The sequence below is a fragment of the Argentina anserina genome, chromosome 3 (assembly GCF_933775445.1).
Source record: "Argentina anserina chromosome 3, drPotAnse1.1, whole genome shotgun sequence".
In the NCBI taxonomy this organism is placed as follows: Eukaryota; Viridiplantae; Streptophyta; class Magnoliopsida; order Rosales; family Rosaceae; genus Argentina; species Argentina anserina.
The window spans coordinates 22910958-22983046 of NC_065874.1; the positions used below are offsets into that span (position 1 = coordinate 22910958).

At 36.1% G+C, this 72089-nt stretch overlaps 4 protein-coding genes across 4 annotated transcripts; 2 read left to right on the top strand and 2 right to left on the bottom strand.

The window, feature by feature from the left end:
• Positions 1-1139: 1139 nt before the first annotated feature.
• LOC126787273 (secreted RxLR effector protein 161-like) lies at positions 1140-1685 on the bottom strand. Its single transcript, XM_050513184.1, has one exon. It carries the CDS (start codon positions 1683-1685, stop codon positions 1140-1142), a length of 546 nt encoding a protein of 181 aa, XP_050369141.1.
• A 15449-nt stretch (positions 1686-17134) lies between these two features.
• LOC126787274 (extensin-2-like) lies at positions 17135-17635 on the top strand. The gene has a single exon (XM_050513185.1). It carries the CDS (start codon positions 17135-17137, stop codon positions 17633-17635), a length of 501 nt encoding a protein of 166 aa, XP_050369142.1.
• A 1238-nt stretch (positions 17636-18873) lies between these two features.
• LOC126788277 (uncharacterized) lies at positions 18874-25759 on the bottom strand. The gene is made up of 9 exons (XM_050514250.1): positions 25617-25759; positions 25212-25332; positions 23537-23606; positions 22742-22995; positions 21483-21608; positions 20886-20937; positions 19415-19860; positions 19199-19290; positions 18874-19070 (listed from the first exon to the last, which is right to left on the bottom strand). The coding sequence occupies exons 2-7, from the start codon at positions 25302-25304 to the stop codon at positions 19433-19435; spliced, it is 1023 nt and encodes a 340-aa protein (XP_050370207.1). The 5' UTR covers positions 25305-25332; positions 25617-25759; the 3' UTR covers positions 18874-19070; positions 19199-19290; positions 19415-19432.
• Positions 25760-52258: 26499 nt separating this feature from the next.
• Positions 52259-64436, top strand: LOC126786572 (xanthine dehydrogenase 1-like). The gene is made up of 14 exons (XM_050512425.1): positions 52259-52473; positions 53120-53219; positions 53387-53495; positions 54181-55686; positions 56576-56818; positions 57085-57399; positions 58123-58362; positions 58728-59012; positions 59125-59346; positions 59896-60057; positions 60536-60670; positions 61351-61587; positions 62935-63108; positions 63932-64436. The coding sequence occupies exons 1-14, from the start codon at positions 52353-52355 to the stop codon at positions 64172-64174; spliced, it is 4092 nt and encodes a 1363-aa protein (XP_050368382.1). The 5' UTR covers positions 52259-52352; the 3' UTR covers positions 64175-64436.
• The last annotated feature ends 7653 nt before the right edge of the window (positions 64437-72089 follow it).

Below are 72089 nucleotides of genomic sequence, written 5' to 3' on the forward strand. Positions count from 1 at the left end.
TCTGTAGAACCTTGATATTCTGCTCTCTAATACGATCACAACCTCAATGGGATAGGTAACTGTATGTAGTTGAAACAAGAGGTAGGGACCAATAGCTCATGTATATATAGTGATTCAAATAGTGCCTTGCCCATCAAAGAGTCCTAATTGAATCTTAGATAGTTTTCTTATTGAACATGAGTATCATATTACAAATCTAGTTAAATTCTTAGTGAAAATCTATATTATATGATTACTAGATATTGCTGAATATATATTCCTAATTCAACTCCAACTGCTTAGATATTATTTGATCAATTACTTAATCCTCAAGTCATGTAATTTGTGTATAAGTCCAAATAAATCTTTCAATCTTCCACTGGATAGTATATTGATTACAATTGAGTAATTAAACAAGATAAAGTCTAAGTAAAAACTTAAAGCATGCATGAGCTGAATTCTAAGTATAAATCCAAAACAAACAACTTAGTCATTGTGCAATTATAAATGCAAAACCTAAAATCAGTACAGAAACACCAGTAATTGTTGATTAAAGACTACTGCACAAACTCCCACAAAACACAAGAGTTCCAGATATGATCTAAAGTAGAGCTAATGACACTTCACATATAATTTTTTGTAATGTCAAAAATACTTTACGTCCTCCAAATGGTTTTAACAAAAACTCCAAAATCACAAGTATCAGTAGCACCAGTGGATATGAACATACTTATTAACTGCAAAGGCTACATGTACATAACAAAAGATAGTACACAAGTATCCACCTGAATTCATAACAACTTGATAGAATAAAATTGAAAATAAAATTCTGTAATTTCGAAAATTTAATATAAGGGTCTAGAAAAACAAAATAATAGAATTCCTCAATTTATAAAATCAAATGAAGTCTGCATCACTATATTAAAACAAATAAGTCTGCAATACAGGAATAAATACCAAACATATAGAAAACTCTCTTAGCTAAATTTTGAATGCTCCCACTAGACTCCAGAATCTAATGTTTCTTAAACTCCAAGATTTGAACAATGCTTCTTGAAAACTCCAACTACTAATGGCTTGGTAAAAGGATCTACAAGTTGGTTTTCTGTGCCAATATTTAATAATGCAAGCTCATTCTTCTTAACAACCTTCCTCAAGTTCTAATACTTATGATCAATGTGTTTAGAGTTAGTTGATCTTTTACTGTTCTTGCAAAAGAACACAACAATTTCATTGTCACAGTACATAGTTAATTTCTTAGAGATCAAGGCACCCAAAATTCCAGTTTCTGTGAGAAAATTCTTGATCCATAAGCCTTCACAAACTCCTTCATAGACTACCACAACTTCAACTTGCATAGTAGAAGTGGTGACAATGGTATGTTTCATGGTTTTCCATGCAACTGCTCCTCCAGCCATCATAAAGACATAACCACAAGTAGAATATTTTGAATTTGGAAAATTCCCAACAAAGTCAGAATCAGTATCACCTACTAGAACTAAGTTTTTCACTCTCTTGTAAACAAGCATGTGGTATTTAGTTCTTTGAAGATATCTCAGAACTTTCTTACATGTATTCAAGTGCTGAATATATAGATTACTCTGAAATCTAGATAGCATATCAACTGCAAATGCTAAGTTTGGTCTTATGCATACTTGAGCATACATAAGACTACCAACTAATCTAGCATAAGGTTTTGAATCCATCTGAGCCGTTTGAGCTGCAGACACATAGGGACTTCACCTCCACTGCAAGTTTCAATTCCAAAACGTTTTAGAATTTTTGTAATGTAGCTAGATTGAGATAATCCCAATAAACCACGTTTTATGTCCCTGTTATTCTCAATGCCTAAGACAAATGATGCTTCCCCAAATCTTTCATGTCAAATTTCTCTGATAGAAAAATTTTACTGTCTTTGAGCAACTTGAGATTTAAACTAGCTAGAAGAATGTCATCTACATATAGTATGAGAAAAATAAAATTATTTCCCACTGTCTTAAGATAAATGCATTCATCTACAATGTTCTCTGTAAATCTTAAAGTAAATATAACTTAATTGAATTTTCTATACCACTACGTAGAAGCTTGTTTTAAACCATATATTGACTTTTTGAGTTTACAAACCATTCTCTCCTTCCCTAAAACAAGAAATCCTTTAGGCTATTTCATATAAATATTTTCCACAAGATCTCCATTTAGAAAAGTTGTCTTAACATCCATCTAATGTAGCTCCATATCAAAATGAGGTACTAAAGCCATGATGATTCTAAAAGAATCTTTTGTTGACACAAGAGAAAATGTTTTAGTAAAATCAATGCCTTCTTTTTGAGTGAATCCCTTAGCAACTAGCCTAGCCTTACACATCTCTATTTTTCTCTTAGCATCTCTCTTTGTTTTATAAACCCACTTACAGCCTATAGCCCTCTAATTTTTATTTTCCTCAACTAAATCCCAGACATGATTTGATTTCATGGACTATATTTCTGCATACATGGCCTCAAGCCATTTTTCATAATCCTCACATTTTTAGCTTCCCTAAAAGAGACTGAATTAGTGTATTCTAGAGGTGCATCATCAATTTCTTGACAATACACTATGTATCCATTGTTAGTTCCAAACTTTGGAACTTTTTTTCTTGTAGATCTTCTAAGTTCAAGGACTAGTTCAAGTTCTTCTTCATGCTCTAGTGGTTCTGCATTATTTTATAGATTTCCATTGTTATCTGCAGGTTGATCAATTTTCCATATTTCTACAAAACTTTCATTGAATGGGTCTGTCTGTGTTTCAACATTTGTTTCTTCCCCCAAAATCACAGTTTCATCTAAACTTTGATTTTTTTTGTAGTTAAATCAGTGATTATGGTGAAACTGTCTAATTGTTTAGGTTAAGTGAAACTCTAGAATTTTCATTAATCTCTCCTACAAGTTCAGTAGATAAACCTACAGAGTCTGCATTGAATTGAATCTCTCCTAAAAATTTAACTTGATGAGTCTCAAAAATTATGGGAGAATGTTTACTTGAGTAGAGTTTATAACTCTTGAACTTTTCCCAATAACCTATAAAATGACAACTAACAGATCTGGATTCAAGTTTATCTAAATTGGGATTGTAGAGTCTAGCTTTTGCATTACAACCCCAAACATGAAAATGATGCATGTAAATTGTGTTTTATCCACTGATTTACTTGGAGCTCTATTGCAAATATAATTTGCAATTCTTAACAGGGGCGGATGCAGTCAGAGGGCTCTATGGGCTTGAGCCAATACGAAATTTGAGGGGAAAAAACACCAAGTATATATATGCTATCCAAAAACAAATTACATATGTATTAAAAATAACCCCAACTCCCCGCACCCGCAAGAGTGAAGAGTATTGATCCAAAAAACGCTGTTTTCTTCATGCATTTTCCGTCAGGAACTGCACACTAAAAGCCGAGAGCTTTCGTTTTCTGCTAGAGAGTTGCACATCAAAGTCGTAAGAGCTCCAGATCTACCATGTAAAAGATTGAATCCCTTGGTTTTGATCTTTTCCTGTTGATTGAATCCCTTTGTTTTGACCCAATGTCTTCTTTGTCTAGATTTGCTCTCAAAGATTTCAAGTTAAATACTTGTGAAGCCTACTGTAGGCTGAGCTCTTCTTTATCTTCAAGGAGGCTCCAAAGCCATATTGGTATGTTTAGTTTATGCGCTCTTCGTTTCTGGGTTTGTGGTTGGTATCTTTTTTGGCAATTGGGTTTTGAATTCCTGAATCCGCCACTGGTTCTTAAGGCTTTTCCCCAAAGTTTTAATGGTAAACTAGATGTACACATCAGAAGACCATGCCTAAAACAGTTCTATTCTTTGTCTCTGCCACTCCATTTTGCTGGGGATTGTGAGGTGTGGTATACTGAGCTTTAATACCATGTTCTTGTAAAAACATAGCAAATGGTCCTTTGTGCTGACCAGTCTCAGTAAACTTGCCATAAAATTCTCCTCCCCTATGTGATCTCACAGTCTTTATCTTCATACCAAGTTGAAGTTCAACTTTAGCTTTGTAATTCTTAAAAGCTTCAATAGACTGTGATTTTTCAGATAACAACTTAATGTGACAAAAACGTAAAAAATCATCTGTAAATGTAATGAAATAGACGTTTCCACATATAGTTTTAATCTGAAATGGTCACAAATATCTATATGAATTAATTCTAAAAGATTTTTAGCTCTGTAAGCACATTTTCTAGTTTAAATTAGTCATTTTACCCTGACAGCATTCCACACATTCATGCAAATCAGAAAAATCAAGTTCACACAACATCTTTTTTTCTTTAACTAAGGTCTTTAATCTTTCTTTGGAAATATGACCGAGTCTTCTATGCCATAAATAAGCAAATTTTTATTGAACATAGTTCTTTTCACACCAGAAACATTGTTGTTATTAGATGCATTTGAATTAATAGAAGTATATTCAATTGCATAAATAGTTTGAGAATAAAGACTATATTGTATCTGTAAATATCCATTCAAACGCAAAGCTGAACCAACAACCAATGAATGTTTAATAAATTGAATTCCACTTTTATTATATAGAAAAGAATATCCAAACTTAATCAATAAATCTCAAGAAACTAAATTCCTCTTCATTGTGGGTACATAAAAGACATTGTCTAAAATAAGAAAATTTCCTGAACATAAAACTAGATTAATGCATCCTATGGTCTTGATAGTGGTCTTCATGTCATTCCCAACTCGAATGTGACTTTCATCACTCCTTGGCTTCTTTCTGTTTGTTAAACCCTGCAAAGAATTAACTATGTGTAAGGGAGAGCTTGAATCAAGCCAAAAGGTGTTTGGCTTGGTGTTAATTAGATCAACTTCTAGAAAGAGATCATAATTTTTTAGTTTTAGCTAAGTTAAGGTTTTTACCCTTCTTCAGTATCCAAGCCTTGAAGCCACTGCAGTCTTTCTTCTTATGCCTTGTCTTCTTACAAGAATAACATTTAAATTTAAAGACTCCATCGCTTGAACCTCCTGTAGACTTCGCCGAGTTTGGTTTAAAGTTAGCTTTGTTGGCTCCTAATTTCTTCTTCCACTTGTTCTTTCCTACTACAATTACTGTTGCATCTGTAGCCTTTATCACACCATAGGTTGGATCATCGGCCTTAATTCGAGTTTCTTCTTCAGTTGCCACAGCTAGAAGCTCATTAAACCCCCACTTATCCTTTTGAGAAAAATAACTCGACTTAAGCTGACTAAATGTTGGGGAGAGAGACTGCAGCACTGTATTAACTATAAACTCATAGGGAAGGATTAAATCTAACCCCTTCAGTTTATTGACAATGTTCTCCATTCCGAGAACATGATCCATGACTCCTCCAACTCCATTGTACTTGAGGCTGTTGAACTCCAATGACAAAGCATGAGATTCAGACTTGTCAGTTTTCTTATATTTCTCATCTATATATTGCAGCAGATCATAGGCATAATCCATTTCAGGTATAGTTCCAGCTATGGTTTCAGACATGGTGGCTTTAATTATGTTTCTGCAAATGTTGTTTTTCCTATGTTATGGGTTTGGTACTCCCACTGAGCAGCATAGGCAGTCATTTAGGTTATTGTTGTAGAAAAAATACAAGTCAATGTGTCTCCTCTAGTTTTTGTAATTAGCACCAGTCAAATATTTAATTTGGTTAAGAGTAACCACTTGGACACCTAGAGAGCAAACAAAAGAGATTTTCTATTAGTATTATTGTTCCTGTGATTTTTTTTTTGTTTTATTAAAAGTTTTGTTGAGTATCTTTCTGTGTTTTAAAGGTTTATATCAAGTAAACTAGCATTCCACAAAGAAAACAAACCACACCAAACAATGTCAAAACAAAATCAATCACTGTAATATCCCAAAAATGCATACATGCGTACCTACAATTGAATAGTAGTAGATTGAGCACAAAACTGAATCTTCTAAATCTACTAACCACAATCTTTAAACCCAAGTTTTATAAGAGAAGTAGTCATCACCTAGAGGCAGAAGAAAAACTTATAATATAACATAATATGAGTTTGACAACCATAAGCTGTCCTGGTTTTTAAGCAATTCATAATATAACTTTTATGGAAGACAAAACATGCAAATTTTAAAATTCCAGTAACACAAGTTTTAAAGTCTTTGTCTTTTGATTGTCTACAAGCATGAAATGATTTTGCTAAGACAATATATCGGTTCACACAATCAAAAAACCAAGACTTTTAGGAATTTCTGCATAATTTTATCCCAAATCAAGTTTACTGTATCTTGACAAAATTGAATTCCTTTTCTTGCAAATTTCATTGTTGGAATATCTTTAAAGATCATGGGAGAAAAAACAATTACAACTAGCATACAAAATTCCCAGTTCCACATGCAATAGCTCAAGATTTACAAAAAAACCAATTTTCACAAATGTTTCTACACTTTAGCTGAGCTTATGCTCCTGCGTTGTATAAAGAGTTAGCAGAAGCAAGCATGATTCTAAAACGCAGCAGTAATCAATTAATGAGACCAAATTAAGAACAAACAGTAAGCAAACAATCTTAAGGTTTCATCCAGCGCTATCACATGTCAACCACAACTCTCTTAGGTGCTAGGTGGGATCGCATTAGAATTTTTTAAAAGTTCCTAAACTGACCTGAGTTGCGAGCGGGGTCGCTTGAATCCCATCGATTTCATAAAATAAATCGCGCGTCTTCCTCCTGCCTTCAACCAAACCCATAAAATAGTGGTTATGAACAATGACGAACTTCAACCATTTGAATGGGTTTTCTAGATCGGGCCAGGGCGGGTAACACGGCTCACATGCCCAGTAATTTTTTGATCTTTTATAATTCGAGTTGACCCGATTTTGTTCTTAAGGTTTTTAGTTTTTTTTAGTTTTTATAACTTTAATCGTTGATTATTTTCTGAAACCGATTTGCATACATGATTCAATTAACGGAGCTCTTGATGCCAATTGAAAACTATAACTGTATTAATCAAGTTATGCAAACACATTTAACCAACTAGAACTTAAACAAAAATCAGAAACATACCTGCATCATTGACAGAGATGGCCATCTGTAGAACCTTGATCTTCTGCTCTCTAATACGATCACAACCTAAATGGGATAGGTAGTTATATGCAGTTGTAACGAGAGGCAGGGACCAATAACTCATGTATATATAGTGATTCAATTAGTGCATTACCCATCAAGGAGTCCTAATTGAATCCTAGATAGTTTCCTTATTGAACATGAGTATCATATCATAAATCTAGTTTGATTCTTAATGAATATATGAATTATATGATTACTAGATATCGGTGAATATACATTCCTAATTCAACTCAAATTGCTTTGATATTATTTGATCCCTCAAGTCATGTAAGTTGTGTAAGTCCAAATAAATCTTTCAGACCAAGCAATTGTACCATCCCTTAACCAGTTTAGTATGTGCCGGAAATGCTGACCATCCCAATCAATGAAACTCATCCCTTCTGGCCATCCTGACTCAAAGCATAACGACCACTAAACATTGCAGCGAGCATAGAGTTTGGCTCTCGTTGAGTCAGGGTGTCAACAGTAGTGCATAATATAGAGAAATTGATATTAGGGAAGAGGACTCAAGTTCCTTTGCCATTGCTGCAAGCCTGCAAAGACTACTTTACAATTGATTAGTGAAATTGATTTGATAATGCACCAAAGAGTTAATTATACGAAAAAACATGCACATATATAAAAATGTAACTATATATTTACCTGCTAGCTTGAAGCACAGCAGTTTGAGAAGTGAAAGATGTATTTTCACTCTCTTCGTTAGATTGGTGAGAAACTTATTGCACAGTAAGCAGAAAGTAAATTGATACAGGAAGCGATCTAGTAATTGAGAATTGATGTTATGTACATAGGGAATCTGATAGGTTGAGTGAAAAACGAGCAGTCAAGCAACTCGATAGTCATCATACATGCATATATGATATGATTGCATGCATTCCAGTTTTATCTTATAAAAAAAAAAAACTTCAATTACTCATCAATTCAGTCGTTCAAAATGTTTCAGATCACTATAAGATTACCTATCTGAAAATTGATTTATAACATCTATTTAAGACTATGCATGTTCCAAACTGAACGATTCTTTAATTTCTTGTTTAACATTTAAGTTTGAATATGTAAATATTTGTGACTATGCATTTCCCACTTGTTTGTTGTTTTTTTTTTGCTTTCTTGGTCTCTTCTTATTATCTCCTTTCAATATTCCGCAAATTCTATAATAGAATGCTTTATAGTATGGAGTGTGAACAGTGATGAACAGTAGTTGTGTACAATAAACGTAAAAAGGTAAAGATTTAGATAGTAATTTTTTTATTATTCTAATTATATGAACCTAGTTTTATTTTCCTATGAACTATCCTCCAACATGCCAATAATTTTTATCTAATTGACTTTCTTGTCTAAACGGTTACTCTCTTTTTAGCGGAATCACTATTGTCCTAGAATGTAGTAAAACTGAGTTCTAATTAAGCATAATAAACACATATGAAATATACAAATTTGACTATATGTGCATATGCAAGGATAGAAAATTTCATGTAAAACTAAATATTTTTGTGATGGATTTTAGGGCACCGGATATAATTTATTTATTCAACATAAATACAAAACTCAGAGCCTACTCATGATTAATATAAATACAAACTTACTTGAAGAAAAATGCATTCCACACACACCAGATTTATACAGTAGAGGGATACTTCGCTCAGTAATAAGCACACTCACACCCAAGCTATACTATATACTCTTATTCTTAGAACACTTAGCAGAATGACACTCTTTTCTTTCTGTGACTATGCCACAATCTTCTGATCCTTGCTCTCGTCCAACCTCCCTGCCTTCCCAAGGAAGCTCACTCTCCTTGTATAGAGCTCAGACTCTAAGCATCGAACAAAACTCGCTTTCGAAAATGGACGACAAAGAAACATATAAATGTTGACTAATCTGACTAACATTGAACTTGGTAAAATGCGGCAAACTAGTTCACAAAAGTAGAAAGAGACGTTTTTTGTTTGGATGCGTCGGCAACTCTTATTTTTCCATCATGTTCGTGACATTCTAATATTCTTCATCTACATAATCATAATCTGCCAAAGAATCTTGGCCCTCATGGTCGCTTTCTTGCTCTGTGTCCTGAATAATTCTCACATAGTGATATGAAGAAATGTAATTTTTGCGTCCGTCCAACAATTCCCATTCCGGAGGGATAGAAATGAATTTCAATCTCAGGATGCATCCATCTGGATGAATGTTCTTTATTGCATGAATTATGATTTCTGGAAAACCTTCCAAGTCTTCGTTTGACTTAGTCCAAAGATTGTGCACAAATCTATTCTCAATGAGCCATAACTTCTGCTCTGAGGGTATTCGGCTTGAACATCTACAAGATATCTCCCATAATATTGGCCAGAAACTATTACTAAGGTTGAAGGAAGCATTTTACCGTCCCCAATTTTGTAGCGAAATTCCCACCAAGCTAATTTCTATAGGATTGAAATAGGAATTCGTGCGCTTTCAGGACCCTCCAAATACTTTATCATTGCCCCGCTTTCCTTCGAATTTTATTTTTCCTTTCCTTTTTCTTTTGCATGGACTCCATACAATTCTTTTGTCAGGGCATTGAGGCTTCTCAACCGATGTTCTTCGTCTTTCTCATAGAAAGTTTGTAGGACATTATCCATAACGATCTTATGCTTGAAAGTCAATAGCTTCTCTGTTTTGAATAATGGTTCTTTAAATATCTTTAAAGGATAAACATGAACATTTTTCTTTCCAGTGACCTCGACCATTTTTCTCCTAAAATGGGCTATTTTGCTTTTTGGCAAAGCAGCAGCCTTCAAAGGACTTGGTAAGCCTTTATCGTCTGCCATTTTAGACGGGCTAGCCAGTCTTTTACCCTGAGACCAATCAGTTGAGGTTGTATCCTTGGGACACAACAAATACTCTTTATCGAGTTTTTCTTCTTCATCAGAACCTTCATATCTCTCTAATACTTTTAATCCCAACCCCCTGGTTGAATCCTGTCTTGAGTTGTAGCCTTAGTCGATGCAGCTGCTTCATAAGACACAATGAATTGGTAGCCTAGTCCGTCATGTAGAGGTCCAACAGTCTTGTCTGCGTTTTTGCATCCAAAGACTCTATGGTTCCAATTTCCTGCTCCTAGGATTTCGCCTTTCATCTTCATCTCTCTCTTCTGTTCTAAATGTCACCATTTCTCTCGTAAGGGCGTCAGGTAAGAAGTTCTTGTTTCCTGCAATCATTTCCATATCATATTCATACTGGGATAAAAATATTTGCCACCTCAGTACTCTCCCTCTATCTGTTGCATCTGTTAATTTGTAGTTTTTAAAAAATTTACTCTTTTGTTGTCAGTTCTAACTACAAATTTGTTTCCTAGGAATGCTTCAGTGTCTTTGATGCTCTTGATCAGAACTAACACCTCTTTATCCCCAATTGAATAGTTTAATTCTGCCGCATTAAATTTTCTTGATAGAAACTTGCAAATATTTTCCTAATTGGTATATGGGGACATGGCTAGAACTACTCTTGCCCACTAATAATCATTTATATCTGTAAAGGGAGACTTTTGGTTGACTCCTTCAAAAAATTCAGGAAAAATGGTAATCCTAACAATATCATTTCGTGGATGAAAGCCATGTCCATTATGTGCATCAAAAATATGGTTCGAAGAGATTATGACTCTAGCTTTTAGCCAGTGGAGAAAATCATAGTCACATGCTACAATCATCCTTTACCAGATGCATGTGATTTCTTCTCTGCTATCATGAAAAATGAAATAGATGGAACTCCAGAAACCACTGTATGGATAAAAAAAAAGTGGAGAAAGAGAAAGGATACATGATTCATTATCCTTTTTCCTATGACTCAGATCTAGATTGTTCCAATTTTTTTATTGACTCACAAGTCTCCGCTTGCGCATAAAAACTCTTAAGTTCTTCAAACTTGAGTATCTTCATAGGTCTCTTTCTATCCTCTTCCTCGAATGATTCTTCAAGAAATACAGATTATGAAAAAGGAAGCTCTTCGGGGACCCTGGTCCCCGAAGAGCTTCCTTCTTCATAACTAGCAAATGAATGTATATGGAACTATAGGCATATCTTTCCTCCCATGCTTCATAGATTGATGCTTTAGTATTGTCAATTTGATTGACTAGAGGAGTTAGATTCCACTCTCGTGGAAATGTCACCTCATTCCATTTTGTAACATGCTTCTGCTCGGTATGATTTTTTGGATTGGTGAGGATAGATATAGTGATTCTTGGATTGTTAAGGAATTTAGTATTTGGTGCTACATTCGAGCTCAAAAGCTTATAATATATTCGGTAATCTATGGCAAGCTTCATCATTAATTTTTCCATAGAAATTCCATCTGTCTTGATTCTCAATCTGAGATAGTGTTCTGCAACTTTGAGGTGAGTGGTGAAGTTCGAAAAAAATATTGAAGTATGCAACCTGATTGCATAAGGAGGCTTCTACCGTCCCTAACAGACTTTTCTTGAAGTCTATTATCCTGTCATCTTGCAGGACGCATAGGACAGAGCAATTTTATTCCTACTTGTACTGCTCCAATGTGCATGTATGAATAGCCCTTTCAAACTGCTTCACTTACTTACTTCTGAGTTATTAGTTTGATATCTGTTTCTTCACCTATTGTAGGAACAGTTAGTTCAAGAATCTTGAACTTGTGAGAATCCAAAAGGAAAGAACCTCTCTTATAGATCTCGTTGAGTCTGATTTTAGGAACTGTGGCCTCCCGTACACTTGATTTTATCTCATTCTACTCAAATTCTTGAGCATTGATGAGTTGTACATTACTTGTGCTCGTTTTCCTGAGTACTCTACTTAACATCTTCATGTTTCTTCTCTCATTAGAATTGGAGGATTTCCATGTAAGAAGCTTAGGTTCACTAAACTTAAGCGTACTTTCTTCTCTTGGGTAGGAAGGTAAAATCACCTTGCTAGCTACATTTTGAGCTAGTTGTTCTTCATCGATTTTCTCTGTTCCAGCTTCAACCTTCATTTTTTCTACACTCTTTTTTTATAGATGGAAGAGTTTAAGGTTCAACTCCTTGAATTGATCTTCCAGCTCCATACCTATTTCTTCGACGACTTTCATATTTTCTCTAGTCTCATAGATTCTACGTTGGACTCTATAAATAATATCCCAATAATTTATGGTTTTCTAGGAATGTTATCTCTATATTTCACTATTTTTTATATTTTTCTTTTTCTTCTTGGAGATCTTTCAAAGAAATTTTTGCAAAAGGTAAAAGTTCAAGCCTGTATTCTATTAAGTTGGTAATAATTATAAAGAAATAACTGTTTAACTTTGAGTACATGATGAATTTATATATCTGTAATACGTTAAATAAAGAAATTCAAAAATCAAGGCCCACCATGCTCAGTCAAAATTTTCGGAATTTTAACTAAATAGTACTTAAGGTAAAAATGCATATATGACAAATGTCTACTATTCACGCTCTATTGTATGGAGCGCTCCACTGTAGACGAATCCTTTCCACCGTCATCTTTTTGTTGAGTGTATTTTTTCTTATTGAAGTGCTGTAGGGCTAAAATCTAATTTTTTATTTTATTTTTGCTTTCTTGGTCTCTTCCTAGTTCCTACTTTCTACCATCATTATAAATTATGGCTCTTAAATGTTGATCAACTATTATGAGATTTAAAAAAAAATTGTTATAAGAATAAGTTGTTGATTGATTGAAGAGAACACTCGTGACTCGTCACCAAGTATTAGTTTTTATATTTACAGTTCTTCTATTAGGAGACTGCTGAACAAAACAGGTGGCGTCCTCCAAAGAGAGAGAGAGAACTATATGAACAGTGATAATTACGACAGTGACAACTGTACCATTATAGAGAGAAACATACATGGTTGATTGAATTCGAAAAACATTTTGATAAATAAGTCATTTTTTAGAAATTAAAACGCAAAAGAGAGATCGATGTTATAATTAATGGAGATATATAGAGCAAGTTTAAAAGGTACAACTAGAATTTCCCTTTCTGAGAAAAAAATGTAAACCATATTACTCGAGAAAGTGCTCAAATTAAAAGTCATTTTTACATTCAAGCATTTGCATTTGACCACATGCATATGTATCGCATCACTTTCACAGTCAAATATAGTTGCCTAGGTGCTCTTGTGGGTTTGATATGATATGTGTTTCTCTATATGTGATGGAGATATGAAATGTGGCCTAAAAGTAAGTCAAATAATGAACTTCACTCTATAATTTTAAACTCAACATTCGCTCTATATAAAAACTGATATATTGTGTTAGTGCAAATGAAGACATAAAATTCTTGTCATACATTGTGTTGCACCAGGTGATCTTAGATCACTATTTGATGTCGTAGGGCAATACAATTCATGATGTATGTAGCCAAGGTTCTAAAAAAATTTCCGGCTAAGTCCGATTAGTCCCCGCCTAGGCCCTATTCCTAGTCCCCAAAACTAGGCGGAAAGTTCAAAGTTGGCCAACTAGTCTGCCTAATCGGCACTTAAGCGACTTGAGTTTGAATTTTTTCAAGCATACGCTTGGAAAAATCAAAATCACAATGCTTTTTAATTTCTAGAATCTTATTGTACCATTGTTGTGGAATGTTTTATCTACATTTTAAGTATTTTCACTATAATACCAATTATATTCATATTTTATATAAATATATGCAGTCCTAGTTAAAAATAAAAAACCGCATAGTCTCTGCCTAGTCCTCCGACTACTTTTTTAGGCGCTAGTCCCTAGCTTTCCGTCCAACTAGTGCATAGCGTTTTTTAGAACCTTGTATGTAGTCTTTTGAGACTGGTTTAATACAAACTATTTTCTCGAAAAAAAAACATAAAATTCCATATACAAGTCCAAACCTTCATTTTCATCACAGACGCTTTCACACCTGCACTCCCTATACATATAGTAATGGATGCATCCAGCCATTTAAATACCATTGTCACAACTCCGAATTTCGAATGATAAAAATTCAAATTCGTAGCCATGAAAACTCAGAAACAATCTCAAATATACTGAAATCATCTTATCATAACAGTGTATCGAAACTGAGTCCACATCATAACTCAGTCAACTCGAATAATACACAACCAATGGAAATGTAAAATTCACTCAATCCTCACCACTAACAGTAGAAAGAAATCTTCGACGTCTTCAGAGGAGTCTGTCAATTCCGCTAATCCACACATGCAGAACTATCCCTTACACCATCGAATAGGTGCACTGGGATTGTAAACACACACCTGGTAAGCTTTGCAGCTCGTATGAGTAAAACAACAATACAACTTGTGTATAAATATAAAATAAATATACTGAAAACATATATTTATAAATTTACTCATGAGTCATTGGACGGCCCATCTGGTTGTCCAATAATATCTGAAAATATAAGTGTTCATGAGAAATAGGGCAACCCCTCTGTTTACCCAAATACATTTATAATACTGGTACTCATGAGTGCTGGTACACCTCTGTTACCCCTAATGAAGTACGCCGTCAGACATTAGGCAACGTCTCGCTACCCAATATCCAAACGAAAAATACTTAAAACATTTAATTATAAATGTACTCATGAGTCATTGGACGGTCCATCTGGTTGTCCAATAATATCTGAAAATATAAGTGCTCTTGAGAAATCAGGCAACCCATCTGTTTACCCGATTACATTTATAATACGGGTACTCATGAGACCCAAGTACTCATCTGTTACCCCTCATGCAGTACACCACCGGGCATTGGACAACCCATCTATCACCCAAAAATCGCAAAAATATGGGTACTCATAAGCTGGTAACCCATCTGTTACCCCTCATGCAGTACACCGGCAGACAAACTAGAGCTCTAACTATATCGTAACTTTCGCCCGGCCAAAGGCTAGGTTCCGACATGCCAACACGTCCGAAGACATAACACGTCCGAAGACTGGTCCGAAGACAAAACACGTCCGAAGACTGGTCCGAAGACATAAACACGTCTGAAGACAAAAACTCGTCCGAATATATCAATCACGTCCGAAGACAAAACTTGTCCGAAGAAATCAATCACGTCCGAAGACATAAATGACGTCCGAAGACAAAACTCGTCCGAAGACATCAATCACGTCCGAAACAAAACTCGTCCGAAGACATCAATCACGTCCGAAACAAAACTCGTCCGAAGACATAAATCACGTCCGAAGACATCAAACACGTCCGAAGAAAAAACTCGTCCGAAGACAATCAAGTTTTAACAAAACTCAATGTTAAAACCACGTACAATAATTATCATGTTATATTGTACAATTCAAATCACATGTTCGATATATAAATCTCATCAAAATGAACATATTCACCACGAAATCATAACAGTATATAATATAGCAAACTATATATATGTACATATTTACCATTTATACAAATATATATATATTCCACTATATCATATACATGTCATATTTCATTCTTTAAGATTCTGCATAATCTTGAATCTCCGCAAGAGTAGATTCGTAAATGTGAGATTTTACTCACCTTCTTTCCTACGTGCAAGTTCCACGACACAGAAAGTAATTTCCTCACTCGTTTCGTCAGTCACCTAATAGCATGATAAATGCTTAGAAAATGATACGTAAAATATCAGGTGACGATTTCAGTACAGCTAAATGATGTTCATAAAACATTGTTCACTAACACTGTTCATGTTTACTAATCACTGTTCCAATGAACTGTTTTTTTACTAAAACACTGTTCACAGTTACCGTTTTACCAAAAAACTATTCACAGTTGCCGTTTTACCCCAACACTGTTCACGTTTACTGTTACATAACCATGTTTATAAAACATTATTCCCAGTACTATTCATGCGGCATCACTGTTCACCGACCGCCACCAATGATCACTAAATTTCACCACCACAATCTAAATGACATTCATAACAACTTCCTAGTTCACCACAAAGTCTAATTCCGAGCCTAAACACTTCAATTTAACAAGAACCGAAAAGCCCCAATTTAAAAACCTAGAATTTCTTTTTTTCGATTCTCCTAGCACACAACGGTTGGGGTTAAATATTTTGGAGGGTTTGTAGTATGGAAGGACACCTTCAAAATGAAACAAGAATCGTACCGATTGGTTGCTAGAGGAAGGAGATCCGACGAGTTGAAGTTCGGCGAAATATGCTTTTTCAAGAGAACTTCCGGGCTTCACCGCTCCTAAACGGCGGCGAGATGGCGGGTGGCGCTCACCAATCGACAAGGGATGCAGCAACCTTTCAAACGTGACCGGTGCTCCGCTCTATGGTGGCCGGACGGCGGAGATCTGGCGGCCCAAAGTCGGCTGCTCGGGAGAGAAATTTCTGGATTTTTTTCGGGTGAACAGTACCCGTGAACAGTACCTATCCGAATTTCTGATTTTTCTCCTTTTTTTCTCTTTAATTCTCCCATTTATACTATTTTTCAAAATTGTCCAAATATCTTTTGATTCGTAACTTCTTCATACGAACTCTGATTTAAGCGTGCCACGTGTCCACTAATTCATATCGACGAGCTCTAAGACTTTCATGTAAGAAGTTTCCTAAGAAACACAATGAGTCAAAAGTCAACTCTTAGACTCGTCAAATTGAACGTTTCCGAACAATTAATATTTCGAACCCTTTCGTTTTCATTATCGGCTAATAAAATTGGAAAATGATCAACTTAATAATATCCGTTAACTCATTAGAAATTAGATATGAATTTTTCGGGTTATTACAACCATAGATGCACCTTGGCTCATTCATGGCATGGCCGATCCACAAAACAGCCCCAGTTTAATTATTAACACTTGATTTCTTGGTCTTCTAAAAATATTTAGATTTTAGAATCATTGCTCTACCCAGCCTAACTTCAGTTAAATATAAACACTTGATTTCTTTGTCTTCTAAAAATATTTGGAATCATTGCTCTACCCAGCCTGTTCTCTTGCATAAACAAGCATGCCTCGATTACCAAAGACGACTAGACGGACTAATACTTCTCTATAAAAAGGGTGAGCTATAACCTTTCACAGACACAACTGTACTACTTACTTCTCAATACAAACTAGTTCCAAAAAAATGGGAGCCTTGGGGCAGCCGAGGCCTCACTGGATCATTTCAGTGTTTTATGGTTTGTGCTACTTAGCTAGTACTACTGTTCTTGCTAATAGTCCTTACACTTATTCTTCACCGCCACCTCCTCACAATGCTACCAAGTACCCTCCTCCAAAGTCACCACCACCCAAATATCCCAAGCACCCTCCTCACCATTACAAGTCATCGCCACCGCTGCCACCGCCGAAGCATGTGAAGCCTCCTCCATATCACTACAAGTCACCACCACCCCCATCACCTTCACCACCACCCCCTTATGTGTACGAGTCTCCCCCGTCCCCATCAACATCACCCCAACCTCCATATGTCTACAAATCTCCCCCACCCCCATCACCTTCACCGCCACCTCCATATGTCTACAAGTCTCCACCACCACCATCACCCTCCCCTCCTCCTCATAATCACTACAAATCTCCTCCCCCATACTACCACATAGATGGGGGAGGGATCGACTACGGTGACTAGGACGGCTAAGCCTACGTACGACTACTACTGTTACATAAACAACTGGAATAAATTAGTTGGAGTACGTTATAATTTTTTTCTTCAAAATCCGCTTTGTACAAACTAAGGGATAGTTCAGCCCGGATTAAATTTAATCCTAGCTCCCGTCCCTTGGAGTAACTTCTTCGTTTTTGAATGTTGGTGTAGAATATTTCTTCCTGCATCGTACGTGTAGAACGACCTTTCGTGTAATATAATTATGCAAAAGTTTAGTATTTGCAGACTATGGTAATCAAGGTTAGAGAGTGTAGATTGAAATATATCAATGACTGAATCCTGAACCTTCAAGTATAAATTATCTTTCTCTAAGTCTAATTTTGGTTCAATGAGTAGTACTACTGTACTACATATTCTTTTTTTCACAACGTATTCAAGTATTTTATATTTATGTTTCGTAAATAGATCTCTGCATTTCTTTCCTGTGCCGGTAGTTCCAGGTTAGTTAGATGCTTCTTTTCTGTAGGTGCACAATATGGTTGTCTCTGAATTTCAACTCTGTTCTACTGTGATTCTGGAACTTTATGATTATTTTCCCGTGATGGCAGAATGTATGCAAAATATGGGCTGCTATTATATAAAGAATAGAGAGATTGGACAAAGAAAACCAAATATGTAACAATGAGCTTTAAAGATTGAAGGGATCATGAATTGTAGGGATGTTTTGACCTTCTATGATTGGACTAATTTTCGAACAGTACAAGAACGTCTTTCCATCAAATTTAAAATTCTGAACTCCAACAGTCATTTGTATACTTGTATGGTTACACTAATTTTCCCAACAATACAGTAATTTGAATTTGAAATTGTATCCATACAGGGACTAAACACAGCTGAGGCATCGGCCTCAGAATTTTTAGGCCCCAACTCACTGCGCTCTTTAGTCGTACACTCGTACTCAATCCATTTATACACAGATGGTGCGTGTGTGGCGAGATGCAGACACCCAGTTATTCACTTTCATTCAATCCAGTTGGCCAAGGCTGGTTCCTCGTTTGAAATTTGGTTCTTGCACAACGTTGATTTATTATCTTCAACTTGTTATATGACGTATTTGGCAACCGTGGTTGTTAAAATCCATATGCAATAAACTTGCAAAGATACAAAGAAAGAAAACAAATACATATTTACAAAAAAAAAAAAACAAACGGGAACTGGAGATGATGGATACAAATTTCAGTGGAGAACGAAACGCCTGACCCTCCGTCAAAAATGCAATATGACACTACAAATACATGCAAATACAACAGGAGTAAACTGTATAGATTTAATGCATATACATGACCACTTGTCAGGCAATGGAAGCTTTCTTCATGCCAGATTTTCAAAGCTGGATAACAAAATTACATCACTTTATTTCCGTCGGTTCTGCTGCCCCTTGCCTTCTTGGGCTCAACATCTGAAACAGGATGATAAAGCATCATCAATCTCCAACTAATGACAGAATCAGTATAAACGAAGAATCTTCAGGGCGAGGTATGAGCACGATTAACAAATACAATAGAATATTAGTGTAACAAAGCTTACCTGCCGTATCCAAGAATTCATGACAAAAAAAATGTGATGATAGATTCAACCGATGAACTGTGGTCATGTCATGTATTCTTCTGCCTTCCAACCTAGCCACATAAGCCCAGAGGGTTTGTTATCTTTAGCATATGATCAGCATGCATAGAAAATATTCTATATGCAACCCAAACTTCACAAGTTATAAAGGAACATCAGACTTGTGGAAACCCTTACTTTGGAGACGACAGATCATTATTTCTGAGAAAATTTCCAACGGGGGTGCATGACACCCGTGACAGGCATTCCACTCTCCAACATCCCCTTCATCCATTTGACCCGGTTTACAAGTTCCTCTAAGTCCAAAATTGCAGCTTCTAATGTATCAGAGGTCATTGAATTTAGTATGATGCCATCATCAGTCTTTATCCTCTTCAAAGATCTATCATTATCATCTATGTCTATCCTAGTTGCATCTCCCCCCTTATTATTAAATGCATCCTTAAAATGAGAACTTGAACCACTATCTGAGCAACTTTTCCCAAATCGGCTATCTTCTATGTCAGATGCCATATTTGTTTCTGCAGTGGCTGTATCTTTTGCTGTTAAAGATTGATGCGCAACAGCCTGGATATCTCTTTCTCCATCACCCACAGTTTGGGTCAACAAGCTTGGACAGTCTCCTGAAACAACATTCTCCCATATCAATCACATTGTCATGCTACTTCCATCGAAATATAAAACTTAAATATTGCATCAGCATTCAAGCATGTAAGAGAAGGACTCAGATCACAAAATAATTCTCATGTGTATTACATCAAGCCACACCAGAAGGCATTTGCAGTGGCCGTCAATCATTTACAACGCGAGTCCCACATACGAGAAAAGGTCACATGTGAAAGCACCAAATGATATACAGCAAGTTTAACTGCTAAATCAGATGCCACATCCTTACATGGGGTTCACCTTGTATTGGACAGAAGAATGACAAAACACAACAGATACAATGTCAAGGAAAGTGGAAGAGTAAGTGGCAAGAAGTTAGGGTAAAAAATGATTTCATACATTATACAAGTAAAACTATATAACACGGGTAACATACATCTACAAATAAGGAAGTGGCAAGATGTTAGGGTCATATAGAACCTCATCAGATAGACTTATAAACTACACCGTGCTTGTTCTAATATGCTCCTCTTTTTTTTCCTTCTGAGCAAGGAGTTGGCAAAGTATTCACACCTTTCAGCTTTTATAACCAAAAGCCCCAGGCGTGGCCGACTCTGAAACCACTTGTGCGGAGACAGTCAGCCGCAACCATACTAGTAAAATCATATAACACCAGGGAACAAGCATCTTCTACAAATCACCAGAGGCCCAGGATGCACCAACCACAATTTCCACTACAGCAGAATTCATCCATTAGTGTCCTCTTTTTCTTTGTAGTGGGTGTGCGTATATCTTATTTAGTTGCTCCGATATGTCAAAAGAAAAATGGAATATATATGTTGTTCTACAAAGTTAGTTTCACTACTTACAATTGTGAAAGTTTAGTTCTCTAATTATCATTATGATGTTAGTCACATCAAATAATTATTTCAACATGATACACACCTAGCTATACTCGGGCAACTTCTGCACACGCACACAGTCACATATGCGCATATACATATTTGTTATATAAGCAATTGCAAGTAAAAGGATATCTCACCTCGATTATCAGGCTTAATTACTCGAATGCAAGGATCCCCATTTTCCCTCTCCTGCAACCAGAAGCGCATTACAAATTATTAAAATGCAGGTGGAATAATGACAGTTTCTCTTCATCAACTGAGTTCAGAGCATGAAACCTACATAGCAGAAGATAACATGTTCGCTAATAGGCAAGAATTCTTATCAAAACCAAAAACAAAGCAGATATACATTTAATTGTTTCCATATTTTCAGTTCAGGGTTCGGCTTCAACATAATGAATGAATAAAACTTCAAAAAGATCTTTGTAACTTCATAGTAATGTTAACTTGTGGCTCTAGTAAGTTTTCATATCCTGATGTGCCACATCATCATGATGAGACTGTGATGTAAGCTTGCAAGTATTTGACAATCCAAGTATATGAAAAGGATTATTTATAAAATGAGTTTAAAGGATTATTCATAGACTGAGTTCAAGGATTGTTAAAAACACAATCAATACAAACTACAGGGAGAGAGCTCGTCTCAATTTAACTCTGATATTTGATGTATTTCTCCTTAAAACAATATCCAACACAGAAATTAGACAGATAGATGAGTTATGGGTCATAGGTACCTTGGGTGTAGGTACCGTCCAACCATTTTCTAGAGACCAATCCAGGGATGAGCGCAGGTCCTTGTAAGAAGCCTCGTATCTCTCTCCTTCAACTCCTTCACCAACCGGAGGAAGTGGCAATTCAACCTGGAAAAACAAACAAACGACATGAATCAACTTGGTATATTTAATTAAAGCTTATATCGAGAAGAAATAGAATCATAGACACAACAATAGAGTAAATAGATGCATATATAAACAAAAAAACTTTCAGAGTATATTAACAATGGAATAAACCAGAGCATTAAACTGAATTCAAAAACAGGAACAGTAGAATGATAACAAATGACCTAACCTAAAAAGTATGTTGGCATTTTACTTTATGCAAATATAATCTGTCAAATTATTCATTTACTCAGAAAATTGCAGAAAAATCTTTTTTAACAACAGAAAAATACATCCTAAATGGACAGGGTGTCCACAAGAAAGACAAAACAGAAACTCAAAGAAAAACCAACAGAACCAAACCCAAAATCACCCAGAGGCATAAAACAAATTTTAAACAGTGCTGCTCCCCAATTTCTCAAAATACAGAGAAGCTATGATCTTTAAAAGCCTCAGAACGCCCAAAGAGCCGAGCCAAATCTTGAAATGTCCCAGAGCTCCTCCACCCTTCACACATTAAAACTCTCCTATTTCTTTCCATCCAAAGCACCCAAACATTCAACTGAGACAGCCCCATAACACTTTGACTTTATTTTCTTATCTTTACCAACACCAGATCTGTGTAATTAAGCCGAAATCCGTGCTGGGGACTCCCATGTCACCCCAGCCTCTATCCAAAACTTCTAACCAGGACAGGAGGCTACCTCATAAAAAATTAATTATCGCTAATGTGCCACCGGCGAACTTATAACCTTGACTTTTGAAGGAAATTAGCCCAGAGTAAGTTGGCTAAAGAGAATTTGGACAGACTCCCTGACTGAGGACCTCTCTTAATCCTCGATGTGGATGAGATATGTGAATCACATAAAGACACAAGATTAACAAAGCATGTACCTCGCAGCAGATAGTGTGAACTAGTAAGCTGAAAGACCTAGTGAGTGAAAATGTGAAATGCCAAGGATTGGTCAATAATTTTTGGAATGCTAGATAGAACAGGACTCAAGAGGAAGGGAATTAATACCTACTCCAAATGAACCGTCACATAATATGGTATATATGCAAGCTAAAGCAGCACTCAACATAGTCGGTGGATATGAGGGGAATAAAACAACTACCTTCACTTTTTTATCCCCTAATACTTCTGCTACTTTTCCAGACCAATAACACCCATCCTTCCACCAATCAACTAAATCTCCCACTTTCCAGGCATCATTGACAAGAACTACAGCTTCTGATATGGTACTGACATCTGGCCTTTTACTTTCATGATGGATAGGAGGAAAGGAAGGACGCATCATCAATGTCTTCGCCTTTCTGGTCCTCTTACCATCAGCAGGGTTGTTTTGATATATTTTCTCCCAACTTATTTCTGCAGACAAGAACAATATATGAATCTGAAATTACTAAAAACAATATATTAAAAAATAACACAGAATATATTTGCCACCCACGGTACTGATTACATGATAACCATATATAAAAATATAAAAATTATACATACATGAAGCAAGACATAAGCAGAACTAACTAGCAGTATGACTCGGTCTTAGTTATATATTTCATGACAGGAGACCGCATAGTCATACTACAGACCACATACTGTAACATTAAGTAAAACTAACTTGTGGTGTCACTCAGTTTTAGTTATATCTTTCATGACAGGAGACCATAAAGTCTGTAGTCATATTTCAGTACAGTCCAATCTTAATGAGCATAATATCACATGTGCAATAAATACACGCACACACACACACACACACACACACACACACATATATGCACTGCTGCATATGACTTTTTTGCAACATACAAAGAACATAAAAGAGAAATATCAAGCTGTTCAAGCAACAAGCTAAGATCACGAAGGGCACAACAGAGTGAGCTTCAGCTCTACAAGAGATGGCGCTTACTTTCATCTGGAAAGTCATAATATTGCAAAGCACACGACTGCTGACCATTTCTCCAGCCAATATCTGTTATCTGAATAACAATAGAAACATTGTTACAGCTCATCAGATTACTGTTTAGACTAATAACAAGTAAAAACACAGCCAGACTAAAAAAGGATATTATGAAATTATCTCTTATCTTTTGCATCAGCCACTCCCAAAGATCTAACCAACCAAATAAGGTTCAACAATAAAATATAGCACAGCCCTCCACCTTCCCAAAATCAGTATTCATACTTAGCAAAGAGCACTTAATTCCATTGATTTCCAGGTCAAAGATCATGCAAAAAACTGTCAATGATCAAGTCTCTAAGTGGGCCACATTTTAATCAACGTCAATAATGGCAGAGATGGTATCATCTGCAAACTTGAAGATGGGTAATCAGAGTTCAAAGTTTTCCCTACCAATAATTGCATAAGCCTTAGACGTCCACACCGTGAAAGAAATGAAAGGTAATGGGCGATTACCATGTCTCATTCCCTAGCGGGTTAAAATATACTGTCCATCTTCTGTTTATTATGAAAGAAAAGTTTGAGATTGGGCAGCAACCAATCCATTTCCTCCATCAATTCCAACGTTCCTTTATGTTTCAGAACATAATCCAAGAAGTTCCACTCAAGGTGGTCATAGGCTTTCTGAAAATTGATTTTGAAAACTAGACCCTATTTTTATCTTTCTTGTCTCATCTACCACCTCGTTCGCCAATCAAAACTGCATCCATAGTCTGCCTTTCCCTTACTAAATCTTTCTCTCACAACCTCCAAAATCTCTCTTCTAGCGCACTTTATCTCTTTACAGAGCTGCGGAGACAAGTCATCCTGGCCTAGGATTTTGTCGTAATTGCAATCAAATACTGCTATCAAGAAACCTGAAAATTTCTTCTTTGATCATCAAGTCATCTGTTACTATCAACGGACTTCCTTCATCTTCTACTGTTTAACTATTTACTGGTAGAACCTTGCATTGTTATCTCCAACTTCGACTCCAATTCAGATCTTGCCTACGTAAAAATTTCTTCTACCTGCTCTCTCTTTCTACCCTTAGCTCCACTTAATCCTCCCTTCCAACTCTTCCTTATCCAGCTCCTTTCTTTTTGCACCACTTCATGATGTTTTCATTAAAAGAAGGTTGCTCCAACCACAGGTTTCTTAAGTGAAAAACTCCAGGCCCCACATGATATTGTTTGTGTCCAAAAAGACTCTGGTAAAAAGCTAACTACCCAGTAAACATACTCCCATTTGGAAAAAAGATACAATCCCCTGGGGTCGACACGGACACTCTAATATTGAGTACCGCTCCAAATTTAGGTTACAGGCCAATAATTTAAACAAGATAACAATCGAAGATGCAAACACATCCTCTGCCTTCAACACAGATTCAATGATTCGTAATGGTAACTTCACATTTCTTCACCATTTAGTACAGGATATCCTAATTATAATTTTCTAAAATCAACCTAACTCTAGTTTCTAGTTATATGTGTTGACAACAGCATGAGGAAGTGAAAAAACAAGAAGTCAAAATATTGAAAATTGTTCATACAAGATGTGAAAATTTGACAAGCATAAATGCACTGAAATAAAACAGACAATCAATCAATCAAATATTGCTGGTGATCATGGCTGTGACAGATACCTTACAGCGGAACCATGCGCCACGATAGCCCTTCAGAAACGATCTCAATTCCACATCCTCTCCAACTTTAAACGGCAAGTTATGCCGGGCCATTGGTGATCAGTCAAAACCAACCTTAGAGCTGCGCCACAGACATGTTCAGGTCAAAAATGCAAATACATAGCAAAATTCAGAAACAAAATCATCCAAGCCCAAAACGGCCAACAATTTACATCCTGTTTGGTCGCGGCAATTAGCTAGAAGCACTTTTTGCAGAAGTAATTGAAACCCTAATCCAAGAAGCACATATGAACACCGAGAAAATTGAAAAGAAAAGAGGAAAGACCTAGATGAATAGTAATCAGAGCATCACGGTTGAGCTATTAAAAAACAAGGGACAGAGTTTAGTGGGTGGAAAGTTGATACCTAAAGAGGAGTCGCAGCAAGGGTTGGTCTGTCTTGGTCGTCTCTTCGAACTCAAAACTCTTCCGAACAAATATGGGGCGGTGCTCTGAGAGACCTCACGCACTTGAGGTTTTGGCTCTTGTTTCCTTTTATGTACTTTCTGGAAATAATATAAGAAGGAAGATTTGTCAAAACGGTACGGTCCCTGACGTTTTGTACCTTATAAATTTTGGTACTCTATGTTTTTATTTTGATATTAAAGATAAACAGTAAATTTTTATCATAGTAAACTTCATATCTATCATATTAGATCTTTTGGTATAAACTACACTTTCTTATAAAGAACTACAATAAGGCAGATTAAGAGAAAAATAACTCATAAAAAATAGTAATAATGTCCTTAGAAATATCCAACAACAAATCTATCACACAAAGAGAAAAAATTACAGTACTTCAAAAAAAATTTTAGAAAATATCAAAAGCCTTGAACATCAGTTAGATCCTCAAACTAGCTGGTTTCAGAGCCTAACCATCGATTAGTGCTCAAAATTTTAATCCAAAATTTAAAACCAAATCTCAAAGATGGGAACATGAATTGAACAATTACTAGAAAAGCTGAATTTTCTAGTAAAACAAATTGATGCAAGGCATTAAGAATCTATAGTCAAAGTCTCTAGACAAAGAGAATATCTAGAACGACTTCCAGATATAGTCTACCAGTTAACTAAATTGGAAAGTAAAATAGACTATATTAAGTCCCACCAAGAAAAAAGAAGGACTATTAGCAAAGGTCAATAGTAAAATAGAAGAGTTCAAAGTACAGTAAGGAAAAATCTTAGATCATGTTCAAAAGATAGCCGGAGAATATAAGAGACGCGCGATCAGGAATAGCCACGCCCTATTGCACATGCTAATGACTATCAACCTCGGTAGCAGTCGAATTACCTGATCAATACCTACCTTCTTGTACTGAAAGTTGTTCCCTTTCTCCGCCCCTCCAATTCATATCATACAAGATACTTAAATAAAAATGAAATGTTGTTCGGCAATTTAAAATGCTAAATCTAGTAATATAGCTAGAAATCATTATATTACTTATTTATTAATATATTTTTATTATTTATATTGATTTATTGCAACGAAATATTTCTTTCATAATTAGCATAATTAGATTTCGAGTTACCTGTTTTTTTTGTTCCTTTCTCATTTCGGATCGGAAAATTAAAGAATTGAATTAATCAAAAACCATAGGAGGCTTATGGCCAAGGGTAAAGATGTCCGAGTAACGGTGATTTTGGAATGTACCAGTTGTGTTCGAAATCATGTTAATAAGGATAAGGAATCAACGGGCATTTTCCAGATATATTACTCAAAAGAATCGACATAATACGCCTAGTCAATTGGAATTGAAAAAATTATGTCCCTATTGTTACAAACATACGATTCACATGGAGATAAAGAAATAGATCGAACCAGGCGCTCGTGTGTCAGTCTGAAGATCAAAAATGACATAGACATATTAGATATATCTAATATATAACAATATATAATACAGTCCATGTCCAGAGTGAAGCTTCACTCTGAAATTACAGAGTGAAATTCCAATTTTTGCACACTTTTCGGTCAAATTTTTTCACCATAAGCGATTCAATATTTAGGTATGTTATTCAAGATCATCTCTACAAAATTTCATCTAATTTGACAATGGTTTGAGCTTTCAAAATTGAGATTTATACGAACGGTTCACGTTGAACAGTTTTAATTCATTCATTGATCTAATTTAATTTCAATACCTTAACGATGTCCGAATTAGATGAAATTTTGTAGATATGATCTTGAATAACATACCTAAATATTGAATCGCTTATGGTGAAAAAATTTAACCGAAAAGTGTGCTAAAATTAGAACTTCACTCTGTAATTTCAGAGTGAAGCTTCACTCTAGATATGGACTAATATATAATATATATTAATTTTTATATAATAAATATAAATAACCAAATCCTATTTCGATTAGATCAACCGTGATGGAGAATTAAGAAATAGGATTAGGGTATTTTCTTTAGGATAAGGAATAAACAAACCATGAATAAATCCAAGCGAATCTTTCTGAAATCCAAGCGATCTTTTCGTAGGCGTTTGCCTCTGATCCAAATCGGGGGATCGAATTGATTATAGAAACATGAGTTTAATTAGTCGATTTATTAGCGAACAAGGAAAAATATTATCTAGGTGGGTGAATCGATTGACCTTAAAACAACAACGATTAATTACTATTTCTATAAAACAAGCTCGTTTTATCTCTATTACTGATAGGAGCACATAGTGTGACGTTCTGAATGTATATATGTTCTATTCTTATGCTTTGTTACTTCTTATTTAGTTGTTTTAGGTTCATATTTGTCATTTGTGTGTTTTAAGTAGAGCTATGACGAAATTGAATGATTTGATGATGAAATTATGCTAAGTGTCAGAAATCCTTATTGAGCTAGGATTCCTTACTCGGCTAGGACTCTACTTTCCTATTTTCATTCTTTCTTATTCCTTAAGCGTCGATTTCTTTTCAGGAAAGACAAATCATACTTAGAAAGGAAGTAGTGATGCCGTGATGTATTCCTAGTGAGACAAGGAAATCATATCCGAGTTGAACAAGGAGAGATGCCGTGCAGCCCATATGTGTTCTCCCTATTGGATTTGGTTTCCTACATCAAGTTGGATTTGGAGTACATGAATCAAAATCCATAGCAAAGAAGATTTCAGTTTCCCAATTGGATTCTATCTTCTACAAGGGACGGCAAGAGGGCTTCATTGACTCCTATATATAGAGGCTCGGCCTCCCCATTCAATCATCATCAACCTTGCACACAAGCACAAGCCTAGCTCTGCCGAATCAATCTCTCACCCTTCCAAGAAATCCTAAAACCGATTACACCATTCTCCACCAATCTATAGCCTTCAAGTACGATTGAGAAGAGGTTCCATCCCCTAGAAGTCTCGGCTACACCTTGTAGAATCGATTGATTGATAAAGTGTAACCATGATTCTCTCTTTGTTGAAATTCGGGTTTTGGTTTTCTTGTTCTTGGTTGTGTATGTGATTTGTGTAGAGTAATCTTGTTTTAATTTTGTCTATGAAATAGCTACTTGATTCAATTTATATAAAGTTGCGATTTTAGGTTTTTAGTTCTATGATTTTAGTTTCTGCCGTGCCTAGTTCTTGTGTGATTTCGAAAGTATCTAAGTGTTATGTATGCAATTGTAGCATGATATTTAGGTTGTTGGATTAAAGACTTGTGTTATGAACATGTATATTCTTTTCTATATGATTTTCGAAATTGCATGATTGGGGGTTAAGTAGGTGACATACTTGATGAATTCGATATGCATGGCTTTGGGATTGTATGGTAAGATGAACATGTTAGATTTCAATGAAACCGAGTGGCAAGACTTGAATGTGTTAAGTGTCTATGCATATAGGTTACTGATTTGGAACTTAGATTGCATGATCCAACCTTAGTTGTTCATGGACTAGTCTCGGCATGATTCTAAAGAGAGACATAGAACTTTATGAATTCGTTGTTAAATGTTTGTTATTCTAAGCCCTGGATGGATCCCCGGTTTGTGAACGATCCCCTCTTGCTTTATACTACTAATGATGCGTACATGGTTAAATATTGATGTCGAGTAATCGAGCATGCATCAATACCTTTTCTTAATAACGAGAAACAATTTGAAAGAAGCGAGTCAACTGCTAGAACTTCGGGTCTTAGAACCAGAAAAAAGTAGGCTCACTCTTGAATTGAATCAAAAAAATCCCAATCCAAATTCAAATGCGTATTGACGCTTTTTTTTTCTAAAAATAGGAAATCCGGATTTGATTGTCGTTTGCAAAAAAAATAGGGGAAGAATAAGAAATATTTTTTATTAATCGTGTTTCTTCATTTTCATTTTGACGACGTTTTCATATTTTATCATACTAATTTCTACTCTACCTTCCCAGAGTTCATTTTCCAGGAACTCCATTTCAACCATTCCAACGGATTCCTTTCACTCTCTTTATTTTATGATCTCATTGGAAATCATATAAAGACAACTCTTATTTAATATAGCTATTTGTGCAAGTATTTTACGATTAAGAAGCAACTTTTTCTTGTACAGATTGTGTATTAATTTACTATAACTAAAGTATACTTTATTGTCTCGAATTACTGCATTTATACGAGTGATCCACAAGTGACGAAAATCTCTCTTTTGTTTTCCCCTATCCCGATGAGCCGAAACCAAAGCTCTTATTTTTTGTTGAGTAATAGTTCGTGTAAGTCTTGAATGAGCCCCTCGAAAAGTTGATGCAAATAAACGGATTTTTGTTCTACGTCTTGAAAAATGAAAGCCAATCTAAGATCAAAACTACAAAACCTCAGGGATTCAAGCCCTTAGAAGTTCCGTAAGGAAATTCCTCATCATGAACTTTCTTATTCGAACTAACTGAGTCCAAAGGGTTTTTTAATCTCTAGCTCCTCCAAAACTCAAAGACATACGAGACAGAAGATGATGAGAATCTTCAGAAAGAAAAAAAAAAAGTATAATTATTAAACTCTGAAGAATTCAAATATAATGAAATAGAAAGTAATGTCAGAAATTCTACAATTTCAAAGTTCGAATTCAACCAAATCTATAAAAGATGAAATTTTGAATTGTTGGATACAGAGATTTTTAGAATTGGTAAAGATACAGAGATTCCTGAGAAGAAATGACCTACATGAGATAAAAATAATAGAAACTCTTAAAGATTTGTCCCAAAAATAAGTTCACTAAAAATACCAGTGTTCACGTGATAAGATTTGCATAGCAACACTCCTATAATATTTCACTGTTTGCAAACAGAGAGAGAGGAACGCGCCTCACGCGCTTGAGGGAAAAAAGTGTTTGCGTCTTGTCACACCCCAGAACCATTTCCAGTCCCGGAAATGTAATAGTAATCGCAGTAGTCCCAAATTAGAAGCAATCGATGTGGGATCTGACACATTCATCACCCTAATTTGCGACTACAAGGCTATGGATAAAATAAATAACAAACGAAATCAAAATAAGAAGCAAATGAGGTTCAAATTCTGATTATCACAAATAAGCGGAAGGTAGCATAAAGTTCAAAGGTGAATGACAACCACGTGAATAAAACATGACATCACAAATTGTTCGGGCCAATAAAAAGAAAAAGCAAATGAATGCTACTAAACAGAGCACGCAAACAACACACACACTGCAATAGGGATGGACATTGAGAAACAAGGGAATCACACCGGGAGCTGGCTCCTCATTATCAGAAGTAAACCAAGAGCAATGCAGCGCCACTAGCACCTAGTCCAAGCCCTTGCGAACCGGCTTCCAGGTATATGAAAAGTATGAGTGAGCACTCGTTCTCGCTAACCCGATTAAGGTGAGACGACCCAACCGTAGTTAGGTTTGAAAACCATATATATATATATATATATATATATTCATATATAAAATATAAGAGTGTGTGTGTATATATACATAAAACATTAACGTAAAAATACGTAACGAAAGTCAAATCGCGACAATAACATCTATCCTAACAAATATGACAAGTCAATAAAATTATACATATGTGAAATATGTCACTCAGCTCAATAAATCGAATATGTCGTCGGGGTAACAACAACCCGACCAGCTCTAAGCTTTGCCTTCAGGCAAACCAAGAGCTAATAATGCACTAAAATCATAAAACTACAGTGCCAGACATCAAGACACAGTCATCACCGTAAAAATAAACCACACATCACCGGACATCAAGACGCGGAAATTATCGTGGATAAATCATGGTACCCGGACATCAGAATGCAAGATTCACCATATAATAATAGAACGTGCAGTGTCAGACATCAGTACACGGTTATCACTGACTTATAATCATGAATAAAATAGAAGGTCAGTCTCGAGACATAACGACCAAAGTAAAGTGCAAATGTAAGCATGCAAGTGATAAAAGACATATAGCATATATATTTTAAATATAGAAAACAACTAACCCGAAAAGGTACCGGCTCACCCTACTTGAGATAGCAGTGTAAAAGTCCGTGCCCCAAGTCTCGCTCCTCGTACTTTGCGTAGAATCGCGTCCCCCAAGTCCGTCTCGTAACTAATCAAGTAACGAAGGGAAAGGTGTAAGGGTCAATGTGTTTCAATCAATTTAATAGACATTAACCGGTTGAGTAAGTTGGTTATTCGAGTCGAGATCTCGGAATAGTCGGTTGTTTACTTCATTGTGAGTATGAGTTTCTGATTAATGTATATTCGCATTTAAATTTAAAATACAAATAATACTAAATCGTTGAGAGTTATTTTATTCTTCCGGCAAGGTAAATTCTTATGTTTACAACTCCTCAATTTCTAATCCGGGCGGAAATCGAGTTAAACATTTTATCCGAATTTAAAAATGGTAAAACATTGGTAAAAACCAATTACTTTTCCTATTTAATAGAGCCGAAAAGTTTTACATAAATACCTAAGGGCGAAAAGTTAAACTGTCTAGGTAAATAGGTTATTTACTAAAACAATAAGAAGTAACAGTAAAATATAAATAGTATTTGAATTTATTACTATCGGGGTAAAACGGTAACAATAACAGGGTAATTTCGTAGCGGTAAAACCAGGGAAATTACCCTCCTTCGTCTCCGACAAGACTTCGGACACAACTCCTCCCAAACTCAACGAAAATCAACATGCAAACATACTACGAGCATCAGAACAAGATTTTCAATACAACCACATCAAAATCAAGAGGATTCAAGCTCGTTTGGTACCTCAACCAAGGACCACAGTCGATTATGTCGCCTCCGAGCTCCACCACTGTACATCCGAGCTGCTGGGACCTCCTCCTCACCTCCCAGACATTTCCACTGCCTCTACAAGCTCCACAATGAATCCAGAAACCGGAGCTCGTCTCTAGAATTGAAGAACACGGTTACCGGAGTTCGAAAAACACGCCAGTGAAACCAAAAAGATTAATAGGTGAGTTTAAGGTTTCAATATCAAGAAATAGATAGTAGATCGATTGGGTAATGAAGGATAGAAGAGCCAAGAGAATCTCCGTAAAGTCGGCGGAGCTCGAGAAATTGTCGTCGGAGCTCCCTAGCTTCAAAAATCGGACTCGCCGAAAGTGGGTTACATGTCGGTTATGTGGGCACTGTCTAAGAGAGGAAAGGGATGTAGTAATGGTGGTGGTGGTCTCGTGGCAAGGCGTTGCCGGACGGCGGCGGTGCAGCCTGGAGAAGCCTCTGTATGAGAGAGAGAGAGAGAGAGAGAGAGAGAGAGATGCGTGAGGGAGAAAGAGAAAGGAGATGGTGTAACTAGTGGGCTGATGTTAGGGTTGGATGATGGCAGTTGTCCGACGATTGTGGGTGGACGACGTTGTGGGTGTTCCATCAATGGTGATCCCAGTTGGGTCGGGGCAGGTTGTTTTGGCGACTGATGGTTTCCTTGTGTCGATGGACCGTCAATGATGGCAGTTGTCCGACGACCGTGGGTGGACGACGTTGTGGGTGTTCCATCAGCGGTGATCCCAATTGGGTCGGGGCAGGTTGTTTTGGCGACTGATGGTATCCCTGTGTCCTTGAATAATTTTTGGGTTTGGGCCTAACCTTGGTTTATTGTTATTTTAATTTTGTTTATGTTATGTTGTTATTTTAATTTAATAAGTTCCTACGATAGTTATGTAGGATATGTCGAGCTAAATGTTCGTGTGTGCACTCAGTGTCTCTTGTCTGCTCTAGGTAGGCGACTAGTTTCTTACTTTGTCAAATGAACGCTGCCTCCTAGTGGCAAGGTGAGACTTAATATCGTCAGTTTAATTTTCTGGCGGCAACATAGTGGGAAAGCTGTGGTATTAGTAATTATGCTTCACAATAGTCGATTTATCTTTCCGGTAAATCACCGCTATTCTAAAGCAAATAGAGTAGTTATTAGAGCACTCTTTGCTAGTTGGTGCCTTGTTGAGTACAAGTTTGTAAAGATGTCTGATATTATTTTAAGTCTTTGTACCTGGCCACACAAGCTATCTTTAAAAAAAAAAATAGTTTCAAAACATGGTACCTGGCTAGATCTAGATAAAGCCCTTGGTAAGACAAAAGTTATAGACGATTGAGTCAATGCAATGTTTATGGCCGCATGTACAACATATGGAAAGTTTGAGGCACAAGACCTACAAATAGTGTATCAAGATACCCTAACTGGAATGGCAAAAAGGTTCTACCTTTCTTGGAAAGAAACTGTAAAAGGGAGAGCATGGCTAGAAAGTATTAAAAATGATAAATCTCCCAAAATATTTGCTGCTCCAATCTATGTTGGAGACAAGTCTAGAAAAATAGCCATAACCAACAAATATGCTTTTTAGGAATACTTGAATGAGTTTCAAGAGTACTACTGCACAATGAGAGATTAGAAAATATAGATTTGATATATCTCCTATACTAGAAAAATCCCTGAGCCATGGAGATCAGCTGTAAAAGAAAGCATAGACATCAAACCACTTGGTGAGATCAAAGAAATGTTGAAACAAAAAGCTTGCTATACTAAAAGAATTTTAAATAAAAGATCCAGAAATGAGGGTCACGGGGAACATTGTAGAAGAAAGACGCATCTACATGAACACAACAGCAAACGATGTTAAAATCACCATCGGAAGAGGAGATTTTATCATAAAAAAAAACTCTGACAGTCAGAGAATCAAGATGCATATATGCAAATAGAAAATGAGTTTATCCTACAACAAACCTTCATCCGAAAATCGCATCTAAACCTTATAGGTTTTGAGAAAGGAAATAAAAAATTTTGCACAGAAAGGTTACAACATGATAAGAGCATAGTTGGCCCCAACTTTACAACACAATATTAGAAGTTGCAGCGAAATCGTGGTGATCTTTATAAGCCAAACTTTGAAGAAATTTTACAATACAACCAGTATAGAATGCAAGGAGAATTGCTAGTTGAAGAACAATCTTCAGAGGAAGATAAAGATGAAATTGATGAAGAAATAAGGTTAATTCAGGAACAGAATCTCAAGCATTTCAAGGCCAATCTCGAGAAACATAAAAAGCAATCCCTTGGTGAGATCAAAGAACTTTTGAAACTAAACATCGACATAAACCCATTAAAGTTTTGGGAAAAGGACCCAGTAGTGTGAATTGAAGCTCTATGACATGAATTTCATCAGTACGAGGAAGAAGATCAGAAGGAGTTCAAAAAGGATATAGCTGATCTCTTAGAAAAGGGATTAATAAGGCCACAGTCCTCACCTTACTCTTGCTTTCTACATATGAAACCATGCAGATTAAGTTCATGGAAATGCAAGAATGGTAAGAGATTATAGAGATGTTCACAAAAAGAGTATCAAAGATGGTTACCAAATCGCGCAAGAAAGAGTTTTGATTAATAAACTCAAAGGAGCAAGAGTAATTTTGAAGTTTGATGCTAAGTCTGGATTTTGGAAAATCAAAATGCATCCAGATAGTATCCCTCTTACTGCATTCGGAACTCCACAGGGACATTACAAATAGTTAGTAATACCATTTGGATTAAAACAGGCTCCATCAATTTTCCAGAGAAAGATAGATAACATTTTCAAACATGTGGTAGAGTTATGTGTCGTCTATATTGATGACATAATAGTTTTCTCCAAAAAACAAAGAGGAACACATGAATCATCTGTATGAAGTTGCCAAGCTAATCATTTTAGGAGAAAAAAAAAGTCTTTCTGTTCTTAGATAAGATTGAATTCTTAGGGATAAACATCAAAGATGGGGTGATTAAACTCCAACCTCAAATCTTAGAAAATATTTGGAAATTTCCAAACATGAGTCCTGACGCCAAAAGACTTTAGAGATTTTTTAACATCCCAATTTTTTAAGTAGGCCAAATTCTATTTTTCTTTTGAAAAATATAAAGTACAGGTCGTCACGAGTTCGTTACACTTTTCGGTGAATTTTTTACCAATTTTTAGAAGCCTTGTCGAAATTCTATCGACATGCTGGCGTGTCATCATTTAATTGGCTGATGGGAATCTTAGTGAATAAGGATCACATACCCTTGTACGTGTTGCAAGTTAAGCAACTTGGTGTTTCTTTTTGATACGTGTCAAATTTTGGATAAGCTATTGCAATTGTTTAGTTGTTGACATGTGGCAATAAAGCCACCAATGAGAGCCTGCCATGTGGCATTTCCAACCGTCCACCCCATTCCTGTCGTGCATCACATCAGTCTCTCTCTACTTTTTTATATTATTTTATTAACTTTGTGACGAAAGTTTTGTAGATCATAAATTTTGATCCATAACTCTGATTCACCATCTACGAGTGGCTACAGATTCGTATCAACGTTCTCTTTCTATCCTAGAAGTTTAGGCTAGATCCAACGGTGATTTCTACAAGGCTCGTTCTAGGAGGTTTGGTTTATGGTCTAGGTGACGATTCGTATTCTCGAGGTGAGTGATTTCTGTAATATGTTTCAAATGTTCTTATATGCTTTTAAAATTGTTGAAAAGCATGGTTTTGATCTATTTACGAAATATCTATCTATTTTCAAGTGAAGCATGTCGATTTGTGAACTGTGTTGAGATTATACGTATTATGGTATTGGAGTTATTGTTTGACTAGTCATGGAACATGTGAACTTCTTAATTAGGTTATATCGAAGTAAAGATGCAGTACACAGAGGTATAGGGTAAGAAGACACTAGGTGCCCGTAAGGATTACTAAATTGAAGGATAACCAATAAGAAATGATTGTGTGATGTGACGCATTATTGTGAACTGTGTCATACATATTGTTTTCTTATCACGTGAGTAAAATGACATGACTTTACTGGCATATTACATTATTCACTCATTGAGCGTGTGGTTTTGCTCACCCACCCATTTATATACTCTTTTGTAGAAAAGTGTGGATATGTCGAGTCAGGAAGGGATTTGACGAGCCTAAAGTGAAGAGCCTAGAAAGAAATTATTTATATTTTTATTACATTCCGCACTGTAACACTAAGTCGCTCCTCAGGACTGGCAGGACCGGGGTGTGACAGATTTTTAGGTGTTATAAATTATGGAAGAGATTTCCTTCCAAAAATTGCTAGATTAACAGTAATATTGTCTCCCAAAACAAGTTCCAAGAGAGCTTGGAAATTCACAAAAGATGGTGAAAAAATCATCAGGCAAATTAAAGATTTGTGTAAAAATCTGCCTCCAATTCATCAACCTGAAGAAAATGATGAGATCATTCTCCAGACTGATGCAAGTTACAATTTATGGGCTGGTATTGTTTTAGCTAGAACTCAAAGCACAAATGAGGAAAATATCTTGAAGTTCTGTAGTGACAAGTTTAGTCTTGCATAGAAAAATTATCCCACAGGAAAAAAAGAAATTATTGCAGTAAAAAAGACAATTGAAAATTCTCCCACATTTTTAGGAAAATCATTCATTGTGCGTACAAATTGCGCTAAAGTCAAAAATTTCAAACTTGATAAAGCAGTTGATAGGGGTAGATTGGTAAATTGGTAGTTATTTTTTCACCAATATGATTATAATGTGGAATTAATAGTAGGAAACAAGAATTATCTCCCCGACGCTCTAACTAGAGAATTGGCGATGTTTAGCAGAAGCGAAGAAAATGACGAAGGTTGAAATCCCAGAAGTAGAAGGCCAGAACCCAAAGAGAAGAACATTTGGGAGAGATACAAGAGCGGTGATAAGATTATGGGTCCCCTTCATGACAGACTAGGTTATGAGTTCATTGTGTCCTATGGATATGTTGAATCAAGTGAGTCAGCTGATCATGTCAAGGCAAAACCCCCTGCTCAAGAAAATCAATATGTAGCATTTGAAGAGAAGCTCGTCAACAAGTTTTTGATGTGGCCTACGAGAACAGCCTTAACTGACCGGTCTCAGGTGTTGGATCATAATTCTCATATATTATAATGCCCTAAAACATATAATTTACTTATTATATGTGCTTAATTTAATTTAGACTAATTCATTTTCATTTTTTGTAGAATATCTTGACAAGAAGAGAAAAACGACAAGTCCCGAAAACTTTCCGAGCACCACCACTTTTAGCGGCACTATTATGGCGGAGCACCACCACTTTTGGTGGTGCCATGCATTTTCCGGCTAATTTTATGGAGGAGAAACACATTGTTCTATCACAACTAGATCTCATCTTATTAGTTGGGATTTAACTATACCAATTTTCTCTCTTTTGCACAAGAATCATGGCTTTCCATTGTCCAAATATCAACACATATATTACATGCAAAAATCTGATTTAATTTTGGGTATAATCATCACCTCTTTGTCCATCATTACCTAGCCATCCGCCCACTTCTTCCATGATCACCCACTTTCCTCCATGATCACCCGTTTCATTCCATGATCACCCACTTCTTCCTTTATCACCCACTTCATTCTATGATCACTCATTTCTTTATCATCCACTTCCTTTCATGATCACCCACGCTTTCCTTTATAACCCACTTCCTTCCATGATCACTCATTTCCTCAATAATCACCCACTTCTTTATCACCTACTTCTTTCATGATCACACATTTCTTCCATGTTCCTTCCTTTATCACCCACTTCTTTCATGATCACCCAATTCTTTCCAAGATCACCCATTTCTTCCATGTTTCTTCCTTTATCACCTACTTCCTTCCATGATCACTCACTTCTTCGATGTTCCTTCTTTTATCATTCACTTCTTCCATAACCAACCACTCCACTTGCTATACCATTATCTCTCACTTTTCTCTATTTTTTCCACCACTACTCTCCTCTATAAAAACCTCCATCACCACCATATCCAAACACACCATTTTCCACCACCAAAACCAAGAGAAAGAGAGGAAGAGAACATTTCCATCTACCCATCTCATTCTAAAAACACCAAATTTCATCACTTCATCATCCACTATTTTTCATACACCATCATCAAGCAAGGAGGAAGAAGAGGAGTCTAGCATCATTTGAGGATCTTCATCACCACCATGTCAAGATCTCCATGAGTTCATCTACATCATCCTCAACTTGAGATTCAGTAGCCACCTCTCTACTCTCTCTTTACTTTGATGTTCATAAACATGTTGAAGTTGTGTATTTGGTTATGAGTGAGTAGTTAATTTGTTGGGGCTAGGGTGAAAGCCCTAGCTAATCTTGTATGACATTGATATAAATATTGTGTTTGATGCACTTTTTATTATCACTGTAATATGCTAGTTCAAAAGTTGAACATTCATACTTAAACTTAATCAACTTGTGTATGATTGTTTGCCATGACATGATGAATGATTAAGGCTTGATTAACCTTAGTTGTTTGAAGCATGATAGCAAATCATATGTGCATGTTATAATTGTGAACTACAATCACTTAGAGATAAGCATGGTTGGTTTGCATGATTTCTTCATCTCCAAACTTTATGCACTTATGGTAATGCATTTGATACTTAACCGGATTCATATGCATGACTTGAGTAGTTAAGTACTACACCCGAGAGGGATTGCTTGATACCAACAAAGGCAATTGTCCCTTGTCATACCCGAGAGGGATACAAGGAGAGAAATTGGCTAGTTAGAGTGTCATCATTCAATTTAGTAGCATCATTGTTCACAAGAGAAGCTAGAGGTGGAAACCTTAAGTCCTAACTTCCATCCATTTCATCACATCTCGTTTACATTTTAAGTGGTCATTTAGTTCTTAGAAGTAACTCCACATCTGAAACAAATTTAAATCACTACACCATCTTGCACATATCCACCATGAATTTGAGGTCACTTGTGAGGCTTGATTTGTGACTTGTACATTTGCGTATTGTTCTAGCATCCCTTAGGTTCTCCTAGCTAGAGAGGGTTTTTCCAATCCCTTGGGTACGACATCCCCTACTCACAATCTCACTACACTATAATTTGACCCTTATACTTGAGGGTGACCTTTGAGTCGACAAGTTTTTGGCGCCGTTGCCAGGGATTGGAGTAAAATCCAATTCCTAGCTCGGTTTGCCTTCAGAGAAGCTAGAATTTTACTTATCTTTGTAAATTTTTTTTCCCAATCTTTTCCCTAAAACGATCGATCAATCGTTTGCCCTGTTTCAGTTTTATTTTCTAATTTTTGTGTTTCAACGTGTGTTCTTACCTTTACTTTGAATGGTTATAGGTGTTTATGAATCTCTTTGGTAAATCAAGTGAAGAATATGTATCTCCTCCAAGCACCCCAAGTGACGATCAATATCTTATCGTTCCGGATAGTGAAGAGGAAGAAGCTAATCTCGATAAAGACCATCACTCTTATTTATAGAAGGAGACCAAGGGTTAAGGTTCCCTTGGAAAATATGGTTGATGCACCAAGACCATTGAAGGACTATACAGTTCCCACTTTCACAAATCATCAAAGTTGCATTGTCTTACCACCATGTGCTCATGCCTTCCATATCATGCCAAGCACTTTGCAACTTATACCGGCTTTTGATGGTGGTTTTGTCAGTGAACCATTCAAGCACATCAAGCTATTTAATAAAGTTTGCTAGACGGTCCATCTCAATGGTATTGATGAAGACAATCTTAGGCTAAGACTTTTTCCTTTCTCATTGAAGGATAAGGCCAATGATTGGTTGTACAAGATTCTGACGGCTAGTATCACCTCATGTGATGCGATGAAGGCCACATTTTTCAAGAAGTACTTTCCACCATCCAAGACCAATGCATTAAGGAAATCTCTCATGACTTACCAAGAGTTCCCATCGGAATTGTTTCATGAGTCTTGGGAGAGATTCAAGGACATGGAGCAAAATTATCCTAATCATGGTGTGAAGAAGTGGCTTTTATTGAGCACTTTCTATAATGGGTCAAGCCAAGAGACTAAAAGAAGAATTAGCAATGCTTGTCATGGTAGCTTCATGGAGAAGAATGAGATTGAAGCGGAAAGCATGCTTGACTCACTAGCAAAGACATCATAACTCTATGATATTCAAAGTGATAGGAGGCCGGCGAAGGAAGCCAATGTGATTTTGAAAGATCAACAAAAAAGAGCTTATGAGATGGAGCAACCCAACACTCAAATACAAATTGAGTTGAAGAGGATTGAAGCCAACATGGACAAGAAGCTAGATTTGATTCTTAATGCTCAAGGAAATAGAGAGCGTCTCCAACTTATGTCAAGCAAGATGGTTGAGTAAGTTTGCTTATTTTGTGAAAGTGACCAACATGAGACAATGCTTTGTCCAAATGAAGGTGCATATCAAGTTAACATGGAGCAATGCAACCAAGTTGGTTTCTAACTCAAACCAAGAAATGATCCTTATAGCAACACTTACAATCCCGGATGGAGAAACCACCCTAACTTTGGGTGGAGAGGCAATCGAAATCGAGACCAAGGGTTTATAAATCGTGAGCAAGGTCAAGGTTTTGTAAAGACCTAGTGGTGGCTATCAAGGTGCAAGCTCCTCCAACTACAACAATCAATTCCAAAGGGCTCCCTATCAACCTCAACCTCAAGCACAACCTATAGCTCCACCTCAAGAGCTATTGAAGAAGCCAAGTGTTGAAGACTTGTTGATGAGTTTCATTGTGAAGAACAAGGGTAATCAAGCCAAGCAAGATGAGAAGATCAATGCCCTTCAACAAGGCATGAGCAAACTTAAGGTACAAATTGCGCAACTAGCTAATGAGTTATCTCAAAGGAAGCAAGGTGTGTTTCCAAGCCAAGTGGAAAACAATCTAGGGCATGAAGTCAAGTCAATTACTAATTTGAGAAGTGGAAAGCAAGTTGAGAACAATGTGTACATGCCTACCAATGAGGAAGTGGTGTCTCCAAGGGAGCCACCGGGTTTCAAAAGAAGTAAGAAAGGCCAAGCAAATTAGTTGTCTCATGGAGAAGTCATTTTGGGATTTAATGAGGGTGAAAAAGAAGCTATGCATGAGAAGATGAATGTCTTTGACAAAGGTAAGCCTATGGGTTTGAGAGTAGCTTTGGGAGGGATGATGAAGGAGCCTTGAAGAACAAATTTAATTCTAATGCCGGAAGCAAAGACAAAGAAGCCTCTACTTCTATCAACCGAAAGGCCATTCCAAAGAGGTATCACTTTCAATCCTCCTTTAAAGATAGTTCAAGAGAAAGAAGTTTCCCTTCCTTACCCTCAATTGCAAAGAAATGAGACATTGAAGCAAAGACATGATACTATGAAAAAAGAGTTTCTTGACTTATCTAGGAAGGTAGAGATCAACACCCCTCTTTTGGATGCAATCAAAACTATTTCTACTTATGCCAAGTTCCTCAAGGAGGTATGTACACACAAGAGGAAGTTTGAAAAGAATGAGAAAGTGTTCCTAAATGAAGAAGTTAGTGCCGTTTTGCAAAGGAAGCTTCCACCAAAGTTGAAATATCCGGGTTCATTCACGGTTCCATGCAAGATAGGTAACACTTACTTTGATGAAACTTTGATGGATTTAGGTGCTAGTATTAACTTGATGCCATATAGTGTTTATAAGTCTCTTGGAATTGGTGATATCCGCCCCATTGATATCACCTTACAAATGACAGATAGGAGTCTTACTTACCCAAGAGGGGTTATGGAAGATGTTCTTGTGAATGTTGAAGAATTGATTCTACCGGCAGACTTTATCATTCTAGATATGGAGGATGTTCCGCTTCATGAAAAGGAGTTGCCTATCATTTTTTGAAGAGCATTTATGGCAACCGCCGACACTAAGATTGACATGAAGGAAGACTTGATGACCATGACGGTTCATGAAACTACTATTACCTTTAGAATCTTTGAAGCAATGAACAAGCCATCACATGCCTATGATTGTTTCTGGATTGATGTCTTAGATGGTGTTGACCAAATAGTGGAGAAAACTTTCATTGAAACTGCATCTCAAGATCTATTGGAAATATGTTTGCATCATAATGGAATGAAGTTCAATGAGGAGGCTACCAAAGAGAAAGAGCTTGAACTAGAAGCTTTAAGTCCTTACACTCTACATTTGGAACCAAAAGTTGAGGTACTCCTTAAAAACTCTACTCCTTTACCTCCTTCTATTAAATGTCCCCTACACTTGAAATGAAACCTCTTCCTTTCAATTTAAAATATGCTTTTATTGGTGAAACTCGCAAGTTGCCCGTAATTATCTCTTCATGTTTGAGTGATTTGTAAGAACAAAAGCTACTTAAGGTGTTGGATGATCACAAGGAGGCCATTGGATGGACTATTGCCGATATCAAAGGCATAAGTCCAAGTATGTGTATGCACAAGATCCTTCTTGAAGATGACTCAAAGCCAAGGAGGGATCCACAAAGGAGGTTCAATCCTCCAATGCAAGAAGTAGTAAAGAAGGAAGTCATGAAGCTACTTGATGTTGGTGTCATCTACCCCATTTCCTATTCCAAGTGGGTGTCACCAGTTCAAGTGGTTCCAAAGAAGAGTGGCATGACAGTTGTTGCTAATGATAAGAGAGAGCTTATCCCTCAAAGAATAGTAAATGGGTGGAGAGTATGCAAAGACTACCGGAAACTCAATAGTGACACAAGGAATGATCACTTTCCATTGTCATTCATTGATCAAATGCTAGAGAGACATGCCGGCCATACATATTACTGCTTTCTTGATGGGTATAGTGGTTACAATCAAATCCCCATTAACCCAAAAGACCAAGACAAGACCACATTCACTTGTACATATGACATATTTTCCTATAGAAGAATGTCATTTGGTTTGTGCAATGCACCGACAACTTTCCAAAGGTGCATGATCTCAATTTTGAGTGAGATGGTGGAGAAGTCCATTGAAGTGTTCATGGATGACTTTAGTGTTTTTAGGGACTCATTTGATTACTGCTTAAATCACTTAAAACTTGTGCTTCAAAGGTGTGAAGATAGCAATCTAGTCTCATATATCCACCATGAATTTGGGTTAACTTGTATGCTTTGATTTGGGACTTGTACATTTGCATATTCTTCTAGTATCCCTTAAGTTCTCCTAGCTAGAGAGGGTTTTTCCAATCCCTTGGGTACGACATCCCCTACTGATGAGTGCTCGATTACTCGACATCAATATTTAACCCTGTAAGCATCGTTAGTAGTATAAAGCAAGAGGGTATCGTTCACAAACCGGGGATCCAGCCAGGGCTTAGGATCACAATACTTACACGAATTCATAAAGGATTTAAAGTTTGAAATAGATTTTGGATTGAATCATAAAAACAGTAAATAAAACCTAAACTAATATATACATGTGATCAACCAACCAACACATAAACAATCACCACAACAATTCATACAAAGCTAACGAAAATCAAGTTCTAGTCCTCCTTTAAGAGTCATGCCGAGACACTATCATGAATAACTAAGGTTGGATCATGCAATTAGGGTCCTAAGCAGTAACCTAAACACATAGACACTTAACACATTCGATTCATTCCAAGCGGTCTTAATCGAAATCTAACATACTTATCCTACCATGCAACTCCAAAGCCACGCATATTGAATTCATTAAGCATGTCACCTACTTAACCCCCAATCATGCAATTTCGAAAATCACATAGAAAAGATAAACATGTTCATAGCATAAGTCATAAATCCAACATCCTATATATCATGCTACAAGCGTATACATAACATAAAGATATCGAAATCATTCAATAACAAGGCACGGCAGAAACCAAAATCATAGAACTAAAAACCTATAATCGCAACTTTATATAATTTGAAACAAGTAACTATCTCATAGACAAAATTGAAACAAGTTTACTCTACACAAATCGCATGCTTCATCCAAGAACAAGAACAAAACCAAAAACCGAAATAGACATAGAGAGAATCATGGTTACACTTCATAAATCAAGCAATCCACAAGTGTAGCCGAGACTTCTATGGATGAAACCTTCTTCACAAGCGTGTTTGAAGGCTATTGATAGGTGGGGAATGATGGAATCGGTTTTAGGATTTCTTGGAATGGTGAAGGATGAATTCGGCAGAGCTATGGCTTGTGTTTGTGTGTAGGGCTGATGATGTTCTGAATGGAGAGGCCGGCCTCTATATATAGAGGTCTAGGAAGCCTTCTTGCCGTCCCATAAGGAAATAGAATCCAATTGGGAAACTGAAATCCTCTTTGTTATGGATTTGATTTATGTACTCCATATCCAACTTGATGTAGGAAACCAAGTCCAATAGGGAGATCACTTAAGGGCTGCACGACAACAATCTTGGTCCAACTAGGAGTAGTTAGGCCGGCCTCCTCTTCTCCTTCTTCAACTCGAATATGATTTCCTTGTTCAACTAGGAATGCAACTCGGCAACTCTCCTTTCTTTCCAAATATGATTTGTCTTTCCTGAAAAGAAATCGTCGATTAAGAAATAGGAAAGAATGAAAATAGGAAAGTAGAGTCCTAGTCGAGTAAGGAATCCTAGCTCAATCAGGAGTTCTAACACTTAGCACAATTTCATCATCAAATCATTTAAATTCGACATAGCTCTACCTAGAATATAGAAATGACAAATATGAACCTAAAACAACTAAATAAGAAGTAACAAAGCATAAGAATAGGGCATATAAACATTAAGAACGTCACACTTTGTGCTCCTATCACCTACTCATAATCCTACTACACTATAATTTGACATTTATACTTGAGGGTGACCTTTGAGTCGACATTAGGGTAAAAGACAGGCTAGCCCGTCTCAAATGGTAGACGATAAAGGCAGATCAAGACCGTTGATGTGTGAATCAGTTTTTCATTATGGGAAACCATTAGCTTTCTATCATAAAGCTTTGCTAGATAATTTGATGTTCTCATTTCTGGAAAATAATTTTAGGCTCATGATTAATTTCACTTGAAGCTCTAGCATAAGATTACACTAGAAGAATAAGCATTAGAGTGTTGCTCCAACAAATGTAGCCAAGATAAAATATCTTGAAGGTCGAGAATGTACTACAAATCATGTTCTAGCCTTAAAACAATCAAAGTGGTTCAGATTTCATAATTGGATTGGGAGCCATGCTAGTGATAAACCTCTGCCACATACACTTTTTGCAGTTCTAGGACCATATCCAAGAAGATATGTTGTAAATGTTCAGAGTAAACATCCTTAAGAACACAAAATTTGGCTAGTTGAAAATGGTTTGTTCATAATCTATGGACAAAAACTAATGACTATCTAAAGAGATTGCCAGCCGTTATACTCAATACCGTCAAAAATGTAAGAAGGACATATTGTGTTCTCAGACTCAAGTTCATATCCACACCTCTTGAGTGGATACATAAAAGAAATGGGGAAACATAATATATTTCTTCGTACATTATGTGAGGATCATCCAAGGTAGATACTCAAAACCTGCATGTGTTCGATATAATTGATATCTCAATTCCAGTATGCCATGGATGAAAGCGATGGCCCTAGAATATATCAAAAACATTATCGAGGAAGATCAAGAAAACACATATCTTGCCTCGGGAGAAAAGATAATTGTTACCGCTTATGATCATCCTGATGTGGTAAGCAATGATTTATTTTTATCTCTAAAAAAGAAAGAGATTGATTCCACCTTAAGGTGTGCTCAGTGGTTAGAAACAATAGAAAATGGCAAGTAATACAAAGTGTTTGAAGATACCAACATGGAGGATAGTAGTAGATATGAAACGGATCCTATCTTGGGCAATAATTCATAAGACTTTGAAGATTTTTATGGAAGCTGATTTTTCCTTTACATAAAGGAATTAGTTTTTGAAAAAGATGGAATATGCTTTTGAAAAAGGTGTCGGTATTTGTCATCTAGTGAAATAATGAAGTTGCCACTTTCCAATTAGTGGAGTTATTTGCATGCTAGAGGAAATTATAGAGCTACTTTTTACTGTTTTTATGTTGTGTTTCAAATCCAGCTTGAGGTCCGCTATCTATATAAAGATGCCAAAACCTTCATGAAGGGGGCATCAAAAAGATCGGGAAAAAAAACGAGAGAGAATTCTTTCAACCTTCCTCAAGAAGTTAGAGAGTCAGAGTTGTGTAGTATAACACTAAGTGTGTTTTCATTGTGTGAGATTGTGTAAGAAGCTATTCGTTGGATCCTTGAAGCTGCTTTCAAACGACTTATAAGCTACAGGATAAGCTTAGAGAAAATTTCATTTAATGAGATACTAGATGCTTACCGAAAGAGGGGTTCTCCACGGTTCATTGATGTGCTTACCTTCAGTCGGCGACCACTACTCTGACCTCTCCTACTTACTTGGCGCTTCGGCCCTCGGGCAACCTCATCTATAAAGGCATCCCAGCTTTAGAGGCAGGTGAGCCGGGTCAGGAAGGAGTTTGATTGCTAGGATCGAATCGGATCCTACTCGAAGCACTCCACCTGCAATTCAAATTTTAAGTCAAAAACAAGAAAAGCGCAGCTTCAAGGATCCAACGAATAGCTAAAGTTTGTTGACGATCCCTGGCTACAATCCCAGGTACATCATAAATAGTACAAGCTACTCCTACGAGTAGCAGGGGAAGCAACAACGACGGGTAGCGATACCATAGAGAATACTTTTCCAAGTACTAGAAGAAGCAGAAGGAAACTCAGCATTATGATCAAAGTTGCAAGTCTCGAAAAAGGACTTTTTCCTGAACATTGAAGCCCAAAGCCCTTGGTCCTGATTGCCAGAAAGGAGTAAAATAATTAATGGAAAAGGTGAAGCCAAATTTGTTTTAATGGATTGGGTGGTTGACACTTGGGGTGGATGAGGCCTTTGGAGATAAGAGAGCTTTGAAGTTTACATTTGACTAGTATGAGATAAGTCTTGCATTAATTGTAATTTGCTAACTCTCATAATTGTGTAATGCTGATGACCTTCATAAATGTATTGTGTTACTGACCCTAAAAAATGTATACTACTACGAAACCTCAGTATCTCGAAAAAAAAAAGAACGTTGAACATGTAACTTTATAATTTATCAGTTAATATATTTCGTTATTGTAAATGGATAGAAACTTGCTAGTAGTAATTATATAAACCAAGTTTGCTAGTGGTAATTGTAGACTCAAAATTGTATCTATTGGTAATTTTACCATTTGAAGAAATAATAGAGGTTTTTACCACCAACTACATTTTTGCTACTATAATTACCATAAGCAAGGTATTAAGAGCCTATTCCCGTGTGTTAGCGGAGAGAATTACGTCGTTTCCTCTCTCTCTCTCTAATTGAACAAATCTTCTTCCTCCAAAACAATCACCCATCACCCCAATCTCAACCCTTTCATACTTCTCATAACTTACACCTCTTTCTCCTACACCTTCATAAAATCTTCCCACACCACGATTGTAAGGCAGCGAATGCAAAAACTAAAGCGACATATATGGTTTTGACGGTGGTGATGGAGGATGGCCGGATGTCATGTTGTCACCAAAACTCGACGTGTTCACAAGTGACTATGGTCGAGATCCAAGTCGGGAGGCACCGATGGTGAATATCATAGGGTGAAGGCTGCGGGATGAAATTTTCATTTGAAAGGGATCTTGGTTGACAATTTAGAAAGAGATTTAATTACTCTTCAAATATCTCTTTTGTCCTTAAAAAGAAGAAGAAAATTGGCGGTGAACCTAGATTTTCAGGGGTGACATTTATGACCCGAACTAAACCAAATAATTTCTTACCAACCGAACCAACACGTGTCGATAACTGGAACCAAACCTATCGGTTCGGCACAATTGAACCAAGATAAAAAATACAATACGGTAGCGGTACATGATTTCATATAGTACGGTAATACCAAATTCTTGTAAATATACAAATTTTAACATAAACTAGCATCTCCTACACGCTTTATGCGCGTGCAAAAGTACAGCATTTATACGTGCACCTGCAAAAGTACCGCACTTATACGTGCACTGATAAGAGCACTTTATGCGATATTTTTAACATGTTTTTACCTCCATTTGTACTTTGCTTAGCCTTTATTGTTGTATTATTGAGTATTGAGTCGTAGTAAGAGTCTTGGGCAGTATTGGATGCATTTTTGTGCTTAATGAGTTAAAAACGCAGAATTGGTCTAGAGTCCTAGTTTGAGTAGGAATCCTTGTAGGACTAGGAAACCTAGTTGGATCAGGAGTCTTCATCTTTCTACATTTTGGTCGCATTAGCGATATTTTGAGAGTCATTCTTGCACTATGAATCCTTTTTAGACTAGAAAACGTATCATTTAGGAAAATCTTACTTGAACTTAAAGTTTTATTCCGTAACTTTCTTAATCTTACTCTCATATTCTAGTAACTTACTTGATCTTTTTATATGAATTATCTTGTCTTTTATTATTTTCAGATTGTACAAGGAAGGAAAAAAATAGAGGAAAAAAAGTCAAGTAAAGGAGGAAAATAAAGAAAGAATGAGACACCTAAAAAGGAGAAAAAAAGTAATTTATCAAAGGAGATTACACCCACCAATGACAAACACAAGTGAAAGAAAAAGAGAGAAATAAAAAAGAAGAGAATAAAAAAAGATAATGCAAAAGAGAAAGAAGGAGACACCTAAAAAGGAGAAAAAAAATGAATTTATCAAAGGAGGTTGCACCCACCAATGATAAAAATAAGTGAAAGAAATTGAGGAGAAAGAAAAAGGAAGAGAATAAAAAGAGATAATGCAAAAGAGAAAGAATGAGACACCTAAAAAGGAGAAAAATAAGGAATTTATTAAAGGAGATTGTACCCACCAATGACAAAAATAAGTGAAAAAAATTGAGGAGAACAAGTCCAGACTATAATATTCAATGAGCCAAAACTCTTCTATAAATAGCACATCATTCACAAAGAAAAATCATCACTTCTCTTTTGCATTCACGAGCCAAACTTTTGCCAAAATACTACCTCAAACATCCTTCACTAAAACAACAAGCCGTTCTCTCCCATATACCAATTCTATCTCCACCGAAATCACCATTGAAGACACACCTCCAAGGTTCCTACAACGTGTAATTCTCGCAACTCATCTCCATAGGTTTGTTCGTTTTTGGTTTTCTACAATACATTGTCTATGAAGATTGTAGTATGATATTTGTGTGAGATTATTGTTTTGTATTAAGAATCAAAATTTTCAGATTGTTGGATTTTGGATCTTTGCCAAATTGATGGTTTCCTATAATTAATGAGTTTGTATTTCTATTGTTGTGTTCTAATCATCTTTCTCATACTTTTAGATAATTTTCAGATATGTGCATATGAATATAGTAATTGGATGCAGTCCCTAATGTTGTGTTTGGGTGCTAGATTCATCAACCATATTGACACAAATCGAATCATGCCCTAAGTATGTTCGGTTTGTGTTGATAAAAAGTGGTAAAAATTCTGGAAATTTGCATGTGAAACCATGGTGGGTGACGCCATACATGAAACATGTGTCCAACAAAGATTTGGTGCTTAAATGTAATCTTGTTTGATTTCTACTCTTAAGTGTTATTGAATTCGATTGCATGCAAATTTAGATTAGACCCTAACTCAATCTAAATGTTAATTGAAATCTTGCATGATTAGATGATCCCCTAAGGCTCTAATTATATTGGTCTCTAAAAAGTATGTAATTGGTAATTATGTGGTGTAATGGTAAATTTGGTTTAAATTTGTTAAAGAGAAGTCGATCATGTAAATAATAATTTAGGTTTTATTTTAGTAGTTAATAATCAATCTCAAACCTCCCATTATTTGTTAACACTAAAAGTTTAAAGTTCCCTTCAATTCTCCGGACTGAACGATCCCTGCTTATTCTATACTAACGATGATGTTTTACAATGTTTATTATAGAAGTTTTAATTAACGCTCTATCATGCACCTAGAAATTATTCATATACAACCTTAACTTGGTCCGGCTATGCATTGCCTATAAATAGATATGTGAGGATTTTTTAAATTATATACATGGTGTGAGATGGGAAAAAGGAAAGTGGAAGCCAACCTGGAAAATCGATGTGGGAGTTCGATGTTAGAGCCACATGATCGATGTTGGATAGACATGAGATACCAAATGGATTGCTTCGAAGTATGTGCAATCACAAAGAGAAAAACAAATTAGCCAGTAAGAGAGTAGGAAGTAAACATCATAAAAATCTCAGTTCATGAAAGAACACGGGAAATCTCCTGCTCCAAGGTTCTTTTGCAGTTTTGACTTTCAAAATGAAGAGAGGTAGTCCTCTAAAAAAAAGATGAATAGAGGTGGCAACCCATATTTATGACCTTTGATAACTGCAAAAACGTGGGAGTTCAAATAGGAGTAGGAATGTAGGAGTAGTGAGTAACTGTAACTGTACTGCAGCGAGATTTCTTCTGCGGTTTGTGTTTATGTAGTTGGTTGACTACTCTATCCTTTATACATTAAGTTACTTAATAAACTATGAGATTTATAGGTACTTCAAAAATTTAACAATCTAATTTTTCTTTTGGCTTTATTAATAGAAAGATACGTATAAATTGCAAAATAGTTTTGGCATTTGCAGGAGACGATATTCGAACCTACAAGGCGCACAAGATTGTCAAAGACCACCGCACCACTAACTCTCTTTGGTCCTTACTACACAAAAATTATACTTATTTTATCGTTTGGCAAAAAAACAAATGGAGTTGCATAAAACATATCGTAGACTCTATTGCGTATTGAACTTCTTCTTCTTCTTCTTCTCTTTCAAACCTAGAAGATTTCTTCCTCCCCAGATCTCATTCCTCCCCATAATTTTATCCAACAAAACTGAAAATTCTAAACCCATACTTTAATTAGATCGTCCCTCCTCCATTTTCTCTCTCAATTTCCTTGTGTTTTTATCTTCTTCCTTCTCCTCTAATCTCCACCTCTGCGAAAATTACAGATTTGAACAAGGAGGTCTTTTTTTCACCTCCTTCTATGCCTTTGGCTCTTCCCATCTCATCAGAGGCACACTGATCAAAGCACAGAGTTCTCAATCAAGGACTTATTTTTGCTCTAGCATTTCAATCAACCACTGCACTTCTTAGTCCGAACGTCTACAACTTCCGGCAAACGGTTACCAACCGATACCAACCGAAATATCGGTAACCGACAAAGTCGGTAAGGTGATCACTTTGGCTTGGTTGTGGCATTAGATTTACGATACCGACAGAGGGTCGGTTGGTGTTATTATTACACTAACGGTTAGTAGCTTTGACTTTGATGTTATTATTCTACTAATGGTTAGTAGCTTTAGATTGATATACAGAATGTGTAACTTTCAATTATGCAATCTATTTCAATATTGTCTCTGAAATTTCAAACACTCCTAAACCAGCGTTGTAGTGCCACCAATGTAATTAGTGTTGTAATGCCACTGATGTTCCAAAAATAGCGTAATGTTACTGATCCTAAAGAATAGCCGAGTAATACTACTAACCCTCAGAAATAATGTTACCGACATTCTGAAAGTGTGCTTATGACTCTTAGCAATGTAATAAAAAAATAAAAAAGGGTAATTTTATAATTTAAATTGTTAACAGATAAAATGGATGGAAACTTGTGATAATTTAAAAAAGCAGGCTTGTTATTGATATTTATGAGCTCAAAATTGTATCAGTGTAATTTTGTAATTAATAATTTTTTTTTAAAATTTGTTTAACCGACTTAAATAAATATTTTAGGGCTTATCTAAATTTCAGCGTGCTGGAGTTTGCTTCTCCCAAACTAACAACTCCAGCGGATCTAAATCAGAGCAAGAGAAAGAGAGAAGAAGAAGAAGAAGAACTATGAGATCGTTGAAGAGCGAAGAGGAGGACTCGAACGAAGAGCCCATTCTGTACGTTAATGGAATTCGCAGAGTCTTGCCTGATGGATTGGCTCACCTCACTCTTCTCGAGTACCTTAGAGGTTCCACTTCATCCTCTTTTCTCGATTAATTCATCTTCGTTTTGATGTAGAGTTCTAAGTAGTATGATCAAACTCAGTAGCAAAGCTTTCATTTCTATTGTTGCGGAAGATCTTTTGTTTTAGATGAAAAATGATTTACTTGGGAAATTGATTCATTCTTCGGTTTGTTAGATTTTTTTTATTGCGAAGTGTTTTGATGAGTTCATTACAATTGATACGAGAATTTGAACTACTTGGAGGTTTTAAGTGTGTTGATCTTTTGATTAATGAGCTGTCTTTACCGATTTGATGTTTCATTAACAACTGTTTTGTCTCCCCTAGAATTTGTTTGAAGGGGGATAGATCTACTTGACAAGAGCAATTGGCGAAAATAGAATCACATATTGGTAAACAATTATACTGTTTGGTTTACTAGGATGGTTATTCTTGAACTATGGAGTTGATTGACCTTAATGTTCAATACGGTTTGATACATTTGTTCTGGCTAGTGGATACCTTGCATTTGGTCTGTTTCGTTTTTTTCCACTGATTTTGTTCTCCTTTTTGGCATAATGTCCCTTTTCAACATGATCTAAAAAAGTTTAGGTTTACAGTCTTTGTGCTGAAACATCTAATTAGAAATTCCATTGCTTTTGTGGCAATGAAGATATAGGTCTCACAGGGACAAAGCTTGGTTGTGGTGAGGGTGGTTGTGGAGCTTGTACAGTTATGGTTTCACAATATGACAAAAAACTGAAGAAATGCCAGTGAGTTTTTCTTTCTTTAATAAATATGGACGTGAAGATGAAGGCTCTTGCATTTTAGTTGACACAAAAATTGTATTGACCTGTATTGATATTCTAGCCTGTAAATTCAAATAAACTGAACCATTTATATATATAAAAAAATTGAACTGATTGTACTCTACTTGCAGGCACTACGCTGTTAATGCATGCTTGGCTCCACTGTATTCTCTAGAAGGGATGCATGTAATTACAGTGGAAGGGCTTGGGAACCATAAACGAGGCCTGCACCCTATTCAAGTAACATATGCTGCTTTCTTCTCCTTTCCCTTCCCCCCACCTTCTTAACTGTTATGTCATTATGAGGAGCATTTTTATTTTATTTTTTATGCGGAGTATCTTTTGTTTTCCCTATTTTTGTTTTTAAGTTATAGCTAACAATTATATAAAACAAGGGTTTGATATACGTAGTTACACGAGCCTTTTACAGTGGCATGTTATATATGAAAAGGCAACCAATGTGTGAATGTGTGATAGACTAACCCTTGTTGATTAGGTGCAGTTCATATCAGTTAATTTTTGGAAACAGAGTTCTTGTCATCATGTTTTTATGTCAATGTGGTCAAAGAATGTCATTTGACCTGGGATGTTATAAACAAATAGTGCAGCCACGAATATAGATCTGCTAATCTCTAGCCGGCTATGCTCTCTTTGCGTCTGCTACTAGATATGTGTTATTCAAATACCCAGCTTTTTTTACCCTACAGTCATCCAGAGATTAACTCTAGATTTAAAAAATGGCTACCTCTCACCCTACCACATGACCATTTTTGGGATCATTGACAGACTTAATTATTTTTGCAGCACCATATAGTAGTTATACTCTTGAGGGTTCATATTGTGCTTTTATAAGCCTACTTATACCATATTTTGTGACTGTTCTCCGTACTAAGATTCTCACCTAATATGATTTCATATCCTGAAGGAATCATTGGCACAATCTCATGGATCACAATGTGGATTTTGCACCCCGGGATTTATCATGTCCATCTATGCATTATTAAGGTCAAGTCAGACCCCACCTAATGAGGAGCAGATTGAAGAATGTCTTGCAGGAAACTTGTGTCGATGCACTGGTTACAGACCAATTGTTGATGCATTTCGCGTCTTTGCCAAAACCGATGATAAACCATACATTGACATATCTTCTTTAAGCGTTGAAGGAGGTGAATTTGTTTGCCCTTCAACTGGTAAGCCGTGCTCCTGTGGATTAAAAAGTGAGATATCAAGCCACCATCAGAAAACAGTTACTTGTGACAAGAGGTATGCGCCTGTCTCATATAGTGAAGTTGATGGAAGCACATACACAGACAGAGAATTTATTTTTCCTCCCGAGCTCGTATTGAGGAAATCAACTTATTTAAATTTGAATGGATTCAGTGGGTTAAAGTGGTTTAGACCCTTGAGACTTAAGCAAGTACTAGAATTAAAAGAAAATTACCCAAATGCAAAGATATTGGTAGGTAATACTGAGGTAGGAATTGAAATGAGGTTGAAAAGAATTCAATATAAGGTTCTGATTTCTGTTACACATGTACCTGAACTGAGTATACTAAATGTGAAGGATGATGGAATTGAGATAGGTTCTGCGGTTAGACTTTCTGAACTACTTAAAGTCATGAGAATGGTCATAACAGAACGTGGAAATCATGAAACGTCTTCTTGTAAAGCATTTGTTGAACAATTAAAATGGTTTGCTGGGATGCAAATAAGAAATGTCGCCTGTGTGGGTGGAAATATATGTACAGCCAGTCCAATTTCAGACTTGAACCCTCTCTGGATGGCTGCCCGGGCCACTTTTCGAATTATTGATTCAAAAGGGAACATTAGAACGACTCCAGCAGAGAACTTTTTCCTCGGTTACCGTAAAGTGGATCTGGGTAGTGGTGAAATCCTACTATCTGTATTTTTGCCTTGGACTAGGCCGTTTGAGTATGTGAAAGAATATAAACAAGCTCACAGAAGGGATGATGATATTGCAATTGTGAATGCTGGAATTCGTGTTCATCTTGAGGAAAGAGGTGAAAACATTGTTGTTTCTGATGCATCTGTTGTCTATGGGGGTGTAGCTCCACTCTCTCTTTCAGCAACAAGAACAAAAGAATTTATCATTGGAAAGAGTTGGAACCAGGAGCTATTGCAGGGGGCTCTAGAAGTCCTCCAGAAAGATGTGTCACTCAGAGATGATGCTCCTGGTGGGATGGTGGAGTTCCGTAAGTCTCTGACAGCTAGCTTTTTCTTCAAATTCTTTCTGTGGGTTTCTCATCAACTGGATAGGGAAAAAGGCCTTACGGGGAGTGTACCATTATCTCATCTTTCTGCTATACAACCGTTTCATAGACCATCTGTTATAGGAACTCAAGACTATGACATTACGAAACATGGGACGGCTGTTGGGGCCCCTGAGGTTCATCTATCAGCAAGACTTCAGGTATGTCCCATACATACTGGCAATACTAAAATTGTTTGTTCATTTGTTAATTATTAGCATCTACAAGTTTTTGGAAGCTGCAATTACACGTTGATCACAAATTTAGTTATGCCTTTTCCTTTTCCATTTTCTCGTTTCCATACAAATTTTATAAGGGGCAAGAATACAGAAGTTACTAAACTGTGTGTGCATATAAGGGCTGTTGGGTTGTCATAAGTAGTCCTTGAAATGCATATCCAAATGCCTGCAAGCTTGCAACTGTGTTGGTCTTGATTGCAGTAAAGAGTATTTTAATCTGAATCTGTCCTGGTTGTTTCCTCATAAAAAATAAAAAAAATTGTGTACTGTCGAGAAATGCATGGTTGGTTGCATATCGTGCTATCTGATTTTTAAAGCACAATTCTTATGAACGCAACAGTGTTTAATTGAGGGGCTTCATCCTTGAGTCCTTATAAAATAAATGATCCAAACATTTTCAAGAGTACCTCGGGACTCTGACTTCAGATATCTAGCACAATGATGGGGCCAAAGCCCAAAGGTAGCTCATGATCTCCAAATTTCAAGTCTTCCTTTATATTAGAAGTAAATAATCTTTCCAAAATGGCATATACACATACACATAGGTGATAGGTGATATTGTGCATTTAGCTTGATGGCTAACTATTAGGCGTTAAAAATAAATTAGGATCATTGCAGAGCAGTTTATGTCTGTAATCCCATATGATTTGGTATATTCAGTTGAATAAAATGTGCATCCCGTTAATTTTTCTCTTGTTTAATAAAGAATCTCTTTCTCCTGCGTTATGAGTTGATTAGACTCTTTTTGAGGTGCATGAATTTCTCTTTATTGTATAGTTGTGTCAACCTTATATATGACAATTTCAACTAGGTTTCAGGAGAGGCAGAATATGCTGATGATACACAATTGCCTCCTAATGGTTTGCATGCTGCTTTGATATTGAGCAAAAAGCCTCATGCTCGTATACTTTCAATCAATGATTCAGGAGCAAAGTCATCGCCTGGGTTCGCAGGCATATTTTTTGCCAAGGATGTTCCAGCTGATAATAAAGTTGGACCAATTGTTGCTGATGAGGAACTATTTGCTTCAGAGTTTGTCACTTGTGTAGGTCAGGTAATATGATTGGAAAATCTCTCTCTCTCTCTCTCTCTCTCTCAGGGCATCAGAAAAGTTTTCTGTTAGAATTTCTGTGAATGCTTTCAGAACAGTAGCTTAATAATTAGCATTGTGTTCAAGATGTACTCAAAATAGTTGGGTCGTCATGAATACCATAGAATTTATGTTGGATTCACATGGTCTTGCTAGTTGGTACCGTATTCTTTTTCATACAGTTTTAGTTTAAGTTTTTAATCGTGGTTATATATCTGTTTCCTATTCAGGTTATAGGAGTGGTAGTTGCAGATACACATGAAAAGGCAAAATTAGCAGCAATGAAAGTTCACATTGAGTATGAAGAGCTGCCAGCTATCTTATCAATACAGGATGCCATCAATGCTAATAGTTTCCATCCTGATACTGAGAGGTGTTTTAGGAAAGGAGATGTGGATCTTTGCTTTCAATCACGTCAATGTGACAAGATCATAGAGGGGGAAGTTCTAGTGGGCGGTCAGGAACACTTCTATTTGGAGCCACATAGCAGTGTGATATGGACAATGGATGGTGGCAATGAAGTTCATATGATCTCTTCCACTCAAGTATGTCATAACTCCACATAACCTTTCTGCTTGCATCAGCTCATATGTGACCGAGTTTTCAGATAGTATAAATATATCTGTGTCTAGTGTTTATTATGTAGAGCTAATTCAACAGATATAGGCTTTATCTGAAAGATGCTTCAGGAGTATGTGTTTACTTATCAGAGTATTGCTGATTGTTACTTTATTCCGTTGACTATATAGCCATATCTGGAACCTTTCTCACTTTATGTAAATACAGATCCCCTCCCGTTGAACTCCAGTTCTGGGTTAAATAAGCTCGCAATCTTACCATAGGTACAAAACATGAAAAGTTGAAAACGAAACCAAGAGAGTGGAAATATTGATAGATAACAATGACCCCAAGTCTACTGCAAGACCATCTTTCTTACAACTGCCAGTAAAATTTGCCAGTTGATTCAAATATAAGCATTAGATCTCTGAAGGCATATCTGCTTTGTTTATTCTTTTTATAAAATTGATTTCTTATCCTGAAAAAGATAATAGTCTATGAATCATTCACATCCTTAACACCCTTTCTCTTTATGTTGTTAATCACATCCTAAATACTTGTTGGTGTTTGCATGTGTTACAAAATGCTGTGATGATTTCATCATTTCATGTGTTTGTTCACAAATTTGTTAGAAAATAATCGAATGTCTATAACGTTCTTATAGAAAAACAGTTAAAGTGGAAATGTAAGATGACTTTATCAATGTGTAGGCGCCTCAGAAGCACCAGAAGTATGTATCTCATGTTCTTGGTCTTCCAATGTCAAAAGTAATTTGTAAAACAAAGCGTATTGGTGGTGGTTTTGGCGGAAAGGAGACAAGATCATGTTTCATTGCTGCTGCAGCTTCTGTTCCTTCATATCTCTTAAATCGACCAGTCAAAATTACATTAGACCGTGATACAGACATGATGATAACTGGACAACGCCATAGCTTTCTTGGAAAATACAAGGTTAGTATCATAAGCTAATTAGTTCTTTAAAAAAAAAAGAATTTAACAACGTTTTCGTGATGCAGTTTGTTTTTTATATGCAAGACAAGCTATAATAGAGATTATGATCGGTTTACCCATTACATTTCGCTTCTTAATCATCTTGTAACAATATTTGTATAATCACCTTCAAGACGTGGGGCAGAAATATGATATGCTCCATTATTTCTAGGAAGGCTATTAAATTAAGGACGAGCTAGGAAAAAGGAAATGTCTTATTCCCTGCACGTATCAAATTTTGGTGTAGCATATAAGTCATATTTATCTCTTTAAGAGTTTTATGTGATAAAAAAAATGATGTTCATGTGATATATTATTTGACATAGGTGGGCTTTACAAATGTGGGAAAGGTATTGGCATTGGATCTTCACATCTACAATAGTGCTGGAAATTCACTGGACTTGTCTCTTCCTGTTCTTGAGCGTGCTATGTTTCATTCAGATAATGTCTATGAGATTCCAAATGTAAGAATTGTGGGAAGAGTTTGCTTCACTAATGTACCCAGTAATACTGCTTTCCGAGGATTTGGTGGTCCTCAAGGGATGATTATTGCTGAAAACTGGATTCAAAGAATTGCCGTAGAACTGAAAAAGAGCCCAGAAGAGATAAGAGTAAGTTAAATTTTTTTTTCATGACGAAGTAGTTCTTATGTTCTAGTTGGGCATTCATATAATAACGGCTGTATTCCTGCTTACGTGTGCATGTGATTTAATTTCCTTTCAGGAGATTAATTTTCAAGGTGAAGGATCAATATTGCATTATGGCCAGCAACTCAAACATTGTACACTGGCCCCGCTCTGGAACGAACTAAAACTATCTTGTGAATTTTCGAAGGCTCGGGCTGAAGTTTGCCAATTCAATACTCAAAATCGGTGGCGTAAGCGTGGTGTAGCCATGATACCAACAAAGTTCGGGATATCATTTACATTAAAGCTCATGAACCAGGTAATGGTCTTAGAATGTGATGGTGGGATTGATGTAGATCATAAGTGCTTCTCTGTTAATTTATTATAAAATTGAGCTATCACACATATTGGGTTTGTCGTATTTTCTTTTCAATAGCAAGATACAAACTCAAAGCTTTCAAATTACAAGGTAGTTTTTGACCTCATTCAACTTAAGATGTACAACACCAGATGTTTTAAAAGGGTTTTCTTTCTCTAACCTATAATGGAGACAAGGTAGTTTTTGACCTCATTCAACTTAAGATGTACAACACCAGATGTTTTAAAAGGGTTTTCTTTCTCTAACCTATAATGGAAATATAGATTCATCCAAATTGTAATTTGAAGTCCCAGACACATGATTTCAAAGGGACCCTCCTGTTACCCATATGAGTAATGTTGCATGCTTTCAGTTATTTTCTTTAGTCCAAATTCAGCCGAGGATTTTATTGGTTGTTAATTAATAAAATTATCTTGTATTTTCTTTTTCATATCTTATCTGCTGTCCTGGCATGGGAAACCTACTTATGTATTATTTAATGACTCTCAGGCAGGTGCTCTTGTTCATGTCTACACAGATGGAACTGTTCTAGTCACACATGGAGGTGTTGAGATGGGGCAAGGTTTGCATACAAAAGTTGCTCAGGTGGCCGCTTCTGCCTTCAATATTCCTCTCAGTTCTGTCTTCATATCAGAGACAAGTACCGACAAGGTAAGTGACACTTGACTTGACAGTGTGAAAAAGAAAAAAGGGACAGTCTATCCGCCATTTCGTGCACCCCCACCCCACCCACCCAACCCAACAAACAACTGCAAATTTGTAACATCATACCTAATGCAATCCCTTAATTTTTTTCTGTATTGGTTGAGAAGTGTATTTATCAACCAAACCACCAAATGGAAATTCCTCTTTCTGCTTTCTGAAGATTCTTTGAAATTTTGTGTTTTTCCTCTCAAAAGATTATTAATTTATTGCATTTACATGTTGGGATGTTGCTGCTAGTTTGTTGAAATAACATGAGGAAACACATCTATTGGATGAGTTTCAACTTCTTGCTGGGAAACAATTAAGACAGTTGCTCTAAAGTGATATTTTATCTCGTTGTCTGGTCATTTTAACTGATTGGGATGCCTCTTCTGCTTGTATAATTATATAATTAATTTTTGTTTTATGCTTGCTGCCAAATTAGGTACCTAATGCTTCCCCAACGGCAGCTTCTGCTAGTTCTGACATGTATGGAGCTGCAGTCTTGGATGCATGTGAGCAAATCAAGGCACGTATGGAACCGATTGCTTCACAGCACAATTTTAGCTCTTTTGCTGAGGTACCCTCTTTTTTTTTTTATGGTTTATGGTTCCTCTCTTTTAAGAGGAGCTTAGTAAAATACTTATCTTCAGGTTTACATTTAAGCCGTCAAAATTTCTAATATGCCACGAAGTAATGCTGATGGTATAGGAAACAAAAATGTCAATTTAAAGTGTTGTCTTCATAAGGTTGTAATTTCTCCAAGTTTGATTATATACTTCACTATCCAATGCAATATAGTACTTCATCAATCACAGACTTTAGTGTAGATTCCTTCTCGTTGCTGCAATAACCAAGATTTTGAATTTCTCCTTCGACATATATCCATATCATGTTGACTTCTCAATCCTGTCTGTGCACTATTTAGAATCAACCCAGTGCATTGGACATGTTGCTTCTCTCAGTTTCTTAAGAACAGCAAGTGTAGTTCATTCTATTTCTGAAGTTTTCGATCTTTTTGATTGCTGATATTTAAACAGGTTGATGAGGAGGTTACAGATAATGTAATTATTATATCAAATAGCAACTTGTGGAAAGTGATTAAATGAGAAGAAATTCTTTTAAATCTTATTCATGTTCCATTGTGAAGCGTCATGTGATATTTACATTAAAAGCTGTGGATGTGGGCCTAGTTTCTCATGAGCAGTTTTACTCTTGAATATGGATTCCAATTATATAATCTTCGCTTCCCCTTTGCAGCTGGCAAGTGAATGCTATGTGGCCCGTATAGATCTTTCTGCCCATGGTTTTTACATTGTACCTGAAATCGACTTTGATTGGACTACTGGTAAAGGCAACCCATTCAGGTACTATACCTATGGGGCTGCCTTTGCTGAGGTTGAAATTGACACTTTGACTGGAGATTTCCACACTAGGGTGGCAAACATTTTCTTGGATCTAGGATACTCGCTCAACCCAGCAATTGATGTCGGGCAGGTACCATTTTAACTTATCCTACCAATTTTGTGCACGCCACTTTTTTATTTTGCATTTTAATTACTTGTTTATTTCTAATCCATTCTTTATTTACTATACTTTGTGGTACATAATGTATCTTCAGGCTTAAAATTAAGTAATTTACACCTTAACATAAGCCTCACAGTGTGGAACGCAATATTAGGAAACCTAGAAAAATCAGTGCCCAACATAAGTTATTCTGGGGCAGAACCTTCAGTGTGAATATAAATGAAGATTCTATTTTGCGCTACGGTAGCACCATAGCACTGATTATGAAATATGCGGAACCATAAACATCCTTCAATCAAACTCACATTTATCATATTAGGATCATAATCCGTTGAAAGGAAAATAACTAAGACATTTTCATTTTCATTAGATGTCTTCAAATGGCTGCAATACAGAGAATATAAGCAGGATGATCATGTCCTTGATACTACAGTAGTTCAACACGTGTATCAGGACCACAATTGAAATGGGCTACACTAAATGAGTTCAATAGTTATGGGCCTAAGTATCTGATACGGGTGTATCTTATCCTCCATAGGAATTAGTTAGAGTTCTTTTCCAAACTAGTTAAGGAACAATTTGATTTCCTTTTCCAATATAGTTAAGGAAATAGTTTTCATGTTAAGGAGTCTAGATCGAGTCTATATATAGGTAGACATATAGATAACTGAGTTCTAAGCATAGAGATGTTTAGCTGAGTTCTAAGCATAGAGATGTTTTAGCTAAGTTCTAAGGCATAGAGAGTGAAATAGAAACATGAATCTGTTTAGAGGTATTGTGAGGGAAAGTTGTATCTTTTGCACGATATCAAGTAGAAGAATATTTTCTTCAAAGCATTGCTCTCGTCTTCTTTCTTTAATGCTATTGGTAATTACGCGACCAATAGTGCTTGCCTGGTGATTTGTATCAGTATCATCACTGAGCTGTGACATAAAAGGGATCCAAGTGTGATCCTAACATATCAACTAAAAAGTGATTTGATAAAAGTTGGATTAGGGTTAATGATGCTGGACTTTTGGAAATGATATGGTGAATTTAAAATAATCAGAGATATGAAGTTACATTACCTGTATTAGCTGCTACAGATGGTAAACAATCATTTACTGAAGTCTCCTAATTCTCGCCATCTAAACAATGATTTGCAAAAAGATCGTAATCCTAGTTGGGAATGTGAAACCTGCTATTTTAATAATGTCAGTTTATCATATGGGGAAAGGGGTAGTAGAACTTTTGGTGAATGTTATTATATTTTGTTATTGTCGGACTTTCTCATAGATTTAGTATGGTATAGCTTAATTTTATTTTATATTGATGCAGATCGAAGGAGCGTTTATACAAGGTTTGGGATGGGTTGCTTTAGAAGAACTAAAATGGGGAGATCCTGCTCATAAGTGGATTGCACCAGGTTCCCTCTACACTTGTGGGCCTGGAAGCTACAAAATTCCTTCCATAAATGACGTTCCCTTCAGATTCAATGTTTCACTACTGAAGGTACATTGATTAACATGTTAGAGCATGTTATATGTTATATATTATATATGTGATGGAAGAAAACAATCAAGCATGCTGTAATTTTGCATATTCACGAAAGCCATATAATGTATGTGAATAATTGTGGTCACTATCTGCCAGCATAAATAAATTGAGTTAAGTTTTAATGGCATCTCCCTTATCTAACTATGCTATGAGGTCATGATGAAAAAAACTCAAGTGTTCAAAATTTTAAAACAAGATACACTTTACCCCAATATATTTGGCAGATTTTGGCCTCAATAGTTGTATACCTCTGTTTGTGGTGGACTGGTCATGTGGGAGCATAGGCCTGGTATTCTATTGTTACGCATTAATCAAGCCAAAGGGAACTTACTGTGTACTCTAATGGGTATTTTATTTGAACTTTTTTACTTGGATTAGTCTGTACTTGCTGTCTCCGTAGAAGATAAATGGTCTTGCTGCATTACGAAGTATAGAACTCTGAACCTATATCTCTGTCTCTATGTTCTTGTTGTTGAATAGAAAATTTCAAGTGTGTACTCTTGTCTGTTTTTAATCAAATGGTGTAAGCTATCTCTGTCTATACTTTTTCGGTGGCTGATATCTCTTCTAGTTAATCAATTTTGGTTCTATTGTGCACCTTAATCTGCATTTCAAGTTTTAGAAATGGAATTTACTTTCTTGCGAGTGTAAGTCCTTAATCTGCATTTCAAGTTTTAGAAATGGAATTTACTTTCTTGCGAGTGTAAGTTGATGAGTTATTTTTGAATCTAATGCAACAACATTGACCTGTTTGCATTCTCTTTGCTAATTGACTCAGGGACATCCAAATGTAAAGGCCATCCACTCATCCAAAGCTGTTGGTGAGCCCCCATTTTTCTTGGCATCAGCTGTCTTTTTTGCCATCAAGGATGCCATTATAGCCGCGAGAGCTGAAGTAGGGTGTAATGAGTGGTTTCCACTCGATAATCCAGCTACACCAGAACGTATACGGATGGCTTGTTTGGATGAATTTACTGCAGCATTTGCTCGCTCAGACTTCCGCCCAAAGCTTAGTGTTTGATTTTAAGTTGGTGCTTATCACTACTTAGTGCTATACCAACAATACGACTCGTTATACCCACAATGTAGTTGCCCTAGACCCATAGTCATGCTTCAGGTAACATACCGCACCTTCTGTAACATTTGAAAGAATACTACACAGGCATACACAGTTGTAAGGAGACTTCATTCCAGGAAACTGATTCTGTACTTGTAAGCCATCACTTTCTCGCAATATCAGTTATTTCGTTATTTTTATCCCACTTTTCATTATTATCTTCATCTCTTTGGGAAATAAATTTTGTCGCCCATTCCTATCATGTCCACTCCATGCCAATCACCTTAAGTAAATGTCTTTTTTTTTTTAAATAAATTTATTGAGAAAAAAATACACTTAGCATTTACTTAGGGTGGTGGGCATGGGGTGGGCGACAAATTTGCTTCCATCTCTTTGGGTATGCAAAGACAACAGAAGGCAGAATAGACTTGGTCGTTTGGTTTGTTTCAGTTGCATTTTAAGCTAATATACTATGCAACTGCAATCTCTGTTTAAATCTTATCAGTGAATTCGGGGAAGAAGTCTCCTTTCGGCGTTTATGTCATGTAATTGACATGTTTATTCTGCTTCTACACAATTCATCTTGAGTTGTCTCAACCCACCTTGTTGGGGACAGATGTAGTGATGTAATGGAAGTTGTGGGTTTATTTATATTGATGGTGTAAGAGAAGGACCGAGTTTTCATATCATTCACCTGGTATGACAGTTTCCTCATGACCAGGGCATTAGCATGATTCATAATTTTAAGTTGCAGAAGACAGCTTCCAGTTTTTTTTCCCTCAAACAATTTGATATGAACTTCATCGAGAACCAATTCTTATCCATCTTATGCGAGTGAAAAACTGAAAATAATTAAAACTTGCTTGACCTCGTCTAATAGAGTGAAAGGGGAATAACACCACACCGATAAGATGAGGTATGACTTGGTTGTCTTATTTTCTTACTAGAATTGGATGTTTGATATCGACAAAAATAAATAGCATTACAGAAAATGACCAACTGTTACCATTGAATAAGATTCTAATTTGTAAGCTGACACTATTAATCTTAATCACAATTCAAGTTCCAATCCTACTGCATAGGACATCCACATATGTAGAAAATGGCTTCCTCAGGATTGACACCATAAACTATCATAGTATCATTGTCACATCATCGTTGAGCTGCAATTTGAACCCTTAACAACTTTTTCCTTCAAAGTTCCTTTTTCTTGGTTCCTTTCTCCCTTTAGTAGCATTAACCTGGGTTCAACTCTTCAAGATTTCATCTCCAGTATAACATCCGGCAGACTTGCCGGGCCTCCAAAAGCCAAAGCGAAATGCAGTGGCGGATCCAAGAATTAGAGTTCGGATGGGCTTGAGTTTTTTATGAAACAAAAAAAAAATGAAAAATCTCAGCGGTGCGAGATTTATATTAAGTGGGAAAAAAATACACTTGGAGGATCCTTACTCATCAAATACAATATAAAAATAAACTAATTAAATAAATCTAATCATACGGTTCAATAAATTTTTAAAGTCATGGATCACCATCTTATTGTCAACAAAATCAACATACTCCTTCTTAGAATCATCCACTGGACTGACTAGAGACGCTAAAGAAAATGGTGCACCATCAAAGTTTGGAGAATCTACGGAAGGAGTAGAAATCAGATTTGAACTTGAAGATGAGGCATTAGCTACGAAGCGCTATGTGCAGTGTATTGCGTGTCCGACACGGACACAGACACGCTTGGACACGCGAACTGACTTTGGACACGGCCCGGACACGCACCAACTCATAATAAAAGTGAAAGTGCTTATGGTGAGATTCGATTCTTGGTCATCCAAGGCACTCAACAACTCCTCAACCATTCCAACAGATTCAGTTTTTGTTATATTTATGCATACTTTAATATATATAAGAAGAAAAACTCGTGATAAAAATAAGAATACTTGTAGTGGGATTCAAATCTTGGTTATCCAAGGTACTTATCAAGTCCTTAGCCATTCTAACAAGTTATGTTTTCATCATTTTAATGCACACTTTGATATATATATACATCTAAAATTCTAAATACTTTCAAATTTATAAATTAATTTTTTAATAAATAAATAAATATATTATATATATATATATATTAAAAATAATATTTAATTGACGTGTCCACCACGTGTCCGTGTCCAAAACATTTTCTATATGCCGTGTCTACGTATCGAATCGTATCCAATACGAACACTCGTGTCCGTGTCCGTGCTACTTAGGGCATTAGTTATTGGATACCATCTAGTAAGTTTTTTTAAATCGCTTTGACTTCGGCATTGAATCACACAATTTATTAAAGACTACCTATAGATTAAGAAACAATGCTTATATTAGACAAAATGTAGCAAACAACCAAACCCAATAGCAAGGCAAACACAACAGCAAGACAAATACAAAAATCCATATTAATTGTGAATTTGTAATAGAAGTCATAGAACCTAAAACTAACATTAAACTACTGTAAATCAATAAGAAGTATAAATTTTAGCAATAATCATTTAACAAAGCTTAGATTTCATACCAAAAAAAAAGCATAATCAAATTCCCAATTTAGTATTTGAAACCAATACATCATTGTTTGATTTGTCACTCTATGCCTGCCTATGTCCAGCCTCCAGAGACTCTAGGCAAAAACCCAAGTACTCAACAAGATTAGAAACAAATTAAAACATAATCAAGTCAAATAAGAAAATCCAATTGAAAATAATCTTATATAAGCTTACAATTTGTTGATAGAGCGTGAGATAGTGAGGTGTATAATTGAATGCGTAGTAGTGATGGAGAGACTAAGAGGGAGGTGAGACATTGAATCTTTGATGAAAGGATGGAGATTCGGAGAATGCGCAGCAGTGATCAGTTGATAGAGAGTGAGGGACTGAGAGAACAGAGAGTTATATCGGGAAGGATAGAGAGAATGAGAGTATTAGTGATTTAGTATATTACAAAAACAAATGCATGAACCTGGTTTTTTTTTTTGCCCAAAATTCTCAGTTGGGCTTGAGCCCACCCACAAAAGCCTTGGATCCGTGCCTGGCGAAATGTGTGCTTGTTATTGAAGTGTGTCTAATTGGTATGCAACCCTCTCTCTCGAGTGCTTGGGACACTTATTTTGCATCACCAATACCATTGAGTTATATTAACTAATAGGTTTAGGCGATATTGATCCCTCTGTAATACACTAGTGTGTATTGATAGGCGCAAAAGAACCTACAAGATACCATATTATCAAATCAATTATATCAATGTATTAAATGACAAATATGGGTCATTACCCGCAGATGATTCGTGAAACTAAGACTTAAAAACGTAAACAGACGCGTAAACCAGAAATCTGGCAGACTCGACCTAGGAGCAGAACCTAATTAATTTGCTAATTTGGACTCAACCAAAATTTACCAAATTAAATAGACACTAACTAGAACCAGTGGCGGACTACCAACATATTTTGAGGGTATTCGGAATTGTTTTGATTGGTGAACAAAAATAAGTAAGACAAAAGTATTGCTAAAAACAGAATATTAAAAAGTAAATATGGATGTAAATATGAGAAAAACAATAGCTAGAAACTTCTCTCCACCACTAGATATGTTTCAATCACCCCAAAACAATGTCAATAATTATAGATGAATGCACTCACAGTTAAGCCAATGTCGTTAGGTCATTAACCGTATTACGTTCTCTTACTTGTCATGTTAAACGCAATGTCAATATCGACTTAACTATATTCTCAATTAATAGATCTATGAAATGTCAGTATCTAGACCAAAATAATTAAAATCATGAAGTTCTAAGAACGTTTGAGTAACAACAAAGAATCTAAGGTCAATGTCAGTAGCCTTAGATTACTAAGAAATCACTTCACACAAGTACCTGCAAATAACTTGTTATCTCTCACTAAATATGCAACGATATGTCGGTTATATACATATTTAAGATAATAAAACTCTAAAACATGCATAAAAGTATCGACCCAATGAGACATGCAATAGAATTATCAATGAACCAACAGTAAAGAAATTCTTATATAAAATTATATAAATTAATTGGAGTTTGAAATCGAAGACATATCTAGAGCTTTTATTAGCCCCTAACTATCAAAGAATTTAGTTACACATAATATTGAATAAAAGCATCAAAAAATACATGAGAGATGAATTATAGGAGAAGAGGCCGAACTTCTTTTTTCTCGTGGAGGTTTGATGAGATTTTAACACCTTGAGGAGATGTGGGTTGTAGCTTGAGGAGACTGAAGGTGACTTCGCTTCGGCTCTCCCTGTCCGTCTTCTCCCCTTTATGTTCTCTCTATTTTTTTCTTCCCCTCTTCCTCTCTTTCTCTTGGTTGGTGGTGGAGATGGTTGTGATTGAGGTTTTTATAGAGGAGAATGGTGGTGGAAAAAGTAAAGAAAAGTGAGAGATAATGGTGTAGTGAATGGGGTGGGGTGGTTGGTTATGGAAGCAGTGGATGATAATGAAAGGAAGTGGGTGATCATGGAGGAAGTGAGTGATCATGGAAGGAAGTTGGTGATAAAGGAGGAAGTGGGTGATCATGGAAGAAAGTGGGTGATTGTTAGATAATGAGGGACCTAAAAGTGATGATTACACCCAAAATCAAATCAGATTTTTGCATAATATGTGTGTGGATATTTGGACAATGGGGAGCCATGATTTTGTGAGAAAGAGATAAAAGTGGTGTAGTTAAATCTCAACTAAAAAGATAGGACCTAGTTGTGATATAACAATGTATTACTCTTCCTTTACTCCTCCATAAAATTAGCTAGAGAATGCATGGCACTACCAAAAGTGGTGGTGCTCCGCCATAATAGTACCGCTAAAAGTGGTGGTGCTTAGAAGATTGCCGGATTTTCACATTTTTCTCTTCTTGTCAAAATATTCGAGTTAGGAATTGGATTTCCCTCTCTTTCTTCTCTCTTCTTCTTTATTATACTTCAAAATACCTAAAAACAAATAAAGTTAATTACAAATATAAAAACATAACAAAATAGCTAAGTAAAAGGAATAATTAACACAAAAAAAGTCACATAAATATGTGACTATCATGTATCTAGGTAGCTTATGACTCAAATTAACCATACTGTTAGTGACGCTCTAGATTGGTAATCGTCACCTGCGTTCAAATCATGAAGTTGCTAAGTAACCACGCACTAAGCTGCAATACACAATTGGAGAATTTCACACTGATCCTGGTAAAGACCTGATATATATATCGTGTAAAAAAGAAAAAAAACCTAACTTAAATTAGTAATTAATACCTAATCATGAACTTCCTGCCCTCCCCAGTGGAAGGAAACTGTAATAAATGATCCAATGATCTGAAAAAAAAAAATTCCTCCAATGATCTTCCCCAGAGACTTAAACTCTAAAGAGGATAGGCGGTAGATCTACAGGTGAAATAGTACCAATTGAATAAGTCTTGGTAGACATTTTAAATACTTAATTGAGTTTTCGACAAGCCAAGTTTGTCAACGCTGTAACTAAACAGACAAGTATACCATAGGTATTATTCATTTATGACTAATTCTGTTGGGGCAGCAATAGAGAAAACAGAGGTCTTATAAGAAGCTAGACAATGACATAAAAAATTGGTTCTTAGTGACAATGTCAAGCTTAAACTTCTTATTTAAATGAACCAGGACACTGTCAAGCTTAAACTTTTTAAACGAACACATTGACCTGGTGCAATGAGCTGATTGAGCCCAGTCTCATCAATCAGCTTCAGATCATATTGGTGTTAATATATATAAAAATTAGCAAAACATTTGGTTGGCTGTTTAAACTTCAATGATAAATTGATAATGCATGATTGGTTTTTGCCTTTTTGGTAAGTATACTGTAGTAAACTATTCGTATTTCTCTAAGCAACTTGCACATGTATGGTCCATGCCATTTTTCAAATTATACATGCAAGATCGAGTCATGGAGCTAATTAAAGTTGGTGCTTAAGCACTCTAACGTATTGGTACACCCCTGATAAAACCATTGGAGAGCTCCTCATCAGAAAACTTAATTATTATCACGTTCCTAATAATATTGTTACCTACTTAATGACGGATCTAGGATTAAAATTCCGCCTAGGCTAATTGGAAATTTGTGAAGGTTTGGAACTGAAGTTCAGTTTTATTAGATGAATGCTTTTCTAAAGAGATTGATAGAATTCTAGAAATATGAGTAAAATGTTCAAGGTTTTTCTATGCATGCTATGTTAGAATTGTAATAGAAAAGTGGAAAATTCATTGTTTAAGAAAAAATAAAGTTAATAGAAGAAAGTTAGAAAAAAAAATTTAGATATAATTTAGCGAGAGAAAATATGAAAGGATGATTGGATGAAGAAGAATAAAATGGAGAAAACCCCAAAAATATGATTCGAACCTCTGACCATAGGGCGAAAATGGAGAGATGAGTAGTTTTCCAACTAGTCTATGGTTTAACTGGAGTAAATGTGTAACTGGTTCCTATATATACAAAATCTCGTATGGGCTGTAGCCCATAGAGCCCCCAACATGTATTTGCCTCTGTACCTACTCCTTCTGACCCTCTTATAAACTTTTCAATTCTCACCATTAGTATTTAACAAAATTCCGTGATAAAAATCTAACCTACTCCATCCCTCAGCTAGTCAGCTCTATACAAATTCAAAAGTGTTCACCAATTCTATATCAAATTTGTCTTTCATAGGCTAGCTTGCATGCATATCAAATTCGTCCTTCATGTATGCATGAAGGTCTTCGGCCAATTGCAAGTGCATGAATGAAAGTCTTTTTGCAAGGTTAATGGCATCCCATTACCCAACTGTTAATAGGTATACAGAAGCACTACGTGAAAATCAGCAGCGATCGACTTTGATTATTGGTTAATTTGATACAGGTTGGAAACTTCGATTCACATACTATTCAAACAGTTTTTTTTTTTTTAAGTTTTTGAAAGGATCAGTATATAAGCGGTGAACACCTCCTAATTACTCATCAGTCATCACAAGTACTCTGGATTTTTAAGCCATAAAGAAGTTTCAAATTATGAGGGTCGATTCTCAACAAATTTTCGTCAAAATGGCCTATGGCCATGTCTGCTTTATGCATTGGCTATAATGTTGGTAGCCACCAGTGCAGCTGCTGGTGATGATAAACCTTATGATTATGCATACAAGTTTCGTATGCATATATTGATTTCATAGGGAGATTTTTCAAATGAGGAATATTTTATTGAGGACTAGTTGATGATTTTCTAATTAATTGTTAATTAAGCCTATTTTTCAATTACTTTTTTTTCATCTCAACCGTTTAAATATTAGGTAAATATGAGTAAATTAGATGTATAAATTTTCAACCAATTTAGTGATAATTAAGGTATCAAAGTATGTTAAATTAATGAACGAACCAAAACTATTAAACATAAACTGTTCAAGTTCATAATGAGTAAATCACATTTATAAATGTCTTAAAGATTGTCAATTTTAATGAAATTTTACAGGGATGATTTACTCATATATATCTACAAACTAAAATGTAGAGATCTAATTATGAGATCAAAAACTTAGTGAATCAAAGTAGTTCTCAATTAGTCATTAACAAGATGACACTCATTGGAAAGAACTAATAATTTTGTATATATAAAACACTAATTTTCTCAGAGAAAGTGTGTTTGACATAGAATTTATTATTATTGTTTTTTTTTTTTAAAGGGAGGTCAAACTTTATTCAATCAAAGAGAACTCAAACATTACAACTTTCAGATGCTAAAACATCTTGGAGGGAATATGGAGGAACTTCACCCTAGTTACAAATCAATCTATTCCGAGACACATGCGCATGATCGAGCATGCTGCGCAATCGAATGAGCA

Coding starts and splice junctions, on each gene's coding strand:
- LOC126787273 (XM_050513184.1), bottom strand. CDS start 1,685: ATGGATTCAAAACCTTATGCTAGATTAGTTGGTAGTCTTATGTATGCT.
- LOC126787274 (XM_050513185.1), top strand. CDS start 17,135: ATGGGAGCCTTGGGGCAGCCGAGGCCTCACTGGATCATTTCAGTGTTT.
- LOC126786572 (XM_050512425.1), top strand. CDS start 52,353: ATGAGATCGTTGAAGAGCGAAGAGGAGGACTCGAACGAAGAGCCCATT. Junction 58,363..58,727: donor GCTTTCTTGGAAAATACAAG/GTTAGTATCATA, acceptor TATTTGACATAG/GTGGGCTTTACAAATGTGGG. Junction 59,347..59,895: donor CATTAAAGCTCATGAACCAG/GTAATGGTCTTA, acceptor AATGACTCTCAG/GCAGGTGCTCTTGTTCATGT.
- LOC126788277 (XM_050514250.1), bottom strand. CDS start 25,304: ATGGCCCGGCATAACTTGCCGTTTAAAGTTGGAGAGGATGTGGAATTG. Junction 20,938..21,482: donor GGACGGTACCTACACCCAAG/GTACCTATGACC, acceptor TTCTGGTTGCAG/GAGAGGGAAAATGGGGATCC. Junction 19,861..20,885: donor AATTAAGCCTGATAATCGAG/GTGAGATATCCT, acceptor ATGTTGTTTCAG/GAGACTGTCCAAGCTTGTTG.